This window comes from Ascaphus truei, chromosome 3 (assembly GCF_040206685.1).
Source record: "Ascaphus truei isolate aAscTru1 chromosome 3, aAscTru1.hap1, whole genome shotgun sequence".
Classification (NCBI taxonomy): domain Eukaryota; kingdom Metazoa; phylum Chordata; class Amphibia; order Anura; family Ascaphidae; genus Ascaphus; species Ascaphus truei.
Genome location: NC_134485.1, coordinates 231,953,830 through 232,025,918, shown reverse-complemented (window position 1 = coordinate 232,025,918; position 72,089 = coordinate 231,953,830). Strand labels below are relative to the sequence as shown.

Here is a 72,089-nt window from a genome sequence, read left to right as displayed (position 1 = left end):
CATTTCAGCTTGGGCTATTGGCCAATTTACAGGGTCAAAGAATGCATATTTATTGTTTTTAACTGAATGTTGGCAAAATTAACTTTTTCATATCTTTGCAAAATTTCCTCAGCTGCAAGTGACCTTATTTCTAGCTTTTGCTTATTTCTATTCCTCATGTTTATCTGCACACAAGCAAAGAACCATTTGTTTTGATACACTATCTGAAGATAGTGTTTTGGCTCTCATGGTAGGGATGAGGTTGCTTTTGAGAAGAGTTTATTTTTAGCAGTAGTACTGTACTGTACTGTACTTTTTAAATCTATGTTTAGATGTTGCAAGTTATCCATCACTGTCTGAAAAAAAAGTGTAGCTTAGGGTGAAAAAGTAAATCCAGTAATGAGAATTTTTTGTAAGATATAGATATGTTTAATAGCAAAGCTACTAATGTTTTTTGTGTCAATCTTTTTGCTAAAAAGTAGTAGTACTAGTCTTCATAAAATCTGTGTCATATGTATCAAGGTGACTTCATGCATATAACGCATAGTTCGTTGTTTGAAATGAAATGTTACAGAATGATTTGTTAATTTCTTATTTATCACTAATTTTAGCAAATTTGAATTAGTATAATATTATATATAATAGTCACGCTGTGAAAAAGATACATTTTGTTAACCAATAGAATTAAATATTCGTGCTGTGTCAAATACATTGTTGGTTGATACATAGCAATTTAATTATGCACCAACAATACTTAGACTTTGTAAGGTTTACACTAGCTTAACTTGGCATATGATTTTTTTCAACTTAAATTTTTTTATTGGAGTTACATGTTCATAAATTGTATCACAGCCCAATGTGTCATCCCCAACACAATTTTTATAACATACAACAACAACCTTCCATCCGAAACTGCAATGCAAGCTACCAAAGACAATACAAACAAGACATACCAGACAAGGGACCCGGGGGAGGGAAGAGGGGGAGGGAAGGCGAAAGGGATCGGAGCACCGTGCTTCCTTGCTCACTGCTAACGTTATACAATCCTGTTAATTAATGTTTGCTGTGTCTTCCTGGGGACGAAACCTTCCTCCCCGCCCGCTTAGCGGTCCTCCATAGTTGGGGCTGTCGTCTACCAGTTCGTTGCTATGTATTGTCAGATCTCTGGCCCTCAAAGGAGAATGCATATAAAACTATCATTAAAATATCGCGGAAGCATCCACCCCTGGGATGTCTATCTGGGCCAGCCAAAGTGCCCAGACTTTTAGAAAATTTGTGCCGGTGTCATTAACTAAACTCGTTAATTGTTCCATCCGGCAAACATGCCAAATACTGTTTCTGATCTTAGGGATAATTGGAACCTCTTATTGCTTCCATAATGCTGCAATCTCGCATCTTGTGGTTGTTGCAAAATGCGCGATCAATTTATGCGCCGCATTTGACAGACCCCGGATCCGTCTGCCCAAAAGGAACACCCACGGATCCAGGGGGATCTCTAAACCGAGAATCCGCTGTATCCAGTCTCTAATCTGTTCCCAAATCGGGGCCACCTTTGTGCAAGACCACAGCATGTGTCGCAAGTCTGCCACCTCCCCACATTATTTAGGACACAGCGGGGAGTAGCCCCTAACAAATTTAGCTAATCGAGTTGGGGTGTAATACCACCGCATAAGGACTTTATATGCGTTCTCCTTTTATGTGGTGCAGATTGAGCTTTTTGAGGCTGCTTGGATAATTCTGTCCCACTCGTCGTCTTCTAACATCTCCCCTAAGTCTGACTCCCAATGCCTAAAGTAACACAGTCTGGTCTCGTTGGACGTCACTGGACAGATCACTTCCCTGTACATTCTAGATGTAAGTTCCCTTGTGTCCGTACCTCTGGAACACAGCTGCTCAAAATTAGTTTGTGCCGGCCTGATTGGCGTTTTATTATAAAAATCTCTGATCTGAAGGTATCTAAAGAATTCCTTGTTTGGGATCGCTTTAGTGGATTTAATTTGCTCGAAAGTTTGTATGTATTTTCTACCCTCCAGATCTTTAAGACGGGTTATCCCCGATTGAATCCAATTTAAAAGGTTCTTGCTATTCAGCCCTGGAGCGAAGTCTGGGTTGCCGGCAATTGGCATCATCAGTGAGCCTTTGGTAGTCAAATTACAACAAAATTTAGTCGCCTCGCAAACTTAATGAATTAACCATGGTCTGTAGCGGTATTTCCATCTTGCGTACCCCTCTCTTGGGTAGCCAGATTAAATTTTGGAGTTCAATCGGTGCACAGCAGTTCCTCTCCAACTCTACCCATCACCGTAAGCTTGGGTCCGTGTGCCATTGGAGAATTTGCCCTAATTGGGCTGCTTTATAGTAAGCTAACAAGCAAGGTACTGCTAAACCTCCTCTTATAGTGGGTCGCTTCAAGATACCCTTTTCAATTCTTGGGTTTTTCTTATTCGAAATAAATTTCATGATTTGTGACTGTAGGGAGAGGATGTCAGAGTGTAATATAGGTATAGGTAGACTCTGGAAGAGATATAACATCTTTGGGAGGAGGTTCATCTTCACGCTATGTATCCTCCCAATCCATGAGATACTACATTTCATCCATGTCCTGAGATCCTCCCTCAATGCCTTAATCACCCTGGGAAAGTTTGCTTTATATAACGTTTTGTATTCCCTTGTAAGATATACCCCTAAATATTTGATAGCGGAGGATTGCCATTTAAAATTAAAATTGAGGTCAATCAGTTTTTCTACTTCTTTAGGTAAATTGATATTGAGGGCTTCGGATTTGGACTGATTGATTTTAAACCCCGAAATTTGGTTAAATTTGCCTAAGATGCCAAATACGTTGGGCAGAGACGTGAGAGGTTTGGATAATGTTAGGATAACATCATCTGCATATAGAGCGGCTTTGTGCACCTGCTCTCCAATTGGGATTCCAGAGATGTATGTGCTATTTCTAATGTGCGCCGCTAGGGGCTCTATACACAGGGTGAACAGCAGTGGCGACAGCGGGCACCCCTGCCTAGTTCCGCTTCTTATTGAAAATTGGTCAGAGGGGAAGTCCTGATGCCTCACTCTTGCTGTCGGGCCTTCATATAGCGCGAGAATGGCCCGCAGGAGGCGTCCCTCAAAGCCAAATGCTCCCAGCGTTTCCGTTAGGTAGGGCCAGTCTATCCTATCGACGGCTTTCTCAGCATCCAGACTTAACACCATGGATTGTATGTTTTTCTTTTGAGCCACTGATTCTCCTGGTGTTGTCTGCCGCTTGCCTACATCCGATAAACCCCACCTGATCCGCGTGGATTAACCTGGGAAGAAAAATACCCACCTTGTTTGCTATAAGTTTGGTGTATATTTTAATGTCCGAGTTAATCAGTGAAATGGGCCGGTAGCTCTTACAGTCTGCCGGGTCCTTTCCAGGTTTGTGGATCACAGAGATTGAGGGCTTGTAGCATTTGTGCTGGGAAGGAGGCCCCTGCCAGAATTTCGTTGAATAGTTTTAACATTTGGGGGGCTAGTATTTTGATATACTTCTAATATAAATTTGAGAAGCCATCCGGCCCTGGAGCGTTGGCAGGTTTTAATGCTTTGATGACCTCCGAGAGCTCCTCTAGCGTAAAGTCCGTTTGGAGCGCCTCTCTCTCGGCTCTTCCCAAGACCGGTAATTTCTCCTCTTTTAGGAAAGTCTTTAACGTATCTCCCGTTTTAGTGTTGTGGGCAACCTTATCTCCATTATATAGCTTTTCGTATTAGTTTTTAAACTCCTCTACGATTTTCCCAGTAATGGAGGTGAGGTCGCCCTTTTGGTTCCGAATAGCGTGAATGTGGTAATTTGGAAGCTTGTTTTTTTAGCTTATTGGCAAGTAGGGTATCAGGCTTGTTCGCTTTTTCAATTTTTTTTCGCTTAGACCAGGCCATTTCCTTCTCGGCCTGGGAGGAGAGGAGGAGATTGAGTTTCGTTTTGGTGTCTAATAACTGTTTCAGCGCGTGGTCCCGCTTGTTCATCTTGTGTAGGGATGAGAGCTCCGCTAGCTGCTTTTCTAAATCTTTAATCTTTTTCTCTCTTTCCCTTTTTCTTTTGGCGGAATAAATAAATAAATTAATTTTAATTAATTAATTTTTAATTTTAATTAATTAATTTTAATTTTAATTTTTGAATAAATTCATTAATACTCCTCTGAGGGTAGCCATATGGGCCTCCCATAGCGTGGAGTGTGAAGCCACACTCCCCTCGTTCTCCTTGAAATATTCTTTAAGTTTTTCCCCTACTTCCCGCTCTAAATCTGGGATTTTCAGCAGGATCTCATTTAATTTCCAGTTCGCTCTAGGCCTGTCTAGCGGTATTAATGTGCATCGCAGCTCGATAGATGCAGGGTCAGACCATGAAATATCATGGATCTCGGAACGAGAGACCCCGGGGACCATTCTATTGGACACAAGGAAGTAATCTATCCTACTGTAGCTGTTGTGTGGGTGGGAGAAGAAAGTGTACTCTCGCACTCCCTGGTGTTGCTCCCGCCATATATCGAGGAGTTGGCAGTCTTTTAGTCCCTTTTTTATTGTTAGTATGTCTTGTCTGTGTGCTTTGTTAGTAGTCGAGCATCTGTCTAGCCCCTCATTTAGTGCCCTATTCAGGTCTCCCGCTACTATAATGTTCCCTTTTGCCACTTTACAAAGTTTGCCAAAATAATTGTCAAAAAAATCTGTAGCATTCTCATTAGGGGCATAGTTTGCTGCGAGGGTTATTGGGTACCCGCGTATGGATCCCCGCACTATGCGATATCTACCTTCCTTGTCACTATATGTTCTGTCTGGTGTGAATGGTATTCGATTGTGTATTAAGATGGCCACCCCTCTTTTTTTAACCCTTGCGGAGGAGAGGAAGTATACCCTAAAATCCTTGTCAAAGTACTTGGGAGAGTTGTTCTGGGAGAAGTGTGTTTCTTGCAGAAATAGGATTTCTGCCCCCTTACGTTTATAATCTCTGAATGCAATCCTGCGTTTCGCTGGACTATTGAAACCCTTTACGTTATGGGATATTAACAGAAGTTCCTTACTCATTGATGCACATGTATCGGCTTTCCTGCCATAATCTGTTTCTTTCTTGAGGAGCGAGTCCTCTGCTGGAGCTACGATTCTTTCTTGCATCCCAGATCACTTCGCGCCCGCCTGAGGAAACAAAGGGAGGGGGACACACAAAGGGGAAAACCAGGGGGTACATAAACATTCCCTCCATCCCCTTATCAGTAACTTAACTATCCCAACCTCCTTCTTTATCTCACCTAACCTCTTCTCTTTCTGTCACTTCCCTTTCTCACTCAACTAATGGTATCCCCCAATTCACCCTCCATATCTCTCTGTGCCAACCCCTCTAACTCTGTCTTCCTATTCCCTACTCTACAACTTTCCCTTATCCCTTTCTCGTTCACATTCTGACTTCGTCTCCTCTTCTCCCTTTCCTGTACGCCCTCTTCTCTTCTCCCTTTCCTGTACGCCCTCTATCACTTCCCCTGTTCCAACCTCTGCTAGTCACCACTCACTTCTCTCTCTGCACTCTCGCGTTCTACTTCCCTGCGCGTCCTGTCGGAATGTAGCCTAACTCTTCTGTCATCCCAACTCACTTCCCTGTTCTTTCTCTGTCGCTTCCCTGCTCTATTCTTCCACTAAGAACTCCCCTCCTATCCCCTACCCTCTCTCATCCCCATAGCCTTACCCCTCCTCCCCAATTCTAGTCTCACTTCCTGCCGTCGCCCCCTCATATACTGCTCACCTACTGCGTCCCTCGACTTTCTGCTATCCTGTCCTAGCGCTGTCTCTCCTTTCTCTACCTTTTCCCCCGCTCTTTTCACACTTCCCCCTGCTGATCCCACTCTTACTGCCTCTTATCTACCCGTATCCGCTATTTGCGGCATCCTCCCTCCTCCTAACTCGCCTTTAGCTTTGTCACCGAATTTAATTCTCCCGCTACTACCTTAGGCTGGCTACCCTGTGTCCTTGTCTTTGCCTGCTGCTGTCCTGCCAGGCTTGCCGATCAGGCGCTCCTCTGCCACCGCTCGCGCCTTCCGATCGCGTCTTCTCCAAACGCAGACGTCATCCATCTGCGACGGCTGAGGTCCATCCACTTGCCCCCTCCAAGATGGCGCTGTCGCTGCCGACTCCGTTTGATGCGGTTCCGGGCCGCCGCCATCTTGGATCCCGCGTCTCACCCAGGCAGAGGTATGTGCGCGCTCTCCCGCTTCCCACCCTCCTCACTCTTCCGGCTCCTGCGTTTCACCTTGGGTTCCCACCATCTCAGGTACCAGCGCCATCTTGAGTAGGGGAGTGCTTTTGTGGGGGAAGAAAAACAAACTTCTTTTGCCGGTTGAGGCCTGTGATAGCGACCCTTAGTTCGAGGCCGGTAGGATACCAATTTTTGTCCTTTTGCGATAATGTCTTACTTTCCAGTTGGGCAAAGCAATGTGGGCTCTCTCTATCGTGGAACCACTGGGATGTGGTAAAACTTTTTTAGCAGCTTAACTGAACTACTGCTGAACAGATAACTTTAAGATGCATTCCTCTCAGTCCTCGTCTCTCTGTGCTCTGGGGGACTTTGCGTTTTGTGTCCAGATGGGTGTTACGCCGATGCTCGCCACAAACCGGGACCGGACCGCGGGGCTGAGGTGGGGTTTTATAATCACCGACCTTAGTCCACGCAGACTGATCCGGAGTGCGCAGTTCGTAGTCGTACATCGCAGGGTCAGGATTGGAGAAGGCAGCATCGTCGTTATGGAAGCAGGAGTTCGGCAACAGGTAGTCAGGATTTCCCCGCTTCAGCTTAGGAGCGTGAGCGCGGGGGTGGCTTCTGTGCGAGGAGCGGCCTCGGCCCATGACGCCGATCTCAGCAGGAGGAGACAGCAGGCTGGCCGAAGTTCACCGCAAGGCAGCGTCGGGTAGAACCAACGCTTCAGCACAGAAGTCCAAAGCAGGCCACTGCAAGGGGATAGCAGCAGGCCGCAGGAAAGGAAAGGTATCCACTGCTATGAGGGAATGCAGCAGTTACCAGTGCTGGCATCAACGCTTCAGCACAGGCGTCCAGGATAGGCCACTACAGGAGAATAGCGGCAGGCCACAGGACAGGAAGGGTAGCCACTGCTAGGAGGGAATGCAGCAGTACCAGTGCTGGCATCAACGCTACAGCACAGGCGTCCAGGATAGGCCACTACAGGAGAATAGCGGCAGGCCACAGGACAGGAAGGGTAGCCACTGCTAGGAGGGAATGCAGCAGTTACCAGTGCTGGCATCAACGCTTCAGCACAGACGTCCAGGGTAGGCCACTGCAAGGAGATAGCAGCAGGCCAGTGCTGGCAACAACGCTTCAGCACAGACGTCCAGGACCAGGCCTCTGGATACTCAGGAACTTGGAAGGTAAGAACGCTAGGAGAGAGGCCTGGGGTGGTTTGTGGCAGAGACAGTAACATAGAGGTAGGAATGGTTATGCTCGGCGCTGGTTCAGAGCCAACGCCTAGAATATAAAGGGCGGAGATCCAATTACAGGAGGAGGGTGTGTGAGAATTCCTCCAATGAAAGAGCACAGGGCAGAAGCTGCAATGAGAGACAGCACCTGTGCCATAGATTGCCAGAGGAAGCTTGCAACTGCACAGGTCTGCAAGGCTGCAGTCAAAGCCAGTAGTGGATTCCTTACAGTACCCCCCCCTTCAGGTGAGACCTCCGGACGAACAAGATCCATCACAGATTTGGGGGACATGGAATTGTTCCTAAACTTCCTTAGGCGAGAGGTGGCGTTGAAAGCCCATAGTTTGTTGGGATTCCTTACAGTACCCCCACCACTGGGTGAGAAGCCTGGGTGAACAGGACCATTCATAGGTTTGGGAGACATTGAGTTGTTCCTGAAGTGTCTCCGGCGAGAATTAGGTCCACAATCCAGGTGTACATTGGCGAGTGCCATGAAAGACAGCAGTGGTACTGCAGTTCTTGGTACATGAACAATGGGACCTGAGGGCTCCGGAATGGGAACATCAGAAGGGCAGTAGCCAGGTGTCCGGTGCATAGTAATAGTCCAAGAGTACGGGACACAGGACACAGATTGTCGGACAAAAATGGCAGAGGGACCTTCAGAGAAGGCAATGTCTTTGGTGAAATCAGCACGGAGGAAGTTGCGAGAGTCTTTAGCTTCCAAGGAATTCCGGGTGGTGGTTAGCAAGGGAATGGGGCGGGATGGTTCACTACACACTATTGCAGCGGTACTTTTGATACCAAGCAGGGTTGCTATCCCAAGCAATTTGCGAGAGTCTGTAGCAGTGTGTATGCAACTCTTGGTCATGGTACTGGCAGTTGAAGAAGGATCCGCTTCCTTTGGTTTGTGATCTTTAGAGAAAATGAAATCCGACTTTGTGGCCTTGGCGAAGGACATAATAAGCATGTCTATACCCATAGTGGACCCATAGAGAACAGGAACGGACGCTTCAGGTAAAGCGACGAGGTCCAGTAAGGGTGTCTTCGTCTTAGGGAGAGGCCAATTGCCATACAGAACGGGCACTTTGGGCACCGCACAGAGACCTGCGAGTAAGGAGTCTGTTTGAAAGGTGAGAAAACAGATTTTATCCAAAAAACAAGTCAGGCGGTTACGCGGTGCATCAACCTTAGGGAAAAAAGTCTTGGGGTTAAAGCTGGGTGCCTCCAACACAGAGAAAGAAGACAGAGAACTAGAGCTTGGCTTCGGAGTGGAGGTCCCAGGTACCCAGGTCTCACATGATACTGTGGGAGAAGCAATGCAAATTGTTACTGTTTTAAACATAGGGTTTGTAACATCGGTAGCTCCAGGCACCTTCTTGAGAGGTAACCCTAGTTTTGGGACAGGACAGTCAATAGCAAGTACCCCAAGTATTGTGGAAGACACAGAGAAAAATAAGTCAATTTTAAAGACAAGATCTTCTGAAAAAAGGGAAAGTTCCAAATGCGATACCCCTGAGTTCGTGGTAGTAGACATACAGTCAGTAGTGGATACCCCGAATACTGTGGGCGAATCAGCGTGAAACAGTATTATTACAGGAATGGGCATCCCAGACTTAAAGTCATTTTTAATCATCCCGGAGGCTGTGGCATGATCCGTGAGAGAAACTGGGGTAAACTCTCCAACAGACACAAGGGACATCTTGCTTGTTACAGAATTGGGTCCCAGAGAATCCCTAATGAGGGCATCAGACTCCATGGGAAACTTAGTGACAGGGGTTTTGGAACTGATTAAAGGAATTGCAGGTATCACAGATTTAATAGGAGAAATACCTTGCAAAACAGAAATTTTAGTAAAGGTGATAGGCATCACAGATAGGACAGACAGAAGTAAGCTAGGCAAGGTTGCTTCTATAACAGAAGATTTGGCAGCGGCAAAGCTTAACTCAGCGGCTGCTGGAGAACTTTTAACTACAGTGAGGAGGGACTGCAGATTTACAAAGTCAGGGATAAAGGGAGTCTCAAACTTGAAAGCCTGATCCTTCAAAAAGAAGGGCCCTAACTTTAATGGTACTGAGGGAGCAATAGCAGATACGCTGATCTCAGTAGGGGTCACTTGGAAAGGAGCATAATATGTACTGTTCGCTTTAAACCCTAGGATTTGAGAAAAGGAGAACTCAGACAGTGCAAGTGGAGCAACCATGACTGTGCTGGCCTCTGAAGTGGGTATTTGGGAAAGAGTGTCTGGGACATCAGAAACGACAACAGATTCCACGAAAAGGGGTCTATGCTCAGAAGCAGGGGTCTCAGCTCTCTGAGTGGCAGACGGGGTGAGTGAAATACCTAGGAGTAGGGATTCTGCAAACAGGTTTAGAGAAACAAACGGCTCCAGAATACTTTTTACTGGAGCCAGTATTATTGCCGAAAGTTCAGGGGGCATAACCCCGAGAATTTTAGCCGAGTCAGAGGACAAAAGGGGTTGATCCTCTGAGGCTAAGGAGGTGTCCCTGACTGACGAACTAAAGGGATCTACCAAGAAAGGTTCACAGGGCTGACCTGCAGGGGTTAACATAGGAAGAACCCCAAGGGTTAAATTACTCTGTACCTGAGAATCAGAGAAATAGAAGCTAGTCTCCGAGAGTGGGGTCATAGGGGGTTCTGCCTCTTGCCCTAGGGACCTATCATTAGACTGCGGAATACTAGGGTTAGCAGTAGGGACCTCACAGAGCAGACTAGCAGGGGTTAATACAGAAAAAACCTCGGGAACAGAGCTTAGAATTTTTGGTTTAGGAAAAGAGGGCAAACAGGATTCATTCTCTGGTGCTAGGGAAGACACACTGACCTGGGGACTGCAGGGATTTACAGTGGGGGACGCATAAGCCTGACTAGCAGGGGTTAAGACCGAGATAACCTCAGGGACAGAACTTAGGGAGGTTAACTCAGGATTAGGGAGCGTGGCAGCTTCTTCCTTAGCGGGCAGCGACAGAGAAATGGTTTGACCATTCTTAGGAGAGAGAGGTACCCCCACAGGTTTAGCAACAGGACTGGCAGCATAGAGAATCTGCCAAGCAGCAGCGTAGCTGGCAAGGAGGGGATCCTGTTCTATTATGTGAATGTCTAGTGTTGAGGAAAGTACATGGAGTGTATCTTGAGACTGAGCCAACATGAGGAGGGCGCCCTGTTGTACTAGGGGAATGTCCAGTGATGAGGCCAGGAGGTAGAGTGCCTCTTGGGCGTCGGCCAGTTCCATAGGGTACACGTTATCCCAGGTTATAGGGGAATCAGGAGAGCGAATACAAGCGGCCAGAGACTGTTTTAAGTTCAGGATGCAGTAAGCCTTAATAAAGAGATCACAACGGCATTGTCTTTGCAAAAGGGGTTAAACCTTCATAGGTAAACATTTCATCCATCAGGGGTATTACTTCACACAAATACTGGCCTTCAGAGTGGGACTGGTACGCAAGCCGGGACATAACTTCAGTTGGTAAATTGCCATCCCCCGCCATGGCGCGGTCCGGTTTTAATGGGCCGAGCATACTGTTACGCCGATGCTCGCCACAAACCGGGACCGGACCGCGGAGCTGAGGTGGGGTTATATAATCACCGACCTTAGTCCACGCAGACTGATCCGGAGTGCGCAGTTCGTAGTCGTACATCGCAGGGTCAGGATTGGAGAAGGCAGCATCGTCGTTATGGAAGCAGGAGTTCGGCAACAGGTAGTCAGGATTTCCCCGCTTCAGTTTAGGAGCGTGAGCGCGGGGGTGGCTTCTGCGCGAGGAGCGGCCTCGGCCCATGACGCCGATCTCAGCAGGAGGAGACAGCAGGCTGGCCGAAGTTCACCGCAAGGCAGCGTCGGGTAGAACCAACGCTTCAGCACAGAAGTCCAAAGCAGGCCACTGCAAGGGGATAGCAGCAGGCCGTAGGAAAGGAAAGGTATCAACTGCTATGAGGGAATGCAGCAGTTACCAGTGCTGGCATCAACGCTTCAGCACAGGCGTCCAGGATAGGCCACTACAGGAGAATAGCGGCAGGCCACAGGACAGGAAGGGTAGCCACTGCTAGGAGGGAATGCAGCAGTACCAGTGCTGGCATCAACGCTACAGCACAGGCGTCCAGGATAGGCCACTACAGGAGAATAGCGGCAGGCCACAGGACAGGAAGGGTAGCCACTGCTAGGAGGGAATGCAGCAGTTACCAGTGCTGGCATCAACGCTTCAGCACAGACGTCCAGGGTAGGCCACTGCAAGGAGATAGCAGCAGGCCAGTGCTGGCAACAACGCTTCAGCACAGACGTCCAGGACCAGGCCTCTGGATACTCAGGAACTTGGAAGGTAAGAACGCTAGGAGAGAGGCCTGGGGTGGTTTGTGGCAGAGACAGTAACATAGAGGTAGGAATGGTTATGCTCGGCGCTGGTTCAGAGCCAACGCCTAGAATATAAAGGGCGGAGATCCAATCACAGGAGGAGGGTGTGTGAGAATTCCTCCAATGAAAGAGCACAGGGCAGAAGCTGCAATGAGAGACAGCACCTGTGCCATAGATTGCCAGAGGAAGCTTGCAACTGCACAGGTCTGCAAGGCTGCAGTCAAAGCCAGTAGTGGATTCCTTACAATGGGTTCTGGGAGCGGGCCCGCGGGATCTGTATCTGTAGGGGCATCGCCTAGGCCCAACCTGTGCAGGAAGGAGGGCCCTTCCTCCAACTCCTTCATCGTGACCGCCTTGCCCCCTTTAGCCACCAGGAGGCCGAAGGGGAAGGTCCATCTGTACCTGACCCCCTTTTCCGTCAGGACTTTGGTGACCCGCATCAGGGATCTGCGGCGGGCCAGCGTTACTGGAGACAGGTCCTGGAAAATTGGCAGTCTCGCGCCCTCGAACTCCACCTCAGGTAAGGGTCTAGTTTTATGTAACACCGCCTCCTTTGTCCGGTAATAATGCATCCAGAGCACCATGTCCCTTGGTTGCTCGTTTTGGAGCGGTTTAGCTCTCAGGGCTCTGTGGCATCTGTCCATCGCCAGGCAGTCCTTTGGGGTGTCAGGGAGCAGAGTCTCCAGCCATTTTGTGATGTATTCATCACAGTCTAGGACAGATTCAGGGACCCCTCGAATAAGTTATTTTGTCTATCTCTGTCCTCAGAGTCTTCTTGGCGCTCTCTTAATTCATTTATTTGTTCTTGAAGGTCTGTGTATTTTCTGTCCTGTCTTTTAATCGCTCTGATCGATTGGTCGACTTTTGTTTCCAATATTCCTGTCCTCTCTCCCAGCCCGGACACTTCTTTTTTCAATTCTTTAATCTCAGCCTGGAGCAGCGTTTTTAGACGCTCCGTTTCAGACCCCGCGTTTGAAATGGGCGCCATTTCTGCCCCTACTCCGCTCAAACGGGCTCTCCCAAAGTACTCCGGCAATCTCTTCTTTCTTGTCACTTTGGGGCCTTTCCTGGACATCCTGGGTCAGTGTGTTTTTACTTGAGCTAATTGGCAGTAGTTTAGCCGTTTATTGTAGGTTTCTGCGATCGTTTATAATAGAGCGAGGCACGGAGCTCCTATCCTATGCAACCATGCTCCTTGCCGTCACACATGCGCCTCTTGGCATACGAGTTTTTTTTAATGCACAGATACAATTTTTTTAGTACAGTACATTTAGTGTCACCAAAATACTTTACTAAAACAATGACGCTTAAGACACAAAAGGAGAAAAACTAAAAAAGTTACATATAGTTAGTACAATACATAGGTGCACACAAGTGCAATTATAATTCTGCGCGTCAATTTGACTCCAAAAACTCCATTTGCAATACTTGCTACATAGGCCCAATTATGTTTTGGCCAAAATCTGTAACTAAATATCTCATCATTTGAATTAAGAAATAATAAAAACGGTTGTTGACATTGAATTGTTGGCTTTATGTAGCAGGTGGAATAGAATTAATAGAGAGAAAATGTTTAATCATACTGGTATTGCACGACTTCCTAACCTAATAGATATCTCCAGTTGTATAGATGTCCCCTCAAATCTTCCTCCAAATAAATTAGGGAGAGACGCCTGTGCTGAAAAATTAACATACCTGAGGTACCATGGGAGATAAGGTCTATATAAAGTATACTTAAATGAGTCATACATCTTAAAATGTATCCTTAAGACCAATCAGTTTAAATACCCTTGTGATGAAGGGGGTACCAGTGTCAGACCCAACAGGATTACAACCCGCAACGTCCGCTATTCAGGGCAGCAGCGCTAGCATTGAACTTACCCAGATGCTGGGAAGTGCCCCTGTGACATCTCTCAGGTGTCTTATGTGTATTTCTAAAGCATGTGATAATGCATAATTCTACATTCTTACCTAAAGTGGCAATCGTTTGGTGCTCTTGTTATAAATCTGTAAACATCCTGATTGTGTGCCTAACATAATGGCCGCCTTTCAGTTTAAATCAATCCTTCAACCAATGTATCCTTATATTACTAAGGTAACATTATCTATTGTTACAGTATACAGCTCAAACTGCTGAGAACAGAAGGCGTCCCCTGCTTAGACTGGATCACAGAGCACTCTTCTGTTACTCCTGTTGGACCTGTCACTCTGTATAATCTGACCCACTCACCATTTGGAGGCTGCTGCTGCTGCTGCTGCTGGTGGTCCTTTACTCCCGTTGCAGCCCTGGGGACCTGTTGGAGTCTGTCCTATTCACTCCCGTTGAGTGTCACAGATATGATCTTTGCTATTTTGTTTCTAATACATAAACTCCTCTTTCCGTTTCTTCTACTTTATTTCTATAGGGAAGTGCATACCTAATGAACAGTACACATAAGGCTCCCTACATGACACTGAAGAGTCCCCTGACATAACTTGTGAAATTACTGACTGTGTTGGTGTGTCTGTATTTAATTTACTGACAAGTGCTTTTAATACTCCCACAAGCTCCCCAAACGCACTACCATCCCTCTTCTCTGTACCCTGAAACCCATCCCTTACGCTACTCCAATGGCCCCTCTAAGCTCTAGCTAGATCATACTCACGCATACTCACGATATTCATCCCTGTCTTGCTACAGGTGGGCCTTGACTCCTCGGTCACTGCTCCATACTGTAAGAGATTGAAAGACAATATATGTGACGTACAGTAGGCCTTAGGCTACGCTTATAGTGCCGGTGACACCGACGTCATGCTGCGGTCGCTGGAAAAATCAAATTGAGATGACTTCCAGCGATCTCGACCAAGCCGTCGAGATTGTGCAATAGTTCCTCTTATTTCCCAGTTTTGGACAAAATGAGGGAATTACAATTTCTTGGTTATTGTGAAATTGAGATAGCACTTTACCATTTTTTGCCTAAACTAGTTGTATGACTGCCTTATCCTGGTAAACGATAAGGAACGATTCTTTGCAAAATGGAGCTTGTAACTCTCACACTTTACTTGCTGACATTATGGCTATGAGGAATGCAATCTTCCATGTGATTAGTCTCACTGATATTTGATGTGCAGGTTCAAAAGATGCACAGTCAGGGCATCCAGAACCAGAGAGAGGTCCCATGACAGAACACTACTCCTGATTTGTGGTCTTAATCTTTTGACTGCTTGGAAGAAATTAATAAGGAGTCTCTCATCTGCTAGATTTCTTTCTAGTAGTGCTGATCATGCAGACACTTGTAATGAACTCAGAGTCCTCTGTCAAATCCTTCTTGCAGAAACTGAACCAATGTCATGGAGATTTGTGAGAAGAAATTGTGTTTTTTTTCACACCAGTCCCTGAAACAAAGCCACAGTCTGTAGTAAACAGTTGTCGAATTTTCCCTTGAATCTAACAGGGTCTGTAAAGCCCTATCTGAACATACTTTGTCTCTTAGAACATGCCCCTCAATCTCCAAGCCGCCAAAGCTAGTTGTCTGGGTGTGTGTGTTCCACAGGGCATTGCTGTAGCAGCCCTTGTACAATCTGTAAATGCCACGGAGTGCCTACTGCTATGTTTATCAACTGAGCAAACCATGGCCTCCTTTGGCCAATATGGCACAATCAGTATCACCTCTGTTTGGTCCATTTCCCCCCCCCCCCCTCAATATCTTTGCAACAAGAGGTATTGGAGGAAAGAAATATGCAAGTTTGAACTGCCATTTGAAGCGGAGGTCATCTGTCAGCATTGCGTAGGGATAAAATCGCCTTGTGCAGTAAGAGTCCATCTTGTAATATGTCACCCTCAGGTCCACTTTGGGTTGACCCCAACGCTTCACTATTTCATGAAAATACTTAGCCGCCTAAGACCCATTCTCTGGGGTGCATTTTGTAGTGACTGAGATAATCTTTGTGTTCTCTGGCCCTGGTATATGTATGGCTGTCATATTTGTGACATAGCCTTCTGTCCATAGAAGGATTTTCTGATGTCAATTTCATCAGTCTTCCATGCTTTGTTCCTCCTTGTTTAGCTATATACTTCACCACAGTGCTGCTGTTGGATCTTATTTCTATATTTTCATGCATTATGAGTTCTTGGAACACTTCTAGTGCTTTCTGAACTGCCTTGAGCTCTAGCAGATTTGCTGATCTTTTGCTAACCAAGTACTGGAATTTGGGGCATTCTCCAACCATCTTACTTTGTCCTTTTTGTGTGGAAAGATCTAGAAAAATAACTAATTTTGTTGTAGAGGTATTATACGAAGTCCTGCCCATTGTCGTGGAAAAAACCTCAATCCACACATATTATAAAAGCAATCTGTTGAGAAACTTTATTGCAGCAGCCGCCGCTTACAAGAGTACATTAATATTAAACTTAAGACATGCTATCTGACCTAACACAAAGGCACTGGCTATAGGCACTAAGTAAGCTATCTTATACCAGAAAAAGGGGCGGGCAATTTAATATCACAATGTCAGCTCATATGACTTAATTGACATCTTACTTTATCTGGTTTTTCTTGCGTTTACTTGATTATACATAATTGCAATACATACATTTTAGCAATTAAGCAAGAAGGAAAATTCAGGTGCTAAGCCAACACTTTCTTCTCAAGGCCGACAGCTGGTACATCTGACTCTGTAAGGGGGAGTTAGTAGATAAGACGAGAGGCCCAGCTTAACAAAGAAATTACAGTTTCAGTGTTAAAGAAAGTTTGAAGGCAAGAAATTGTTACAAACACATTTTCACTTAACCCATAACACGATGAAAAACAAAGCATGACTCTTTTTGTAGCTATGAAAAACAAAATCCTGGTTATAACTATGCATAGAAATAATGCGAAAATATCATTCTTCCATACCATGTAAGTGAAGGAGAGTTGGTTCAAGCGGTTCACAGCTTGCCGTAGGGGTACAATCAAAGGTATCCAAACGCAATCAGAAAAAAGGTTGTTTATTAAGTGCATATCAAAATCAATCTGCCACAGAGTAACTGACGCGTTTCGTCCACCAATAGGACTTTGTCAAAGAGTGACTGGCCTAGCCAACAGTGAAACCTATATAGTGATCCTCAGACTCTGATTGGGAGTGCTAAATGAGTATGCAAAGTCAAGTACACCTGCTGAATAATGCACTGATTCCCTCTCTAAAGGTATACCAGTACTTTGCCCAATACAGGTAATCACACAACAGGGATCACTGAAGACTATATACAAACTAGTGCAAAACACATGTTAAAAACTAAACAAGACAAAGTGATTAAAAACAAAAATAAGCATGTTGACCTATCATGTAAATAATCAACAACTTATATACAAAACCAGTAACAAAGTGGCAAAAAGGCAACAAAACAAAAAACAGTATAGAACGAAACGCGTCAGAGGTACACTATCATGTGGTAGCTCTTTTTTGTTTTTGACCATTAAAATTATTTAGTTTTTACGCGCCTGGTTGACGTATTTTTTGTGGAGCAGCAGTGACCGCCGTTTCCTTTCACCATACCTGTTTACCTACCTACGAGCAGGAGCACGCCACCGCGGTCAGCAACAGCAGCAAATTTCCTCAAACAGCACCTGGCAGCCTTACAGCTTCATTGGACATGAGGGCCAGCTGATTTAACCCTTCCCTTACCGGACGCAGGTGAGGCAAGCAGTAGCTGGACATCTGATTTACTTTGGGGCTCTGTTTGGGCAGGGCTCCGCTGTACTTCTACCAGCCTTGCTTTTAAAAAACCCCCGTCTAGGTTTATGGGTTCAGCATGAGAGGTTATTGATTCTATTGGATGTTAAATATATCTAGTTGCTGCGGTGTATTACTCCACTGTCCAATATATATCCACATACTGCAACGTTGTAGCATCAATCATAGGGGCTCATACCCCCCCCTTTTTTCTATCTACTGATTTATGGAGAATCTGAGGAACTTTTGATGTTTCTTCGCTACTGGAATGTAAAAGTAGGCATCTGAGATCTATTGTTCTAATCCAATTGTAAGGTTTTACTTCCTGAATAATGGTGTTTATTGAAATCATTTTGAACCTTATTTGCAAATGGGTATTCAGTTTTCCAAGGTCTAGAACTGCTCTGAATCCTCCCGTCTTATTTTTTTTAAATTCTGGAATAAACTCCTTTTTTCCTCTGATATCGATCTGAAGTTCGCACCTGTCTTCTATTGATTGAGTCCAAGCAGCCCTGAATTGGGTTAATCTTACTCCAACTGGAGACCGTTGGACTCTATGACCTTCATGCAATCTTCCATCTGGTGCCATTTTCTATACCACCTGATACATTTTATATCAGTCTGTGCTATTGGGGCTTCTATTTTTTATTCACAAGGTTACCACACACTTGCATGCATCGGACACGTTGTTGCCACTGATGGATATGCTTTAAAGAACAGATTGTGCACTCACAAACTATCTATAGGCTATCAAGAAATGTATTCATTTTGAAAGACATATTGCACTATTTGTCTGTTCAATTTTTTATTCACATGTTTGCGCTCCCCACCACCTGAACTTCGATATTGCTGAGGATTGAAAGAGCAATCCTGTAAAAGGTCTGGACAGCACTTTATAAAGTATTTTATATTTTATAACTGTTTTTTTCCACTGTGCGGTATGTTACCACAGAACTATTGACGTCACAAAACACTTTCTTAAATAAGAATTACACTTATTTGGTATAGAGCACCAGTTTAATAACACTTCTCACCAGCATGGTTGTGCAGAAATGCCTTCAAGCGCTCTGATAAACCTGACTATGACAGAGAGGCAACGGAGCGATAGCCTTAGAAAAACGTTAGCAATCTGCTGCATTGAACACTGCAGAAAGGAAAACAAATTAGCCGACAGGATTGCAGAAATCTGCATTAAGGCTGCTGCAAGCAAGGGTCGCTTCCTAAAAAGCGTTGAGTCCTTAGTTTAGGGGAGACATCTAAAGAAATTTGATTATAGTGTACATTAATTGCACTATATAAATAGAATACATACAAACACCAGAGTTCCATCTAGTGTCTGATGTTGGGCATTACAACTTTGTCAAAACATCTGTGAAAACAGAACACCTGTTGTATGCAGTGTGACAAAACCTGAACAAAGCTGTTTTTTACGGCAATTAAAATTGTGCGTAATAAATCTAATGCATTATCCTCTTGTTAGATTGCACATGACTTTTATACAAATTTGCTCATTAAAATGATTAAATAAAACAAAATGAAGCCTTCAAGCCGGTCCATAAAAGAAATACACTATTTTAAAACTTTGCAGAGTTTATTTAGAAGTAGGATACAACAATCTTAAACAGGGTGCCAGAATTTAAAGTGCGACAAAAATCCTAAAAGCAAATACACTATTAAATAAATGTTCTATGAATTTCAATGTTGAAATGTGTTTTTTTTAAATGTATAATTAGATCTCATTTTGCTCCCTACCTTTGGAACACTTCACCTCTCTCGCCATCTTCAAGACCGGCCTGAAAAGTCACCATTACAAGCAAGTACTCCCACAACACTATCATGTCACCTCGTAACTCACTGTATATACACAACTTTTCTAATAATACAGTTCATGGATACACCAGTTTATGTATCAGCTAAACATAATAAGCGCTTACAATAGAACTAAAAGTTCTATTGTAAGCACTTATGTTTAACTGGGAAGCAAGGTTGTAAAATGGTTTTGGCACCCGTCAACCCATACCATAAGCCCTGTATTTTCTACTTGAGTAGGGAAAGCCTTCTGCTGGAAAAGTAGCAGGATCGTTACTGGACAAACAATATTTTGTTAACTGTTCAACATACATTAAATGATAAAGCATTTTATTGTGTAAGAATTGATCTAATTGAAGGCTTATGGCAAATATTTAGTAAAGAATACCATAATTCACACCATTTCAACTGGTACAACTGGTTCAGCAGTGGTCCGCAATCTTAAAATTGTCAGCCACCCTCCTACACTCCCCCTACCCACAAAAAAATAAATAAACTATAGTTTTGAACAAAGCTAGTGAAAGTTTGGGTGTTGGGTTCCAAGTACATGCAACTTAAAAGGCCAAGGACTACATTTAGTAAAATAAAATTAGTTGGGTTATTGATGCAAGGAAACTGCATTATTTGTACCTGCCATTTCTTGCCCCTCTCCCATCATTCTGTGCCCGTTTAAGTCTCCTGGGCTCCCAAGGTTGGAGAGATATTCCCAGTGTCCATCTCAAAATGTACCTCTTTTGGATTTCCCATGGCTATTCCCTCTAATTTCAACATTAACAACTGATTAAAAATTGTCTGTAGGAGTTAAATATATTAATGACAAGTTAGGGCATGTTTTCTGTTGACATTGCAACTAGATATCAGGTAAATAGCGGTCATTTTACAGCATGAAGACAAAAGAAAAAACATGGGGAATCCAAAACGTGCCCTTTAATTGGTACAATTAACATGAAATTCAAATATGGGGATTTATTTTAACTGGAGGACCAAACACATAAATGAGAAAATGGAGTGATAAGTCCACTCCACACGTATGCATCCTGTGGGGAAACTGTGCTTAACTAGACTGGTCTCATATCATCCAGAACTGCAAAGATCAAAAAAAAAAAAAAAAAGTAGCACGTTCTTTACAGTATAAGATTGTAAAGCTCCCAGGTAAAGTAAACCATTTGCTGGTCCCATAAAAAAGTTACACATACACAGGTGGTCTTCGCTATCCATAATTTTGTTTCCCGACTAATGGATTATTCGAGGGATCACAATGCGTTTCGCGCACGGGTTATCCGCCGCTCATTAACATGGTATTTGCATGCCAACGTTCTCGCTATCCGCCGGTAGTTTGCGGAACGGATTTGGTCGGATGACCGAGGACCGCCTGTAGCACCTAACTTATGTTTCCATAAGAAATTATTCAACAACCTGCAATAAAGCTACAAAAAGTCACTGATTTAAAAAAAAAATTTTTTTGGTGAAAATGAATCCAGAGTACAGTTTAAAAACAAAAAACATTTTTTTGGGGTGGTTTCTGAAGTGTACCAAATGAGTTAATATCAAGGAGCCCTCGCAAATCCACAGGATCCGGCTACAGGTGCATGGCACATGATTAGAAGAGCTGGAATAAAGAGCCGTCACTTGTACACAAATCTAGTGCCCACTTGTAATGTAATTATAAAGAGGCTTCTATTGCAAATTGACATTTCGGTCCTGGCAAAGGTCCTAATTGATGCTTTTATTGCAACTATGTTGACGTTCAGGTGTATATCACCATTTAACTGGCATTGGAAGGGTTAGGGGATGTGACAGGGGCAGCTCATCTGTCTACAATTACATTGAATCTCAGGCAGACATTGTAAAATCAATACACCTTAAAAAAAAAAAAAGCCAATGCTTTGGTTATGGAGACAAACATTTGCAGTGTAAAAAAGGTAAACATACAGAAAATGTCCAGTATGTTTTTATTCAACCATGTAATGGAAAAAACAATGTATTGCTTAATATTATGTGCACTAATTATATAGCAATGCAGACGCAAGACGAGAAATTAGGCACAGTTATTAGAATTTTTTTTTAAAAAAGGCCTACTTTATTAAATATTATTTCTTTACATAAAAAAAAGCCATAGTTAATAGTGGTTATTTTGTTATGTCACCATCACCCACAAAGGGCTGTGTTATTGCTGAAATCAGGAGAGAGACATTCTGCCTCAACATTATATCAGATGTAGATAGCTCTGAGATGTTGGTCATAGAGGAACATGTCACCAAAATCTACTAGATGTAGCAAATCTGGGACAATGTATAACGCCTTCACAATTAAATCTACTGTAAACAAAATATTCAATAAAGGTAAAAATGTGTCCAAAAGGCAAAGAATACACAGCAGCAATAGTGTGCTTAAAATCCTCCTATTTGCAATAAAAAGAATGAAAAAAAAAACCAATAAAATCCTTTCATGTACATTACTTAATATTGGTGACCCCATGAGGTATTGTGAGAGCAGAGGCGACAATTTCTTCATATTGGGGAGGTGGGTCCATATGGTTTTGTGGCGTTTCCCTTATTCCGCCGCGCCTCTCCCCTGTTGCTTCCTCGTAGGTGGGAGGAGGATCACAGTTTGATAAACCAGCCGACAGAGTATCCGAATGTACATCATAATCCATAAATCCAGCAGAGTGTCCTCCCCTGTTATAAACATCCTCCAGTGAGCATAGGACAGTGCCATGCTGCTGTGCAAAATGACCACTTCCATCTGGATCAATTCCTCCCTCTGCAGCATTTTCCCGTATTCCTCTGGGGGCGTAAGCAGTCTGTCTGCGTGCCTTCTTTTTGAACACGCATTTCCACACCAGTAAAATGACCAGAAGGATAACAAAAAAGACAATTATAAGAGGGAAGGCAAGGTAAAATGGATACCAGTTACTTCCTGTGTTGGTGTCTCCCTGAAGTCCTTTGGTGTATTCTTTCCAGAACTCCCTCTAAAAAAAAACAAAAAAAAAAATACCAGAAAAGAATGATTAAATTAGGCAAAGGATTCAATTATTTAACAAGATATCTGCCTTTATTTTTTTATACTAGGTAATTCATAAGTCAATTGCATTTTGTAATCATCTAACACACAAAGAAAATAGAAATTGAAGCTATAGAAAAACAAACAGATTTAAGCTTTGCAATATTCAGTGAAGGTGTAACTTGGAAACAGCAAAGTAAGAGGAAAAGCAATTTTAAGAAAAATGTTTGACCAAGCAGCCTGGTCAAAATATTCTGGCGGTATTATTTTGTTTCTTCTGTTTTGTCATTTCACAACAAACATTAATATCCTAGCACCTCGTAGTAATTCAGATGTAAACATGTCCTTGTACCAGTCATAAAAAGTTCCCCCAACATATAAAAATGTGAGTTATGCATCAACGGTCTTCTAGAACAGGGGTGCGGTAACTGCGGGGCTGGGGTGCAAGATTCTCCAGGGGGGGCGGAGGGGGCGTGGCACTTGGAGGCCCCGTGCTCATCCAAAAAGCATTTCAATTAAATGCTGGGGAGCGCACAAGAGGCACTGTAACTCACTTACCGGCGGCTTCTGCTGACACATCGCCATGACAACGTGGCCTCAAATGAAGCAGCGATCAGGTAAGGGCGGGGGGCAGGCTGGAAAAAAAAGTTTGCACACCCCTGTTCTAGAGCAAAGGTTCCCAACTCCAGTCCTCAAAGATCATCAACAGTGCAGGTTTAAGGCTGTCTTCTCATTGGGACAGCTGGCCCAATCATTTTGGCTGAACCACCAGTGCACAAGCAGGGAGTGTACTTAAAACCTGCACGGTTAGTGGTCCTTGATGACTAGTTGGGAACCTCTGATCTAGAGCAAGACATACCACAAGGTTTGTTGCTATATTGAAGACATTACATTTACTACACAGATTTCATTGGTATGGCTAGGAGGGAGATTCACAGTGTATGGAAATAGGGATTATGTTTTCCTACACTGTTAAATGAACCTATTTCACAAGCACCACTACTATTTTGCAGGTTATATATTTAGTGTGTCGCGTGTCAGGTTTTTCCGCCAACATCATGAAGCTCCTAGACTACTTAACATTGGGTCACATCTAATTGTACATATAAAAACATTTATAATTGTGCTTCGAACATGCAACAATACAGTTACAATTCTATTAAATGTGCAATGACAATTGTAATTCAGAAGGGAGCGACTCATCTCAAATATTATGATCACTTCCTATATAGCAGTTCAAGTGATGTGTAGGGGTATACACCCAAGAGTTTAACATCACTTTAACGCTTGGTCATTGGACTTAACTCACTAGGTGCTTACCATGGGATTTAACTCCCCATCACACCAAATTAGCCTGCCAATTTAGACTGCTGTTAGGCAGAAATATATATATATATCTATATATATATCCTTTTGTTATTACTGTGACATTACAACCCACCAGAGTGCATCTCCATAAGTAGGTGTCTGCCTCTCGGCTGCTTGTCTCACTTCCTATATAGCCCAATCTAATTAGTCCAGGAAATTTCCAAAAGAAAATGATCAATTTGGTATCACAGCACAGTCCATCAACACCTCAGCTTACATATTTAGTTGTCGCACAAATTAAAAAGTGGCGTTACATGCAGGCTTGTGATATCAGACCCCATTATGCAACTAGATTACTTTATAATGGTTATAAACCAAGATAATGAAGTTAGACACTTGAATATGAATGTCTGATGACCAATTATGTTAAATGAGCCACTTGATCAGCCAAAGAACCGAGTACAGCTGTACTGTATGGACACCTTATTTACCCGACGGAAACGTGACAGAACGGACAATTTGTATACAACAAACCAAATCAGCGCACAGCCACAAAGGAAAAACTGACCCAAAACTGAATTATGAAAATATTGTTGTATTAAAAAAAAAACCATAAGACACAGGGCCCCTGAAAACACTGCCATTTTGTGCATAAATTGTACTTTTTCCAGGAGTGACTCCTTGCCTCCTTAGCTACTGTAACAATGTTAATGTTTGATATTTTATTTTTCATCCTCCAAGCCTCCTGTACTGTGCTACAGAATGTCGGCACGTTATAAATAAGTGATAAATAAATGAGCACTTTGCCTACAACGCCAATATACTAGTTTGCTGTTGAATACCAACTGACAAAATTGTCCGCAGCCTTGGTGAATACATTTAAGGTACTTCGGCTGGGAATCAGAGGTGTGGTGGGTATCGGCCCGGATCTGGTGGTAACTGCAATTCAAGTCAATAGCAGTTAGTGCCAGATCTGGCACGATATTCCCACAACTCACTTTGATGAATCCCGCCCTTAAAGTTCTGCCTCAACACCATGGAATGTGAAGGATAATTGTATGTTCTGTGAATGAAACTGGCTTCAATTAGGCACGTGACTATCCCCGTAGCACTATTAAATAGACTTATTAGAAACCAAAACGGCATAGTATAATAGCAAAGCAAAAATATATAAGCACATAAGACCAGTGTGCCAAAGCTACATAGGGGGAAAAAAATAACTTTATGAAATACACAGGTAACAATTACATGGTCGCGAACAAAAGTGGAGCGGGCTTAATCTGAGCGGTGAAAGCACTTCTGCTAGAAAACAAGCAAAAAAATAAATAAAGGATGTACCTCCTAGGTAACAGGATTCCCTGGCGTGACAGCTCTCGTATGTCCAAAAAAAAAAAAAAAAGTTTCGCTATTTAATATTAAATTACATGTCTTGTTTACACTAAGGACACAACTATACGCATCAGAAGGATAATCTGTGCAGGCATGGTAAGGAAGCAAGGTAAGGAAACAAGATGCAGTCTAACTAATGGTTGTGGCTGTTCACATCCCACCTGGCTTTAACACATTAAGGGATATGCTCACAAAGCAGTGCTCATCATCCAGCACCTCAGGTCTCGTTCAAGTGAATATTCTGCAACTTTGGACCCCAGGAACCAATCAATCAATTACTGTACAGAAACGAATGCATTAAAAGTCCGGCTCAGTCAAAAATATGATGGGGTATCTTTTTATAAAACTGTGATAGTTTAAAGAGAGTGTAGTATAAAAGGGTCTGATTGAAGTTTTGTTTAGCCCTTCTCTGCCAGAACAACTCAGGGGTTCATGAAAGCTGCATTTCTGGTAAAAATAAAATGCCAGTTGTCTTTTATGCCTTTGTGGTCTAATTTCCTCTTGTCTACTAATCCCATGCTAGAAATACTTTTGATAAGGGAAACAATACTGTAAAACAGAACCTTTTAATGAAGTGCGGCAAGGATATGAACAAGATGCACACATACAAATGGAGCACATATGGCTGCAGAAATGAGCAGTCAACAAATACGGCATGGAGTATGAATGTGATTAAATTGCTGCACTATATTAAATAGTTCATGATCATTCCCTAGCTCTACTATGGAGGAAGAATGAGTAACATTACTCCCATGTAAAGAATGTCTTCTGCTCATTTGCACTGGGACTCAATACTCAGTGATGTCATTCAGTTACATATAGTAGATGAGGTTTAAAAAAAAAAAGTCCATCAAGTTCAACCTATGCTAAATATAGACAACTGATACTTTACCTTATATCTATACTTACAGTACATTGATCCAGAGGAAGGCGAACAGAAACCCCAGTGACATTATCCAATGATATCTCATAAGGAGAAAAAGAAATTAATTCCTGACTCCAAGAATTGGCAATCAGATTACGCCCTAGATCAACATCCTTCCCATGTATACTTATTTGGTATATCCCTGTATACCTTTCCTTTCTAAAAAGATGTCCAACTTTTTTTGAACAAATCTATTGTATCTGCCATCACAGTCTCCATGGGTAATGAATTCCACATTTTAAAACTTTCCTTAATGTAAAGAACACAGTTGAATGGAACCCGATCAGGAGCATGGAATACCTAGAATGTGAGTGGATCTACAATGTACGTAAAGCAACACAGTAATGGAGAGAACAATGTAACGAAAATTCTGGCTCCGGTTCACCCAGTCTGAAGCCATATTTGACCAGCTATTACTCAAACTATCATTATACAGGCTCTTAAATGGTGTCATCTTACAATATCACCGTTATGGATATAAACTATAAAAGTAGAACGAAAGAGCCAAAAGTTAAAACAAAGATTTTCTGTGCATGTGTAGAATTCAATCTCAAAACTGTATAGTGGTGATGGTGTGTACATCTGTCTGCTTGTTACAACAATTCTGCACGTCATTTAACAATCACTAGGTGGAGCTGAAATGAAGCAGGATATCCTATTAGGTCAAAAGAACATTATGCACCCCCCCCCCCCCCTTCGTCAAAACATTTTAAATGTTCGGAAATTGTAGAAAATATGTCAATAAAAATAAAATGTATAATACATATTGTTTTTAATAGTTAAACTTTCAAGCCTAAAGCCCCCCCCAAAATACTGAAAATATTCAGTACTTTTATTTTTTTATTACTACCTAGAACGCAATATGCATTGAACCAATGTCAGGATTTACTATATAGGAAATTGGGCATTAAAAAAATATGACAATAAAAAAAAGTTTTACATTGACTTTAAGACGTCTCAGATACTAAAAGAGCCATTAAAGGCAGAGATAATGTTAGAAGAATCACTGTGTTCTTTTTATTGCAATGTCAGCCTTTCTTAATTGAGATAAGTGCACCTACAGTATAACTGGGGGAAAAAACAAGATAACCAATAGTTGTCAGCGGGCTAGTCAAAAATTTCTTACCCATATGATAAGAACCACTGGTGACAATGAATCATTGTTAACCTGCTGCAAATACATTGGCCACATACTTGCTTAAAGAAACACTTGCAGTATTCCAAAAAGCAAACGTTCCTCAAACTGTACCTCCCTAACAGAGCAAGGGAAAGAAAGTATTTAATATAATGCAGCAGCCTAACCAGATTTACACTCCTGGCCAGACATGTTAACTGTTCATATCTAGTGTCAGTCACGTTGGATACAAAATCATGGAAAATTGACAAATGTACATATAAAATGTTCCTTTGATTCAATCTATTTTTACTTGATGTTTTGAAACATGAGAAGTGAAAATGCATGAAACATAAGAGCAGAAGTAAACCAATACAAGAACAGAAAGCCCAGCGTATGGGAAATGAGGATAAACACATGTCAGATGAAAGAAAGCAAAAAGGGGTGTTCGGCAAAGTACATACAGCAGCAAGTAATTAAAGCTGCAGTTCAAGCTGCCTATTTAAAAAAAAAAAAAAAAAATACACACACACGTCGACAAATCACCAAAAAATCTACTCGCCACCTAGTACCACACGTGTGCTGCTTGGGCCAATAGGAGCTCGCCACGATGTTAAATCCACTCGCCCGGGGCGTGCAAATGTATAGGTTCGTCGAACACTGTAATATATATATATATATATATATATATATATATATATATATATATATATATATATATATATATATATATATATATATATATATATATATATATATATATATATATATATATCCCCATTCAGTATGTGCATCAATACAATCTGCACACTAACAAGTGATTAGCTAAGCTTCAGCTTTTAAAATTTTTTTTTATTTTTTTAATGCTCCAAGTATTTTTTTGACAGAACTGAACACACACACGCGCACACGCGCACACGCGCACACACGCACACACACACACTATTGCTTGAACTGCTGTTTTAACCTGTGGAGGCGCAGGGGAGGGGAATTGGAGGTTTTAACTTGTTTCCTTTCCAGTTTTTTTTTTTTTTTTTTTACCTTGGGCAGGATCTACATCAGGCCTGCACAACATACGGCCCGCGGGCCGCCTGGCCTCTCTGTGCGGCCCGCGATGACTCCGGTGCCAGTCGGGCACCAGTTAATTAAATATTTTTTTTTAAAAAGTTAAAAAAATGGCGGCGATTCCCCTCCCGGCGCGCATGCGCAGGGCCTGCATCCCCCCCCCCCCTTCTTCGCTCGCAACGTGGGACGGAGGGGGAAGTAAAACAGCCAGCTCCTCTGCGGCAGAGGGATTGGATGACTGTGGTGGAGCGTGCTGTGCGCGCGCACGAGCGCTCTGAAGTGCTCCCAACTCGCAAGTCAAGTCACTACATGTACCTGGCTGCAGTCACTACCTCACCTGGTGCTGTCCTGTCCTCCATTGCGGTGCTACACTGCTCACTGAGTCTCACTGTGTGTGCGTGTGTGCGTGTGTGCGTGTGTGTCCTAGGAATTATACATTTTTGTGATTGGAGGCGCAAGGGGGGGGGTGATTGGAGGCGCAAGGGGGGGGTGATTGGAGGCGCAAGGGGGGGGTGATTGGAGGCGCAAGGGGGGGGTGACTGGAGGCGCAAGGGGGGGGTGACTGGAGGCGCAAGGGGAGGGTGACTGGAGGCGCAAGGGGAGGGGGACTGGAGGCGCAAGGGGAGGGTGACTGGAGGCGCAGGGGGGAGAGTGACGGGAGGCGCAGGGGGGAGAGTGACGGGAGGCGCAGGGGGGAGAGTGACGGGAGGCGCAGGGGGGAGAGTGACGGGAGGCGCAGGGGGGAGAGTGACGGGAGGCGCAGGGGGGAGAGTGACGGGAGGCGCAGGGGGGAGAGTGACGTGAGGCGCAGGGGGGAGAGTGACGTGAGGCGCAGGGGGGAGAGTGACGTGAGGCGCAGGGGGGAGAGTGACGTGAGGCGCAGGGGGGAGAGTGACGTGAGGCGCAGGGGGGAGAGTGACGTGAGGCGCAGGGGGGAGAGTGACGTGAGGCGCAGGGGGGAGAGTGACGTGAGGCGCAGGGGGGAGAGTGACGTGAGGCGCAGGGGGGAGAGTGACGTGAGGCGCAGGGGGGAGAGTGACGTGAGGCGCAGGGGGGAGAGTGACGTGAGGCGCAGGGGGGAGAGTGACGTGAGGCGCAGGGGGGAGAGTGACGTGAGGCGCAGGGGGGAGAGTGACGTGAGGCGCAGGGGGGAGAGTGACGTGAGGCGCAGGGGGGAGAGTGACGTGAGGCGCAGGGGGGAGAGTGACGTGAGGCGCAGGGGGGAGAGTGACGTGAGGCGCAGGGGGGAGAGTGACGTGAGGCGCAGGGGGGAGAGTGACGTGAGGCGCAGGGGGGAGAGTGACGTGAGGCGCAGGGGGGAGAGTGACGTGAGGCGCAGGGGGGAGAGTGACGTGAGGCGCAGGGGGGAGAGTGACGTGAGGCGCAGGGGGGAGAGTGACGTGAGGCGCAGGGGGGAGAGTGACGTGAGGCGCAGGGGGGAGAGTGACGTGAGGCGCAGGGGGGAGAGTGACGTGAGGCGCAGGGGGGAGAGTGACGTGAGGCGCAGGGGGGAGAGTGACGTGAGGCGCAGGGGGGAGAGTGACGTGAGGCGCAGGGGGGAGAGTGACGTGAGGCGCAGGGGGGAGAGTGACGTGAGGCGCAGGGGGGAGAGTGACGTGAGGCGCAGGGGGGAGAGTGACGTGAGGCGCAGGGGGGAGAGTGACGTGAGGCGCAGGGGGGAGAGTGACGTGAGGCGCAGGGGGGAGAGTGACGTGAGGCGCAGGGGGGAGAGTGACGTGAGGCGCAGGGGGGAGAGTGACGTGAGGCGCAGGGGGGAGAGTGACGTGAGGCGCAGGGGGGAGAGTGACGTGAGGCGCAGGGGGGAGAGTGACGTGAGGCGCAGGGGGGAGAGTGACGTGAGGCGCAGGGGGGAGAGTGACGTGAGGCGCAGGGGGGAGAGTGACGTGAGGCGCAGGGGGGAGAGTGACGTGAGGCGCAGGGGGGAGAGTGACGTGAGGCGCAGGGGGGAGAGTGACGTGAGGCGCAGGGGGGAGAGTGATGTGAGGCGCAGGGGGGGGAGAGTGATGTGAGGTGCAGGGGGGGAGAGTGATGTGAGGTGCAGGGGGGGAGAGTGATGTGAGGTGCAGGGGGGGAGAGTGATGTGAGGTGCAGGGGGGGAGAGTGATGTGAGGTGCAGGGGGGAGAGTGATGTGAGGTGCAGGGGGAGAAGGATGTGAGGTGCAGGGGGGGAGAGGGATGTGAGGTGCAGGGGGGGAGAGGGATGTGTGTGGTGTGCAGGGGGGTATTGTGTTTGATGTGGAGTGGGAATATTATGTGTGGGTGAGGGGGAGAGATGGGGGTATGAGAGATAGATGGGGAGTATCGCAAAGGTTGATAGTGAGGGGTTCTGGGGGAGATAGATGGTGATTGGTGATGATGATTTTATCCGTGCGGCCCAAATTTATTTTTCCTTGGAGCAGTTCGGCCCTTCTCGCTTTACGAGTTGTGCAGGCCTGATCTACATTTTGAGCCACAGAGGAAATAATGAAGCAGCTATAGAACTATTACAGTGACTATTACTATCAATATTTGCACAGCATTTAAAAGTACTACATAATGTTGTATGTGACCTGGATAAAAAGAGGGAGGTTATTATATCTTTTACAAGACAGTATGTATTTGGAATAAGTTGGCACCTTTTAGAGAAATATAAAAAGCCAACCACACACTAGTTATTTTCACCCACCATTATACACAAGTAGAACACTAACGGAACGTGTTAAATAATGCTGGTACAAAGGCTGGGAGACACCGTTTGTTTTTTTACCCTAAACTGCAAGCTGCTGAAAAGGCAAAAAAGTAAATTGTGAGTGAAAAAGTTGGTTGTCAAAATAGGTACAACTAAAGAGGAGGAATTCTAAATTGGCTACTTGTTTCAAAGCTGTGGTTCATATCTCCAATTTTAGCACGTCTGGTAATGTGATGGTTATTCATGGAGCTGCCGATTAATTGTAAAACTGGGGTATATTGAGGACAAAAATTAATAAACCCTTCAAATTCAGGTTGGTTAGTCAGAGAAGTTCATGCATGTTAGCAGGTTAACAGTTGAATTTCTTGTTAAATCAAATTTAGCACATTGAGAAACGCCACTACCTGCACCGACGGGAAAAAAAAAAAAACTGAATAGAATTTCTAGGTTAAAATTAAAGCAGCAATCCTGCCCTTTTTACCCATTTTTCTACTTTGTTTCTTTAATAAAATTTGAACCAGGGGTGCTCCAGAGCTCAACCTGGCTATATTTAGCCTCTTTTTTCCGGATACTTGCCAGGTGTTCTTCCAGCCTAAATCAAAGCGGGGCTCCAATAGGAAGCCAATAAAGTTGTAGCCATGAAAGAGAAAGACGCGCAGACAGGAAATTTTAGATGCAACAATCCAGGAACCCATACTTTACAAACCAGGGCACGGACACCCAATGTTGCTCGACTGAAATAGATATTCGCTGTGTTACACTTACGGTCTTCTCGTCATTTTCAAAAGCTTCTCTTGCCTCCTCGTAGCTGCACAGTTCCTCTTTGCATTCACGCTCAATGTTTCCTTGCTTGATCTCTTCAAAAAAACTGTTGGCTCTGGGGTATCGTTTTAACACAGAGTTGGCTTTGTCTTCAGTCAAGAACACTGGAAAGATAAACCAAAATCTGGGTGTTCATTTCTATACATGCATGGTACATTGCAAGACGTGTACTTACAAAAATTACAGTCTGGGTAAATAGAACAGGACCATACGACGAATCACTCCGGCAAAAGTAAATAACTCCATAAATCATCATCAAAATCGGAGGAGCGCAAACTTTTTGAGCTGTGCCCCCCACCCCGCCTGCTCCCCCAGGTACTCGCGCCCCCCTAACTGTTTGACCGGTGGGGCGACGTCACATGACCCCGTTGCCATGGCGACATTATGTCACGTCACATGGCCCCCCGGTGTCATTTGACGCGGCACAACCATCTACTGAATTACGGCAAGTAGGTTACAGAGGTCTCACGCGAATCCCCCGCATTTAATTTAAATGCCTTGGAGAAGAGCGAAGTGCCTCTGCAACCGCCCGCCCCCCCAAAAAAAATCCAGCCCCCAGTTTGCACACCGCTGATCTACATGGCTCACACAGAAGTACTCACTGCACATTACTGACCCATGAGGAACTGGAGAGCTGCCTTTAATATACAACATATTAAGGCCAAGTGGTTTATAATTTCAGAATATTAAAGAACGCACGTAAAAATGGCACGTATAGTTCAATTCTTAAGGCACGCTTTAGTTTTCGGTGCCATGCATTCGGTCCTGCATTGCCCAAAGATGAAGAGGCTTTGATAGGCTGGAAGAGACTATAAAAATTAAATTACACATTTTCAGCGTACTGCATTTTCAACAATTGACCAGAAAAATATTTTAAACTTCATAGCAATTATGTGGGCATGACGTGTACCCCGATAACGCAAGTGGAATAAAAGAGGGTCCTCGAGGAGCGAACATAACATCCAGTAATAATATTATTCCCAGTAGAGATTGGCAAAATTCGGGGAAAAAAATTGCACATCTGTGAAATTTGCAGTATGTATTCAACAAAAGTTTGCATAGCAATTTTAGACATTGGCACAAGTAATTATGAACTTCATAATATGCTGCCCTTTGTGCCAACTTAATATTCTGACTTAAGCCAACATGCAAACAAAAAATGAAAGAAAAAAAAAAAAAAAGAAAGAAAAATGACAGTGGGATTCCAATTTTAAATCCAATTACAGTTCATATTAGATCACTCAAGAGCTAAATGAAAATGTAATTAGAGACGTGAGAAAAATAAATTTAATTGCATGTTTTATTTTTAAATAAAGAGACTTCCCGAAATCCGACGTCAACTCCTCTGGACAATGCTACCCAACCCTGGTGCATCAGTCAGATTCTGCATTCCGTGGCAGTGAGGTTTATTGCCAGAGGCACACTGCGCTTACCAGAGGAAATTCCACAGCTAAAAATAACTAGCAGTGCAGTGCAATTTTTTCATGCAATGTTTTTGGCAGTAGCTGGGAAGCTGGAAATATGTAACATTTGTAGAAAGAGCCCAAGAAAATGAGTGACGTCTTAGTTAACCAAGAACAAAACATGTGGTAATGCAGCTTCTTTTTCACGTTCCTGTGACATACCGGTACTGTACTTTGCTTTTTTTTCCCCTCCAAACCCCAGTCTGTCTCCTTTGGCTAGTTTTTATGACCTCCTGTGCTTAATGCTGTGTGTCCCCTTTGCCTTCTGCCTCCTTGTCTTCCTGCCTCCCTCAACCCCTTATGTCAGTGCTACTGCTCATGCCCCCTACTCCACTGGCAACACAAATCTATCTGGCATTTGTGCCCACTCCATTCTACCCCTTGTGACTACTGCAATCCAATCGTCACCCCCAATGTTCCCCTTGCAAAATAATTCAGGTAGCCAGGGCTCCCGAATCCCTCTTATTTCATGGATGAAGTAAATAAATTGCAATTCCAGAGAAGCATCCAACAAACTTGTTAAAAAGCTGCAGCTCTCTTTTCAAGGCAGCACTGTCGCTGCTGCCAACTGGCAGTGGCTTTGCTGACCTATCTTTTAGTAATACAATAGCACAGCCATATCCTGAACCTGTACAAAAACAAAGCGTGCCGATCAGTCCGTTCCAGTGCTCTTTTCAAGCACTACACGCGTAACGTAGGAGTACATTTAATGTAAATTAAAAGCTAATCATGACTCGACTAAACATTATCAATTTGTATGGCTTTATTTAGAGCCTGAATCAGAAAATATGTACGGGGGTGGAAAAGACAGCGAGAGAATATTGTGCACATTAATAATGCATGAAAATCATTACTCACACAGAAACACAGAAACACAGGAACGTTTACAAAGTCATCTTTGTAAAGAGCTATCAAGATGTCACATAGTACCCCAGTCAATTTTCTTTTGTAAATATTTCGTTTTCTAGCTCTCATTTTTATCACGATGACATTCTTCATGTGAAATCTGTAGCATTTTGCCATTTTGGAGAATTATTGATGTATCAAAATCTGAAATCATTTTTGTAAGGATGCTTTTAAAATGGTTGCAGACATGGTTCTCTTATGTTTTCAAACTCAGCCTGCAGTGTCCTATTTGATTGAACACCCACCAAAAGGCGTATGTATTAACGTTCTGTATTTGGGCTTCTTTATTTATGTTTTTAGGGGACTGACGTTTTCACTGTGGTGTATAGATGTAACTTAGTAACGTTTTAAGAAGCCTACACTTTCTCAGATTTCTTTTGAGAGGCTGTTTCAGAAAGCATCACAATACTCATCTGCTAAATGTGGAAATCCTAAGGGCCTTTCTTAAGGACATGCTAACCTTGCACAGGTTTCTAACGATGCATGTTGACAAAGATTTCGCTTACATTGGATTCCATTCTCCCCCCAAAAATGAGCCGCTTGCATTTCTATTCCTAGCCAAAGCCCCCAGTAAATGCTGCAGTTCAATACAATAACATTCCAAATGTGGGCTTGGAAGCCTAACAACAAACAATGCCAAACACTAAACATGCAACAATCCATTCATGGTTTGCAAGGGGACTCCGACATACTAAATCAAAACGGAAAGGTGCAATGATCAGGACCGAGTTATAAAATAAATACATAAATAAATATATCTCAATGACAGAACTTTTAGTAATTCACCGTTCGCAGGGCTGGTCTTAGGTTTTGCGAGACCCAAGGTATAACGTGTCGTTCTATGCCGGTCACCATGGCAGCGGACAGAAGGCGGCCTACTACAGAAAAGGCGAGAACCTTCTCAGATCTCACACCTCTCTGCTGCTCCGGTGGCCCCAGGCTCCCTCCGCTCGTTGGCGCAGAGATTCTTCCGACCGGAGGGGGAGGGGGGAAGAGAAGCCCCGAGCTCCCGGTGAGGTGGAAGTTGGATGCCAGCACTGACGAGGGAGAGGGAGTGCGGGGCGAGAGGGGAGTGCGGGGCGAGAGGGGAGTGCGGGGCGAGAGGGGAGGGGGGACGAGAGGGGAGGGGGGACGAGAGGGGAGAATGACGAGGAGACGACAAAAGGGAACAGTAGGGAATGAAGAGCAGTCTGCACATCGGGCAGGACGGAGTGCAAAGAGAGGGGAGAAAAGACAGCAAGGAGGAGGAGGAAGAAACAGAAGCAAGGAGAGGAGGCGTGACATGAGTAGGAGAGGAGGGAGTGTAGTGTGCACATAGAGGAGCAGGCACAGTAAGGCCACGTTTATAGTGCCGGCGACGCGACCAATGATGTCACCCATCGCCGTCGGCGAAAGTTACACTTCGGTTTGGAGCGACATCGCTAGCGACAACGCCAGTGATGTCACGAAGGGGGTGGGCAGAGTGCAATAGGCGCTCTGTGATTGGAGTAGAGACAATTACATGTGGCGACTGTCTCTCCCAAAATCAAATTCTACTGACCTCAAAAAATTTTGCAGGTCTGTCGCCGTTACTATAAGCGCATGCGGCAGATCCAATGTATTTGTTTTGGCGCGGCGTCGCTAGGCACTATGAGCGCAGCCTAAGGCAGGGAGTGCAAAGAAGAACAGGGCATAATGGAGGAGAGAGCAAGGCCGCGTCCATACTCCGCACGGCGCGAACAAAAGGCCGAATCTCTGAGGTAAGCCATAGAGTGCCCGACCGCGCGCTATGAAGCGTGACCGATTTTCAAGAGGATAAAAGATTTTGTTTTGGTCGTGCGACGGCCAGGTCACATGAGCAGATCAGCCAATGCGGGCGAACCAGCTTCATGACATCACAGCCACGCCTCCCCCTCCCAAAGGCCACGGATCGCTCAAGCAACAGGCGTGTGTGACGCTATGCGCTGTGTCGCGCCTACTATATCCGTGGCCTAAGGTGGGGAAGAGGGGACAAGAGACACCAAGGCATTACAGGGAGGGGTGAAAAAAAGAGTCACGTTTAATAACTTTCAGAGAGGTGTATGTTACGCCAGGTACAGCTAGTTACAGTATCATTTGCTTATGGAGAAGCCCCCGTTTAATCTGAGCCACCTTTATTTAACCAACTCTTAACATTTTGTAATAATGAAATGAGATTTCGTCTTCATGTCTACCCATGGGATTTCATGGTTCCTCCTCTGCTAATCAGAGTAAAGTCTCCTTTACTTTTCAAACACTCAGACTGTAATTGTTACATCGGATGCTCTTTTGTAAAGTTAGCCGTACAATGCCCTCAGTACAATGCCCTCAGTATAATGCCCTGTGTATGTTGAAGTAGTTGCCAGACACTGCCACACTCCTCTAGTTTCGCAGAGGTGCAAACTACAACAATGCCCTTTACTGCTTGCATGCGTTTCTCCTCTCAACTCTCCAGACCCTTAGCCCATGAATCACATTTTCTCTGAAGGACAGATCCCCAGGGCTTATCAAATCCCATCTGCTGTGAGTGATACAGCACTTTCTATGCCAGCATTCAAACCGAACACACAGACGTCTGTCACTGCCAGACTGCATCATTGTGCAGGATAGATGTTAAAGAGGATATATCACACATGTTTAATCAAAGGTAATTTCAGGCAAAGATATTCAGCTCCCTGATTTGACATTCTATAAATAGTTACATCCCTTACAACGAAAAACGATATGCACTAAAAGGTGGTTATTTGACCTCACACTACCAACCTTGGGGGGAGGGGAAAAAAAACAAAAAGCAGGACTACTATCCTGCTGAAAAATAACTTCCATTAAAAACATTTACTTCCCCATTAGTCAAACCAGACTGCTGAACACAAAAAAAAAATCATTGTTTAAGAGGCCACTCTTCTTTCTACCTTCATAAATATTTTAGCTCTTTTCACTGAAACATTGCTACTTTAAATCAGATTTAACATTTTAAAAACAATGATCCAAAGATCTAATTCACGAGTCTTCTGGCTACATCCACCACCATCCTAACATCTCGCCAAATCTACAGTACCAGCACTTAAGTGTAAAATATGCCCAGACACCAAACCAGCCATTTATACAGTGAATAGTCAGCTCTTTGGTATATGTACATTTATTGTGGCCATGCGCAAGTTAGCATGTCATTGAAGTAACATTGGTACGCTTAGATGAACTGCAAGGGCAAGGAGTTAAAAGGCCATCATCTAAGCTGCCACGGTTACTGTTCACACTGGTCCTAGGTGGAACTACCCCCACCTAAGCAACTGTTTACATGCAGACATGCAGACAGTTCTGAAGTAGAGATACAGACCACTTCCAAGGGTACATTTATAATGCGGACAGTATAAGCAGCACACAGCAGTGGGAAATGTTTTTATGCACAGCACGAGTTGAATATACTTTATAATAAGCATATGGTGTCCTCGGTCACAGAGCAGCATCAATATAGGAGGGGCAATCATCAAGAAACTTAACAGTGATGCAACTGTTTTTTTTTTTTTTTTAGAAAATGGTGCCAGAATACTCCTTGGGGGAGGGGTGGGGGAGCATTTTTTTTTGTTTCAAATATTTTTATTGGGTTTAAAAAATAAAAATAAAAAAATGGGGAAGGGGGAAAAAAAAGGGAGGATAAATAACATTCAATCATTCAATCATACATATAGGTATCAGAATAATAATCATAGGGTTGATCATTTACATAATCCAAATACCATCTATTGCGGACAGCCCGATTAAATATATATAGGCATGCCTGAATAACTTGGGCAGACCCCAGGCATAACCACACTTTATCCATATATAGGGAGGGTACAAAATAAACAAAAAGATGCAGGAGTGTAACTGGGAAGGGAGGGTAAGGGGGAGAAGGGGGTGCGCCCCCATCCACCCCGGCTCTCGGGGAATATCATATATATCCTCTACTTGCTGCTCCGAGAGCATAGTATCCTAATTTACTTATTCTTGCCTCGCTCGGAGGGGGTCTGTTTAAAAACCTTTAAAATCAGACTAGATCAGATCATTCCAGCATGGAAATCCTCATCAACTCAATTCTCAAGCCAAGGGTCCCAAACTCTATAACTTTCCTCAGTGGATTGCTTCAGGAAAGCAGTCAGCTTCTCCATAATCATCAACTCCTGGAGCGCAACATTTGCCTGAAACGCGCGGGAGGACTAGTTTGTTGTCACCACGAATATATTTCAATAAAGCCTCCATTTTTCACCATTTTGGGTACCCTATTTTCTTTTATTGCCCTATTTTTGTGTGGACTACTTGGATTTTAGGCGAGCGCCCCAGACTCATCACTATCGCCATCGCCATCTCCATAATCATCACCTCGTTTATCTGGTTTTCAACCGACTGCCTAGAAGGGGGTGGGGGGCAATTTTCTTCTATGATGCCGCTAATTGAGCATCTAACTGCCGTTAGAATAAATGAAATGAGCTTTTCATGGGACAGCTAACATCTTCGGCGGGTTTTGCAAGCAAATAAACCAGCGGGCCAACCGGAATTACCAGCTCTGTCGTGTTGCTAATGATATTCTGGACAACCAACCAGATTTTTTGAATAGCAGGACAGATCCACCAAATATGTACCATATCCCCCTTTTGTCCGCAACCTCTCCAACACAGATCGGATGCTTCAGGGTAAATTTGTCTCAATCTACTTGGAGTCCGATACCATTGAAATAAAATCTTGTATATATGCTCTGTGGTCGTGGTGAAAATGGAAGTTTTTGCTGCGGAGTCCCAGATATCCTCCCAGTCGTCTATCAATTTCCATACTAAGATCTTCAGCCCATTTGAGCACTTACCTGAATGCCCTCTTACTGTCTTTGTACGTTCTCCCCACCAATTAGATTGGAAGCTCCTCGGAGCAGGGACCCCTCTTCCAAAATGTTACTTTTATGACTGAAGCACTTATTCCCATGATCTGTTATTTGAATTTGTTATTTATATGATTTTCATGTGTATTACTAATGTGAAGTGCTATGTACACTAATGGCGCTATATATAAAGACATACATACATATAATTATGCTCTGGAGTGTTCACAGAAGACTCCATTCCCAGGTATAACCTTGAAATCAGTCCCTTCTGATGGACACCCCTCCTACAGAGCAACTCCAAACTTGTGAGTTCCAGGAAGGCAAGACTTCGGGATTTTTTATAAAGAAAATGCCTAATTTGCAGATATTTTAACAAGTGGAGGTCCAGGGCCTCAAATTTATCCCGAAGTTCTTGGAAACCGAGAATCTTCCCCTTGTCCACACAATCAGCTATTGTCTTGATATTTCTACTCTGGAACTGGTCAAATTGTTTCGGATCACAACCAGGGGGAAATTCCAGGTTATTAAATAGAAGTGTCAACTGGGACAAGGAGGAGATAAGCTTATATTTCCCCCTGGCTTTGCTCCAAATATCTGACGTGCATCACATCGGCCCCAATTTGAACCTCCTAAAATTTAGCTCCCGGTTGTCCAAATATACATCAGCAAGGATGAGTGCCTCGTTTAGTGAGATTCAATGGCTAGCCAGCAGAATAGTTTTGGGTTGGCATTCCAAATAATCACCTGACGTAGCTCGGCTGCCTGATACTTCTGTACATCTGGGACCCCCATGACCCCTCTCGCCCTTGAAGCCAACATCACTGACTGAGCCATCCTTGGTCTCTTGCCCTTCCATATAAATTGAAATATCCTACCTTGCAAATTTTTTAATTCAATACTTGGTATATGGATTGGAAGGGTCTGAAAATAGTAAAGCAGTCTGGGGAGAATATTTATCTTGACCGATACTATTCTCCCAATCCAAGATATCTGAAACTTATGCCAGATCTCCAGGTCTTTTCTGATCTTGGTATATAGAGGAGGGTAATTAAAATGATACAGAGAGCCATGATATCTGGCAACAAGAGGGGGAGGTAAGAGGAATTAACTAGTAAGACTCATAACCCCATAGAGGGAAAAAAAAACATTTCTTCTGGAGAGGAAACAGGTCCCTTCCGTGAGGCCAACACACAATACGCAGGTCAATACAAATAGTTAAACAGAATCACAAGCACTAGACATAGCCCCGAAATGTTTTCCGCATGTAACAGTGTCATATTCAGCAGGTTTTTGTTAGACTAGAGACATTATGAAACCTAATGAGCATGCACTATCTATATTTAGCTGGAACTAATGTCCTATAGGGGAAACAGGGGGGGGCGGGGAGTAAAAAAGGAGGAGGGGGGAGAGGACACATGGCCTAGAGGTTTCAGTCATTTTCCAGACTAATTCACCTATTCACCTTCCCAATGCACAAAGCCAACTTGATCTAACTTAATTCGGCCTTCTAAATTGACAGTAGGTTCGGGGAAAGAAGCAAACAGCGTTTGAGTTTTGGCAAAGTAGCCAAACTGACATGGGAACTGTATATAAACAACTATTCCAACATAAACTCATCTAAGGATGAACGGTAAACTGCACAGTGAAGGAGCCAGATGGCCCCGCCAAGATCTTCAACATAGCCAGGGGGAGAGAATTAAAAAAAAATATATATATCTCTTAAATTCTGCTGTTTACAGTCTGGATATTTATAAAGACTAACGTAGCCGCTTTATTTTCAAAGTCTTGGCACTCTCCGCTTCTTAGATAATACGCAAAGCTATAACAGCCACACCCTCTGAGTTCGAATGGGACCCGAAGGCACCCCGAGGTCAGGTCAGAGACACATATTCGGCATCCGGGCGAAGATTCTCCTCCTGGGACCATCATTCAGTGCCAACACTTCAGGAGCGCAGGGCGAAAATCAACCTCCCCTCCCCCCCTGAGATGGAGCGGGCCAAGCACAGCGCACTTTGCCCGCTCCGGTCGAGGTCGGCCGACCTCTTGCAAACAGTCATCTCGTTCTTCAAAAGCAGAGTCGACAGCAGTTCGAGTTGATCGGACTCTCGTTCATCAGGCGGCTGTGCTGGCCTGCGCGGGAACTGCGCATGTGCGCCCCCCCCTGTCGCAGTTTAAGATTCTCCATGTACGGATTGGTAAGTGCCCCTCCCTCTGTATCTGTTTGCCCTTGCTCCTGTTCTCTGTTGGGGGGCACACGTGTCCCGTCACCATCTTGGGTGTCGTTCGGGCCCAAACCACGCTGGGTGGTTCCAAAATAGCAGGAAACGTCCTGTGTTATGGGATTTTTACGTTTACCAGCCATTTTAGGTGTCCTGGGGACAATGGAGCCAAAAAGATTTCAAATTTGGGTAAGGAAAAAGCCTGCTTGATTTAATTTCTAAGTGAGGGTCTCAGGAGCTCCCTCGCTAGCCAGTCATCTCTTGTGATGTTACCGGAAGTCTCTCCGGGAACCATTTTTTAATGATGGATTTATTGTCATTTAGATAGAATTTATTTTTTTTCCCCACTACACATACATATATATATATATACACATACATACATACATACATACATACATACATATATACACACATATATATATATATATATACAGGCATACCCCACATTAACGTACGCAATGGGACCGGAGCATGTATGTAAAGCGAAAATGTACTTAAAGTGAAGCACTACCTTTTCCCACTTACCGATGCATGTACTGTACTGCAATCGTTATATACGTGCACAACTGATGTAAATAACACATTTGTAACAGGCTCTATAGTCTCCCCGCTTGCGCACAGCTTCGGTACAGGTTGGGAGCCGGTATTGCTGTTCAGGACATGATGACAGGCGCATGCGTTAGCCTATTGGGCGATATGTACTTACTCGCGAGTGTACTTAAAGCGGGGTATGTCTGTATATATATATATATATATATATATATATATATATATATATATATAACTGTACATATCTGATTTTTTTACAGCCAGTCTTAAACCCGTTTGCTGCTGAAAGGCCTGCATCACTGATCTTCATCGCTGAAGGCCTGATCTTCCAGGGGCAGAGATGTGCACAACTCCCACAATAATCACAGGAGAGGAGCAAAAAGGGCCAAAGATGCAGGAAACTGGCAGAAACTAAGACTTCACTACAGGCATACCCCGCATTAATGTACGCAATGGGACCGGAGCATGTATGAAAGCGAAAATGTACTTAAAGTGAAGCACTACCTTTTCCCACTTATCGATGCATATACTGTACTGCAATCGTTATATACGTGCATAACTGATGTAAATAACGCATTTATAACAGGCTCTATAGTCTCCCTGCTTGCGCACAGCTTTGGTACAGGTAGGGAGCCGGTATTGCTGTTTAGGACGTGATGACAGGCGCATGCGTGAGCTGCCGTTTGCCTATTGGGTGATATGTACTTACTCGCGAGTGTACTTAAAGTGAGTGTACTTAAAGCGGGGTATGCCTGTATTACTTTGCTTTCTGTGATTGGGAAGTGAATAAAACTGTTGAAGAATTTGATGGCGGCCATGCTGCCGAAGACCGCGCGGCGGCGTAATCACAATGCCTTAGGGCAATGATCGCGCCCAATGACCGCACGTGCGACAGCAGGAGGGGGCGCGCGGTGAGCGAGGGATCAGTTCAATTTGAATCCTCGGTGCGACAGCCAGGTCACGTGAACGGTTCGTCCAATGAGGCCGAACCAGCTCTGTGACGTCACAGCCCCCCATCTAACTTGTCCAGAAAACACTCCAGCTAAATGCGGGTGACGTCGTGCGCGTGCATGCTTCTGCGCGGTTTTCGGCAGCTTGGACGCAGCCTTAACTAGGTTTACCTGCAGCTTTAACGTTCGTTAAAACTATTTGCTCGCATATGCAATGTGGAAGACTGCTTCTGAGCATCAAATAGGGGCAACAGAACAGGTCTGACTACTTCCAACCACAAGCAAAGATGTACATTAGCTGCTACTTCAGTGCAACAAATAAAGTCCTATTTGTTTTATTTAATTTAACATTTTTAAATCACAGCCAGAAACTTCAGTTTACACAGTCGTTTAACAGACTCATCACTTCTTCATGGTTGGTACTCAGGAATTTACTATTTGGGGCAGAAGCGGCCTTACAGACCTTTAAAAAAAAAAAACTTCATTATGGATGTGTGGATGAAAATGGCCCACACAGCCACTTTGGTGTATATAGAATAACTTCCCTGCATGCAGCGAGAACTGAACAGATTGCTGCGAGACGATAGGAATTGGACCTTTTGGCCACAGAAATTCATAACTTAATCCTGAAACAAGATACCATGTATAACATTATATTCACATGAAAGCTAGAAAATGTTCGCATGTCTAAAGAAGGGGCAACGAGAAGGTGGTAGGAGGAGACATTTGGTCAGCAAGTCTCATCCATTGTCCATAAATCCAGGAGGCAGTTGGGTATAAAAAGGAAAATAACCAACACTATCCCTTGCTCAGTTTATTTATATTCCATGGTGAAGAGCATGTGGTGTTCTCAGACAAGATTGTCCTCTAACCCTGTTGGTTGTAGTCGAGTCAGCATCACATAGCTCTGCTCCCCTTGCAGAACTGAAACGTAGAATTTCCAAAAAATGTATAGAAATACAGATGTAGCAGGCAGTTTTGGAAGTGCTGGCACGTGCCAGCGGCTACAATAGCAGTAGCCCTGCAGTTTTTTGCGCATGGCCAATCCATTTAGGATGGCAGTTGCAGGGTGGACAACACGGCAACGGGTACAATAACAGGTGCTATAGTACATCTGTAAAGTTAATGTGCTGTGCACCTTTGGCATCCATTAACAAGAAATTGTGCTAAATCTACTGCGATACATACAAGAGGCAGAATAAAGAGATAGGCAAAAAAACAGATATGAGAATACCTTGCTTGTAAGCTCTTCTAGACAGACCTCATTCACTTTGTTACCATTAGTAGTTCCTGGCAGAGGAAGCAGGAGCAAATCTGCAGCACCTCGAGAGATCTTGGGGTCCACCAGGAGCCCAGCCAGCGATCGCCCTTGTTAGCAGACGCCTGCTGAATGGAGTAGAGCATCCATCTGACAGCAGCAGGAGGCACTCGTAGTGACAGAGGGGATCCCCATCGCAAGCCAAGTAAAAGGGTACCAAAATATTTGCAAAGTACAGACCGGCTACGTTCAAAGAGCTCTAACAGTGTGCCGGCACCTTTACACAGGCCCTTACACACTGGGTCGGGCGATCACAGGGAGACACACACCTGGGTCTTGTGTGAAATGTTTATATCCAATTGCATTCTGTATAAAATGAATGATCCTCACGTTTGAGGGTCATATTATATTGGAGCCTAGCAATAATTACATTATAAATTTCCTTTTGTTACAAACATTACTGTAGTATGCCTCTTTTTCTGAGCTACTGCCACATGTGGGGTAAGGTATATAGGTGGAGGACGCACGCCCCACCTCAGCAGTAAGAGTTAGTCTGAGGAAAAATTAGAAGTGTTATAGATCATTTAGATTGGAAGCTCTTTGGGGTAGGATCTCCGTTTGCCTTATGTTGACATTTACCCGTTGTGCTTGGCCCCATTGTTTATAATGTGTTTATCTTGCAGTGTAATTGTGTAAAAAAAAAGCTGCATACATTGTTGTCACTATATAATATAAATAAAAGTATACATGACAAGCTGACATTTGTAGCAGTGATGCACACATTTAGAACTGCCTGGCATTTAAGAGGGTAGAGTAACAAAGGATGCATCTGTCATGAAAACCTTAACAATTATTCATCCCTCGAGACAAAAAAAACCCTGGCCTTCCCCTAGCTCCACAATATCACCAAAACACACATTATTGTACATTAGAGGCTCTACAAACACAGTTATGTGCATGCAAGTGGCCTAAAACAAAGCAGAAGCTGCTTACTCTTCTGTGACAATATGATCCTGAGGGAATGTTTTAGGTGCTCCACTAACACTCACCCAGAGGGCTCATCATATTTCTCTTGGCAGTGAGGCTGATGGGAACATGGTACCATGTTGTAAAGTCTTGAATAACCCTTGTAAATAATCAGGAGTTTTAGAATGCAGTTTACATGGCCAAATATAGTGTTAATTACTACTGTTGCCAGATGCCAAGTCTGCAGTACTTCTGCTTTTAGCTACTATATCATGTATAGAAAGAGCCACATGCATATTTTATCAAATTAAGCAACACAAGACAAATTCAAATGACCAAGCAAAAAAAATGTAATAAAAAAGTGTGATGGTAGAGAAGCAAAATCCTACATTTTAAAAGCCAATGGGTGCAACTACATAGAATATGCAGGGAAATAAAATATACTGCAATATTCTTAGAGTGGTCGCAGAATGCTTGTAAATGTAAACCTGGGCACGAAGAATGAAAAATACATTCTGCTCCTTCTGTGCATCCGTTTGCATTTCCTATACATGACAATTATTGTACTTGTTTACCATTGATGTTAATAACCCTTTCACTACCTGAGGAGCATGGAAGTGCACTGCTCGGCAATTGCAAAGCTCTGTAACCTGTTATTCAAGATGCAAAGTGGTCGAGTGTGGATAAGGCAGGTCCTATAAACGCACACAGTGCACATGGGGTTCTGATGACACAAACTTGTACACAATGAGAGAAGAAGAAATGAAAGTGTAATGCATATCCTGTCTCTCCGGAGCCATTTCACCAACTTTAATCCACATAACCTGCCCAACTTCTGAATTTTGGCTCTAAACATGTTCCTAACCCAGTTTTAGGCACTTTTATTGCACCAATTCAAACTAAAAAGTGGTCACTATAGAGCTTGGATTAGGCACTGTAAAGGGGATATCTGTCCTCTTGCTTAGCATGTGAAATGCCTAGAACTGCTCTGACCGCAGAGACTTGTCACCAAGTATACTAATGCCCTCCCAGAGGAAACAATACAATAGAGCTCAACCATCATTAACCTGGCCAGGGAGGGTGATTAACCGGACGAGATCATACAAAAATATCCTGCCATGGGCAAGTCATGTGACCTAAAACAACTTGTGAATGCACAATGACGACACATAGTACACAAGATATCGATTTTTCTTACGGACAACATAAAATAAAGCAGCACTTCCTGCGAGATTAATGTCACCAATTTAGTGTCATATTATAGATACAGGTAGTCCTCGTTATCCAACGTTTCACTTTACAACGAATGGCATATCCAACGCTTTACAATGCAACCCTGAGGGCCATTTTTCAACGCCTGAATGCGTTATCCAACACTCACAGACACTGATTAACATGGGACTCGCATTACAACGGTTTCACTATCCAACGCTACTTCCAGAACGGATTCCGATTGATAACCAAGGACTGCCTGTACTGGATTACAATGATATAGCAGCATGAAGCAAAAGCCCTGTGGCAAAAAATGGGGTTGATACATTTCTGGCTTTATAGTAAAAATGAGCAGTTACCCAATGACCACAAATAAATAAACTGTTGACAAACTACAAAGCATTACACGTCTTGGAATCATCAGACTGCTTACCACTGCCCATGTTTTCCGCTGATTCAGGCAGGGGACAGAATAAAGAGCCTGCAAAAAGAGAAACACATGTTAAAAAAAATGTATTTATATAATTACCATTAAAAAATGCTACAATGCTTTTTCTCGTTAAGAAAAATACCTCCCACTGACATGATTTTTCAGAAGGACACCACTGTTAATGCTGCTTTTAAAAACAGATCAGCTTACTAGAACAGATTCCAGCTGAAGATAAAACATTGTCACGGCAAAGCAGCCGCTTCCCTGAATTCAGTCAGATTTCCTTTTTTCCTAACATCAACACTGAGAGGAACAGATTGATTGTTCCCACACAAAATGATTGGCTGAATACAGTGTCCCTGCAAAGTGTACAAGGTCTGTACCACAATCAATTTTTAATGACCCCCTAAATGCTTTAAATGTTGTGTCATCTATTCCCCAATTCATTTTCAGCCTGGAATAAAATAAAAAAACTAAAATATAACTAGCAGCAATATTATGTAACTCTCAATGTATTATTTCCTGGTAAAACATTTTAAAAATTGATTTTTTTTTTTAAATGTAGCTCCAGTGCTCTTTTGAGCAAATTATGCTAGCATTTCTCTGACTATTGGTGGATGCAATTACACGTCTAAGACATGTCTGCAATCCTGTCTTTCCCTATTATCTCTTTGCATACAATGCTTCCACTGCAGCCAGGGATTCTGGGTAATGATATGCAAATGAGCACTCACAGTATCACGCTAAGAGATAATGGGGAAGACAGGGTTGCAGACCTGTCAGACATGCGAATGTACCCACAAGTGGTATTTTTATTTGCTGTACACTGTATGGTGCAGGGTTTTTGTCACTTTTTTTACTCACCATAACTTGCTTTGTGTCTTAGATTAATATTTTCTAGTGGTCTTGTATGGATGACATTGCATGCAAGGTGCAAACATCACTTTTTTATGCAGCTTTGAGAAGTGGCAAATAAAGGCAGCATTATAATGGGGAGAAACTTCGAAAGGACAGCACGGCAACAATATAACATCCTTCCTTAGGATATACTATGCAGATGACCCCTTGACCATACCGCTAATAGGAGGCAGAACTGGTATATTTCTAATCATACAATCTCAGACCAAACCTTTAAATGATCCAAACATGAGTTAATTCCTTGAAAATAATCAATATATATATTTGTATTTTTTCTTTTTGAGAAAGATTTTGACTATTTTAGAATGTTATTAAAGCTGTGATGTTTGGTTTTGAGCAGATTGGTTTTTGATTTTGTGAAAATTAATAAATGTTCAAAATTGGCACAAAAAAAAAAAAAAAACAAGAAGCATCTTAATATAACAGCCTACAACAGATTACAGACCACATCAGCACTGCAAAAGGAATTTACCCATCTTGAGGGAGACTGGAGTTAAGTTCCGCTCCGTTTCAGTGAGGATTTTAAAGACATATTGGGAACCAAGCAGAAAGCAGAAGACAAATATGTCAAATGTCCCCTAGGAAGAACAGGGTGCGCTCGAGTGGAAAAGTAGCAGAACGGATGACGTATTCAAGCAACAGCAGAAAAGAAACAAACCTATGTATCTATCATTAGTTAGCAATCTCTTAGGCAGTATTAGAAAATATTGCACACACCAGAAAGAGGACATCTAGGAATAAGATCAGCTCTGTAGCCAGTCACTGTGCAGCCAAGGCAAACAACCTGTACAGGCCTATTCTAAATACATGTTTATTTTACACTTTATTTAATCCTTGTGTGTTATAAGAAGGCGCCAAGGAGGCACCACAGAGAAAAGGTGATGAGACTAGGTAAATATACTCATTTGGCAGTGGGTGAAGCTTGTTTGTAACTCCGTAATATCATTTTGGGCCCCTTGAAAACGTTTCCGTGTCTCAGGTACTAAAAATCATATTGCAAGCTGTAAAGGGGCAGAGATGTATGCTTCCTGTAAATAGTACAGCCAGTGTGCCCTGTGCGCTTTGTTCAGTATTTGAGAACTTCCTTAATCCTTAACTTTGCATTTTCAAAAACAAACCGCATGTGAAAGGATTCTTGCTTTGAAGTTAGAACAATGAAGTTGAGAACTGAACACTTCAAAATCGGATAAAAAAAAAAAAATTACATTTAAAAAAAAAATTAAAAAATAAAATAAAAAAACACAGGAAACCTAAAATATTCAGCAGCATTCAAGTCTTTTTTTTCAAAGACCTTCTACATATCTTAGTAGACACAAAATAGAACCCCAAAACAGGGGCAAACATTTGTAATTAATAAAGTATGCAAATGTTTGTTTGAAGATTACGTTTTTACTTTAGGTCATTGTAGGAGGACATGTGCAGAGGTACACAATGGAGACTGTTTTAAGGTGAAATTAAAACAAGGCTTTATTGTGCCTGTCGCTTTAAAACACAGCAAAAATCAACATTAGAGAATAAGCCAAACAAAAAAACCTATCTCTGTTTTGGAGACTATCTACACATGTAGCTCAGCCCTCTCTGACTGGGTTGGTTAGCTAAGCTATTTACCAGCCCCAAATCATGGAGACATTTATCAATACACAGACATAGATAATAGTCTTATACGAAAAGTCTTATCTGTTAGCTGGGCTGCTGTAGGGGAAGCTTCTCTGCTCTCTTGGATCCGCACCCGTGTGTGCTAAGGCAATCTCCTGGCTCCAGGTTAGAATCTTGTCCCCTTTGTCTTGTGGTCAGCTTGTTGCTCAAGACATCTGTCCTTTCCTTGGTTCAGCCCAGTTGTGGACTAAAGAATCTCTGCTCTGTCTCCTCTTTCAGCTCAGGTGTGAGCTCTCTTCCTGTCTCAAAGGCAGGCTTTTTCTAACACCTCTAATCAGCCAGGTGCTGGTCAATTAACCAGCACACTGCTGGATTAGAGGCAAGTTTTCTGAACAGGGTAAGTCCCCTGTTACAGTCATATACTACGGATTTCTTTAAAGCAGAACTATTAGTCTAACAAAAGTGTCAGTGTGTACACAACCTTGCATCTCGAGTGCAGTCAGCGTGTACTTGGCACTATTTCTGCTAGGAAGAAGTGTGCGAAAAAATGTTTTTTTTAAATTATATACATATACATATGTTTCAATCCACACTGGTGAATGCCAATGGAGCCACACATCTTGCAGCCAGACCCATCAGTTGTGGACTTACTGGTGCTTGTAATTGATTGCTACTTCAAAAGTAGAGGGGAAAAGGGCAGTGCGGATCACTCACATCCATTAACATCCCTAAACTCTGAAACTGATGGGGTTAATTAGGTTGTTTTGACTGCATAGAACCAGCTTCGCCTAAAGGTAAATATAGTGAAGTAACTTTAATGTGCTAAGTAAGCAATAACAATGACTGTAGTCCTTGCTTGTGGTAATGTTTTTAATCTACAGTGTTTTATGACGTGTCAAATATGATTTGATCTATTAAGTTATACTTAACTTTTTTTTATTGACAGGAAGTCAGCATACAAACATGTGTACAATGTATTATAAACAGTATGTAAAGGCAACTAACATAATACATTACCTGAATTTCTCTGTTAAGCAAGTGTGCCCAGATATTCAGGTATAAAAGTGGCAGTATAAAAATGCAGTAAAGCTTACTTAATAGAACTTATGTATCGAAAAATATTATTTAACCCATACAAAGCGCCCTGTGCGTGAAACGCGTTAGAGGATCTGCCAGGACTTCTCATGTACAGTATATGTTTTTAATTTAACAAATCTTTAATTTTGGTTCCTGTTTCTACCAGTTTATTTTTTGGTAAGCTGTGCTCCGGTTTTTCCTTTTTGGATTCTTCATCCATACAACAGTGCAGACTAGGGGTAATAACGTTTACGATGTTACAGATTAGCATTATGTCAAATGTAATTGTACAATAGAATAGGCGTTAAAATGCACATTGTACATAATTTACCAAGCTCCTTCATTATTAACCTCAGTCTGGGATATATATAACAATATGTGGATAGAATAAACAGATCTGTAAAAGCAATGAAGAGGGGAGAAAATACAGATGGCTGAATAGTAGACATCCAACTACACCCTTAAGATAGGAAAAATAAGGCTAGGCTTTTCCTGCCACGTAGATCAAGCAGATGGCTACAAAACAACTAGACAGGTGAGCTTTCCTAAGCTTTCAGTTGAATGGGAAGAAAAGTGTGCTAAAGCTTAGCACCCTTTTGCCGATATGAGCCGAAGACTTTACAGTATGTGAAATTGACTGATGCTCTGAGGATGGGCTCACTCCAATCATCTCACATGGAAAGCGGAGAACAGCATCCTTTGAAATTCTTTTAGCAAGCCCACTAAAACAAAACCAACCCGCTCCAACAGATTCTATTAAAAGACACGGGCATCACAGGGACTATGCTCCACAGATACTGGTTAAAAGAAATGCTACATTGCAGTTGTATACTGTGATCTTTTAATAAGTGGAAAAAAAATATATGCATTGTGTGCCTTCAATGCAATATAAACAGTAATAGATTGTTCTCTTGCGTTTGCTTTCTGTTCTATCTATAAATGTGTGCGTGGAGGGGGGGGGGGGGAGAAGAGAGATTGTGACTGTGCAGCTGAGTAACATTTGGAGAAAAGGTCTATATAAATAAAATGATACAATCCCATCATAATTTGATTTTTAATTGGGGAACCCCATCAAGTTGACACCACAAAGCAAAACAGAAACCCTGACTGAGAAACACAGAGCTATCTCCCCATTTTGAATCGTTATCTTATTTGCATTCCTTATTACTCCCACGATTCTCAATATATCACTACTGCGGCACCAGGATTTCTGCTGGAACATTATTTCTCATTTCTGTGTACAGACAGAAATTAAAAAAAGTGAAAAAGGTATCAGAACTATAAGAAAAAGCAATAAATACTAATACATCAAGCAAGTTAATATGCACATTTAGTCAATATATGTTTCCATCCAATTTTGAGGCGAAAAACAAAGAAAATAAAAACTAAGTAATTGCAGGCGCAAAAGCAAAGGAGAGGCCCCTTTAACTAACAGATACATGTGCAAACTAGGGGTGAAAAAAACAATTTAATGCAGTATAAATCAAGTGTGAACCTTTGGATTAGGGAGTGCATCTCACAAGAAGTTTTTTTGTTTTGTTTAACATCCTTTAAATAATTAATAGTTAATCCATTAACCAAACTTGACATGACTCAATAGCAGTGAAGAAAAGAAAAGTGAATACGGTGCTCTTATCAGGAAGTGTGACATGAGACATTAAATGTGATATAAATATATTATAATCAAATATATCAATACTGTGCCCCAAAAAGTGATAGTACGAAATGCAGCTCAAAACCCTTTTAGAGGCTGGTCTGGAATCCTCTTCTGTAGTGTTAGGCGGTGGAGTTGGGGAGCACAGATATCACCAAAAAATGAAAAATAAAAAACATACAATAGTGCAGATAGTCTGGAATGGGAATGGTATATGCTAGAGATGTTCTATGAGATGTACAGAAACATTTCAAAATATAGAATAGAGCAGTTCCAAATTCAGTTTGGTATATTAGTGCTGGATAGGGTGCAAGTTGAATTGCTCAAGTCTGGTCACTGGTCCTCAGTGGAATGAAGCTGTCAGAGACAAACAAAACGCAGGGGACATACCATAGTGCGATCCATGTGTATTAGGCAGATGAATCAAATATGAGAAAAACACACTTGCATAATACGTAAGGGTACTGGCATGTAATACTAAAGGTGCAATCAGTTTCTCCGATCTCTGCTGTCTTGCTCAGTCCTCTCCGGCGTCTCCCCGTCTGTAACACTTCCGGCGATTGGAACGCAAGACGGAAATGGAACACATGCAGGGGCTAGCACAGACGGACGCTGATTCTCAGCAGGCGAACAGCAATGGCGGCAGTGGCAGTAACAACGCGTTTCGCACGGATTCTGCAGAAGTCAAAACGCGTTGTCATTACTGTCACTGCCGCCATTGCTGTTCGCCTGCTGCCTGCTGAGAATCAGCATCCGTCTGTGCTAGCCCGTGAATGTGTTCCATTGCCATCTTGCGTTCCAATCGCCGGAAGTGACGACACCGGAAGTGTTACAGACGGGGAGACGCCGGACCACAGAGGACTGAGCAAGACAGCAGAGATCGGAGAAACTGATTGCACCTTTAGTACTACATGCCAGTACCCTTACGTATTATGCAAGTGATTTTTTCTCATATTTGATTCATCTGCCTAAAGGCCTAAAGCCGAGCTCAGACTGGCTGCTACGGCCGCATCGCGGCGTTTGGGGGTGCGGCGAACACGTCTCGGAGCTGGTTCGCATTTATTGGCTGAACCAGCTCACATGACGCGACTGCAGTCCCAAATTTTAATTTGGGTTGTGCAGCAAAATGTCACAGCGTCAATGCTGTAGTTTGCCGCCACAAGCAGTTTCTAGTGTGACAACTGTCATCCACTAGCCTCAAAGAGTGCCGAACGTGCGCGCGCCGCGTAGCATCCTGTCTGATCTGGGCCTAATACACATAGAACGAACTATGGCAGGGCAGCACAACTCCAGTCATCGAGGGCCACAAACAGGCCAGGTTTTAGGATATCCCTACTACAGCACAGCTGGCTCAATTAGTAGCTCAGTCATACTGAGCCAGCTGTACTGAAGTAGGTATATCCTGAAAACCTGGCCTGTTTGCGGCCCTCGAGGACTGGAGTTGTGCAGGCCTGCACTATGGTATATCCCCTGTGCTTTGTTTGTATCTGACATCTTCATGCCACTGAGGACCAGTGACGAGACCTGAGCTGATCAACTTACACCACGTCCAGCACTAATATACTAAATTGAATTTGGAACTGCTCTATTCTATATTTTGAAATGTTTCTGTACATCTCATAGAACATCTCTAGCATATACCATTCCCATTTCTGACTGACTGCACTACTGTATGTTTTTTGTTTTTCATTTTTTGGTGATATCTGCGCTCCCCAACTCCACCGCCTATGACTCATTAGCAATCAGATAAATCCCTGCTCAGGACTTTACTCAGCTCATCATGTCCAGCTCTGGACTACATGTCTCCACCCAAGTCTGTCACCACAGGCAGCACATGAACAATATTTAACTGTTTAGCAGAGCATCACAACTACATCACACACAAACACACACTTATTGAAACGTGATCTTGGGGTGGATCTACATTTACAGATTAACTACAATCTCACATACAGTATAACTGGACGAGTACAATTTACTGAGATTTCAGTTGAAAACTCCACAAAGTAAAAACATAAATAAAATAAAGAGAGATCGTGGTGATCCAACTAACCAGCTGGCTTCTGTTTTTCCTCTTCACAAAGTTACCCAGCTATTAATATTGTGTGTGTATATATGTGCTCATATGGGGGCGGGTGTGAAACAGATCATCCCAGGAATGTAAAGGGAGATCTCCCAGAGCAAAGGCAAAGGGGGGGGGGGGGATAAAACCTTTACAGTCTGACCTGAGAAGACCATTTAACAACTCAAAGTCTTTGCAAAAAGCAGCACATATTGCATTAACCCGCACTGTAGCTATACTGCATATAGATATTTATTATAGAATAAATGTATAAAAGTGTATATATGTTTGTGTATGATTATATATATGACCAGGGTGGTCTGCTTTCACAAGCAGGGCAGTAAATAGAGGGCCGCGTCTCCCTGCATGAGGTACCTGTGTGAGGGGTCCGGCTGCCCAGGTAGCGGATCAGACTTCAGCTCGGTCCTGCTGCTGCTGCTGCGGTCACTCGGGCAGCCTCCGCTCCTCCATGAGAAGCACAGGCATAGCTGGGAGGAGGAGAGAAGAGGAGGGACTACAACTCCCAGCAACCCCGCGGCAGATTACACATTTTTTTTTTAAAGGAAAAACTTTATTGCACGTAGACAGCTACTATGCAGATAGTTATTCTATTTTCAAGCAGATCAAGTTTGGACACAGAAGTTGCACAACGTTTCAGGGAGTAATCTCCCCTTCCCCCATATACCAAACAAACTGCTCTGCATATAGGAGGTAGAGTTTGTTTTTGGCAGCATCTGAATTGTATTATTATGGAACAGCAGCAATGAGCAAACAAGCTGCAAAGTAATCCAAGAAGCAAAATGTACCCATAAATATAGCCGCGCTTCCCCCCTCTTACCTCTGTGCAGGGGGAGGCTGCGGGCTGTCGGAGCTCCGCAGCAAACCCGGCAAGCGGGGGCCCCCATCTTAAGTCTTCGAGCATGCGCAATAGAAGCCATGCGCATGCGCAGTAGGGTAGCAGATGGCATGGCCATGTTAGGTGGCTCTGCAAGAGCCGCAGGGGAACTACAGGTCCCAGCATGCTCCAGGGCAGGCACATCACATGGGCAGTTATAGCCAATAGGGCTCCTGGATCTACGCTGAGGGAAAAGATACAGTTTGGCACGAACGGAGGGACCATGCCAGTCGGAGAGGCTGCTGAAGGAGCAGGTAGTGTCCGGGGGCCTGTGGCTCCCGGACTCTAGGCCTAGAGTTGTCCTGCAGGCCCCTGAGCTCTGTTCAGTTTGTGGTGCTACAGGGAAGGCCCATAGATAGGGACGCTTCCCCAATTGCACCAGGAGTGTTAGCACACAGGTGACCAGACCACAGGCCCATAATCAGAGACTTTAAGGGACACCCTACAGCTGGAGCTCCATCAAGAGGCGTATGTTGTCAGGAAGAAGAGGGAAAGGATCAGCTGCACATCGCGTCGTGGGATCACATTGCGGTTCTGCGGATCCACCAATCCAAGTTGGCCTGGTCTGGCCTAAGACCAGGAAGGTACCCACGTGCCCCAACAGCCATACACAGGGGGTAGCGCTACTCCATACACACTTTGGGTGGTCTTGACTCTGTGGATACCGAGGGTGGTTAGGTGCCCAGGGCACCTCAGTACTTTGGGGGTTCCACCATGGTGGTGTATATTGTGTGAGTACAGTATTTTGGGGAGTTTTATTGTTATGGTGTTAGTTATGTGTCAGTAAGGATAAGTTAGTTATACAGTGTGTGTATTCTTATTCACTGATTGCATTGGTTCCTGCGAGGGGTTATCCTGCAGCGTTGGGATTCCTCCCAGGTGGAGGCGCTGTATCCTGTAAAAACGAGATCACCCCAAGCTCCCAATGGCGGAGGATTAGGCCTCCTGAACACCAAACAGGTACTTAGCACACACAGTTCCCTTAGTCTCAGTGAAAGGGGGCTACGTAAAGATCATAAATACACTAGATAATGTATATGTGGAGTTTTGTTTCTGCATTATACTGTCTGACGCTGTGCTGTAGGGACTGTAAAAAAACGTGACCTGCATACGGGACAAGGGTTAATACTGACGCTTGCAAACGCTCCCACTTTTCAACTCTACAAAGGTCCCTCAAATGGACAATATCTCCTCTACTGTGAGGATTCGACATCCTGATGGCCGGAACTCACCTCCCCATTCCATTCCATCAGGCACTCAGGAGGCGCGGTTCTGCGACGCGCGACCGGTCTGTCCCTCTGCGGGTTTTGCGCCCAATCTTCGCCCCTGCCCTGACGACGGACATGCGCGGTGCATGAGTGGTGCACGTTCTAGACATCCTTCACTGACGTTGGTGACGTGCACAGAACAGGTCTTCTCTGGACCCGCCTCCAGACTCCGCTCATGTGACGGGCATGCACGGTGCGTGAGTGGCGCGTAACAGTCACCACCCTCTGACGTCGGTGACGCGCGTGGGACGTAGCTCCACCCCCAGGTCTAATCAGGCTGTACAATAGTGCGCACCTGCGTGACCCCGCAGCCTATCCACGCCTTCCTTTTGGTTCCGCCCTGACTTCCCATTGGAGGGAAGTTCCTTATATGCCTGCCTTGCTCATTCACTCATTGCTGAGCATAACCTTGTGTGACGCCGTGCCTTGCCTCATTCCTGCATGGTACCCTGCTGCATCCTGCCTTGTTCCTGTTGCTGCATCCTGCCTTGTTCCTGCTGCTGCCTGACCCCTGCTTTGTTATTAGACTCCGCATCTCTCTACTCCTGACCTCAGCTATCCTCGCAACGATTACTCTCCACTCTCCAATCCTGACCGTGGCAAAGTACCCCAATGATCCACTACTCTCCAATCCAGACCCGGCAAGTATAAACGACTACACTACCTTCTATACTCCTGACCCGGCTTGCAAGACCAATCTACACTCTAGACGCGCCCTCGCGGTTGTGGGTTGACGTTTATACAACTCCCTACCTCAGCCTCGCAGTCGCGTCTGGTTTGTGGTGAGCTACGCGTTACATCTACAGGATGAGGGTTAATACACAACTCGCAAGCTTCACCACTCTTCACCTTCGCAAAGGTCCCTCAAATGACTTAACATCTTCCCTAAATCCGTCCCAGTATGTCACCGTTACAATCAGCACACAAGTGAGCATGTGACTTATTTAGCCCCCTTTCCCTATAACTAAGGGAACTATGCGTGCTGAATATACCTGTGGCTCACTGGATGCCTAAGCCTCTGCCTCTGGGAGTCTGGGGTGAGCTCTTTCTCCTCTTGGTACAGCACCTCCACCTATGAAGGATCCCAGCGTGGCGGGATAACCCCTCACAGGAACCAATAACAATAATAAGGAATACACTCACAGGTATATAACAATGTTTACTGACACATATGTAATAACATAACAATAGAACTGCAACCCACAGTATACACCCAACACCTGGTGGCCCCCAAACTGAGGGTGCGGTAACCCTGGTGTCCTCAGTCCCACCCAAGTGTATTACAGTAGGTAGTGCTACCCCTGAGGACCGTTCGTGCACTTATACCTTCCTGGGCTCTCCAGTATCCAGGTGCAGCAGATATGAAAGGATCAGTCAGGTCCCAAACGTGGGGCCTCCAACAATCCCCTGACACCTTCGAGTCCTGGTCCGCCTCGTGGCTGAGCTCCAGCAGGAGTGACTCACATAATTGTCTATAGGGTCCTGGCCTGGTCCCAGGCTGCAGGGCAACACGTGGCCATCCGGTCACTGGTGAATCACTATGTCATTACAGTAGTACTAAGGGGAGCGTCCATATCTGGGGCCTTCCCTACAATACTGTCTGATAGGACTCTGGGCCTAATTGGGGCCTGCAGAGGAAGTCTGGCCTAGTCCAGGGGCTACTGGTAACTTGGACCTACCTGCATCCTCGCTATCTGCTTCCAGACTGATGCGCGCTATGTTTTGCGCCAAAACCCCTCCTAGGGGATTGTGGCACTTGTAGTCCCTTGCGGATCCGTCTGCAATGGCTGCCGCACGCCAGGACTCTCTGCACATGCCTTCGATCGCGTATGCGCAAAATTCAAGATAGCGGCGCCCGCACTCAACTCGTCGTGGAGCTCCGACGGCACCCCGGTAGTCCAGCAACTCCCCCTTCCATACCAGAGGTGAGAAGGGAGCCCAGCTACATCCTCCCACTGGTAAAGAATCCAACATCCCGCTTGGGCATGACATACACTACTTTTTAAATAATAAAAAATGCAGAACATTACAATTTACCCAGGTGCAACAACTCTAAACAATGTTGAACAGTTTATTGAGCATGACCATAACTGATGCAAACCTGCTCCGAGACAGCTGCTGAGACTCATAGTGAGGTGCCCCTAATGAATCATATGCCACTCGAGTTGGAGGGCGTCTCAATCTCTGACTCCTGCGAGTCTCTTCTCCAGCATCTTCTTCATTGTAGAGGCTACCATCGGCTTGAGTCCCTGGCCCTCTCATAAGGTGTGAACCTATGTGGACATTGTCTCTTTGGTGAAGGAAGCTCAGGCTCCTTGGCTCGAGTGGACGGCTTGTTGAAGCCACTGGGGTGGGTACATGGGGTGCAAGCCCATTACCCGTTACTTCAGGTGGTGCCCACCAATCTCCCGTTGGTATTGGCGGAGGTTCCTGCCAAAGGATCCTGAGTGTTGTCCGTCGCTGCATCCGGGATGTCATTGGACTCTTACTGCACCGACACACTTTATTCGAGCAAATACCCAGTATGTACCTGGCAGATACCTGGAATGCGCCGCTCCTCACCTCTGACAAGCCCCGTTGCGTTTGCCTTCCCAGCCTGGGTTCATGCCTGGCTGACGGGCGGCTGATCTGTTAAATGATAATGATTAGGATTTAATAGGCTGCAATGCTTCGCGTGTCTACCAGATGGCATAAATTCATGAATTGTAATGCATTATATATATATATACTGTGCAGTTTTGCAGCCAGCGGGAATAAAATGCTTCAATCCCTGCTTGGAAAATACCTCAATGCACTCGGGCAGAAAACAGTCACAAACCTCAATACACCCGGGTATACCCGAATTCGTGGGACTAGCCGAGCTCGAATAAAGTGTGTCGCCAGTGTATGTCGCTTGTCGGCTCTACTGAAACTGGTTCAGTTTAGTCTTCCCCCAAGAATGGGTAGCAGGTGATTCCTATGCCAGACACTTATATAGGCATCGCGGATGCGATATACAGGAAGGCCCGGCATCTTTGACTCTACCTCGAAGGGAGCTTCTCACCAGCGTTCCGCTAACTTATGCTTCCCTGGTATCCCTAGATTTCGCAGGACAACGGCATCTCCGGGTCAAACTTCCCAATGGCGGACCTTATGGTCATGCCTCCGCTTGTTATTTTCGTTCAGCCTAGCGGTGGCTTTCTCTGCCAGCTGATATGCTCTATAGAGGTTATCCTGGAGCCGCTTCACATACTTGTAATGCATAATGTTTGGTATTCGTCACGGAGACAAATGTTCACAGGCAGTTGTGCCTCTCTGCCGAATATTATGAAACATGGGGTGTACCCGGTTTATTCGTGTCTGGTGCAATTGTAGGTATGCACTAGTGGTTCAACATGCTTGCTCCAGCTGGCCTTCTCTGAACCCTTTTAGAGTGTAGGTTGGTAGGTATTCTCCGTAAATGACATCGCTTCATCTTCTACAAGGTAGGAAGCGATGCGTTGTAGAGGCCAGCGGCAGGATGTTCAATATGTCCTCTAGTGTTTCCACGCTTCGTAATTGTTGTCTTGCCAATTGGGTTTTTGGCTAATTTTCCAGTTCTGTTGCTACAGGAACTAACACTCCCCATTTTTCATCCGGGCTTGTGACCGGCATTAACTGGGTTCCTTTTAGAGTGCCTAGCATATCTAGTAGAGTTTGGTTGAACCTTTCCGGCATGGCGTCTCCTTCAGGGTTGTATGGAGTTGTACAAGTCTTCTCGATGTTGAGCAAGTTTAGAAGTTCCTTTATCAACTTGCTCTTGAAGTCTCTCCCTTGATCGGAGGGCATCCGATTAGGCAACCCATAGTGGATGAAGTATTTCTCCTACAGCACTTTGGCTACTGTGAGCGCTTTCTGATTCTTGGTGGGGAACGCTTGGGCATATCCGGTGTAGTGATCGGTCACAACCAGGACGTTCCCGATACCCTTTGAGTCTGCCTCATTGCAGAGAATGTCCATGCAGACCTGTTACATGGGACCGGAGCTCTTTAGGTGGCCCATTGGGGCTGCGCGTGTAGGCAGTGTTTTCCGCTGTATGGATCGCAGGCACTTCCGACATGGCGCTCTACTGATTCTCGCATTTTCAGCCAGAAGAATTTGTCTCTCACTAGGCCGAAAGTTTTGTCCACGCCCAAGTGTCAGTGATCATCAAGCAGGGATCGTAGAACAGTGTACTGCAAGCTTCTGGGCAGGACGAGTTGCATCCTATCGGGATGGTTATGATAGGGGACAACTCGGTAGAGAAAGCCACGATCCATGTGGAACTTGTCCCATTCTCTCATGATGACAGTGACCATGTCGGTAGGGGCACGCTTTACTAAGGAGGGGTTATTTTGCAGGATAGCCCATCGTATGGCTCTAGCCACCGGGTCTCGCATCTGGTGCATCACCAACTCTTTCCATCTCATGATGGTATCCTGAGTGATGGGCATGCCTTCGGGGTGGCATTAGGCGGCAGGGAGTGCCTTGGGCTCACATCCCAGGGAATGAGCTACTCTGAGCTTGGAGAAGGTGACCTTATCCTCCACTATTGCTGCGGTTGAGCACATTGCCTGAATCCCAGGTCCAGGGATTTCTTCCCATGGGCTATCGTCTGGCATTGCACTCAGTCCAGATATTCTGGACAGAGCATTGGCTCCGATGTTCAAGGGTCCATCTTGCATTTTAGGGTGAATTGGTAATTGGATAGGACGGCCAACCACCTGTAGCATCCAATTTAGCGCAGGTCAGAATGTAGTTCAACTGAGTTTTGTAAGTCCGTACCTCGAAAGAGACCCTGTACAGGTAGTCGTGTAGTTTATCGACTACCACCCACTTGAGTGCTAGAAACTCCAGTTTGTGAACCGGATAGTTTTGTTCCCTCGGCGTCTTACGTCTGCGACTTACATACCCTGCTGTTCTTTGCCCAGTGGCGTATTTTTGATGTAACACGGCCCCTAGCTCATTGAAGCTGGCATCCACATGCAGGATGTGCGGATGCTCCAGATCGGCAAAGGCCAAGATAGCGGCTTTCGTGAGGCTTTTCTTGGGCCCGGTGAACACCTTCTCGCAGGCCGACATCCACTTGTCCCCGAAGGGTGTTCGTGGAGTTGCGGCCTTCTGCCGAGGTTCCTCGTGGTAGATCTTCAACAAGTTATTGAAGACCTTGGCCTTGCTGGAGTAACCCTCCACGAATCTGCGGTAGTATCTGCAAAAACCCAGGAAGGATCGCAGCTCCATCACGTTGTCTAGTATGGACCAGTTCACTACTACTTCAACCTTAGCGGGGTCGGTAGCCACTCCTTCCACGGACACTGTGGCCCACAGGTGACCAAGGTGCGGCAGAAATGACATTTGTCCAGGGACAGCTTCAGACCTTTTTTCCCCAGTCTATCCAGTACTTTCAGAATGCGTTCTTCATGCTCTTCAAGTGTTTTGCCAAACACGATGATACCGTCCAGGTAGATTAGGCATTCCCGGGGATTCATGTCACCGATGGTCTTTTCCATTAACCGCTGGAATGTCACAGGTGAACCACAAATGCCTTGAGGCATCTGGGTGAACTGGTAGAACCCGAGGGGGCAGACAAACGCTGTCTTCCCCTGGTCTTCGGGGCTCAAGGGTACCTGGTAGTATCCAAACCTCAGGTCCAGCATGCTGAACCACTTACTGCCTGATAAGGCGCTGAGGATTTCTTCGATTCGCGGTAGGGTATACTGGTCTGGTACAGTACGATGGTTCAGGGTGCAGTAGTCTACGCATAGGCGGATGAACCCATTCTTCTTGCATACTACCACAATAGGGGAGGCGTATGGGGCTACGGGACTCCGTTATGATGCCCTCCATCTCCTTCAGGACGTCCCTCACATCCTCCACATCTCGGAGCGATGTGTCTGGAACACTCCCGGAATAGTGTGGTGTCATTCAGCCGGATTGTGTGTTGGGTGCTCTTGCTGCAGCCCACATCCATTCACTGGTGGAGAAATTTCCCCCGAAATCGAACTGCAACCCGGTAGGAGCTTCTTGAACGGTAGCTGCGTTCACATGAGCTAGGGGTTTTATTAGAGTAACCAGGTATATCCGACCCAGTACTTGCCCGACGTCAAACTGTATAGGGTGGTGTTTTGTCCCCAATATGTTGGGGGAGTTTAGATGTTCCCGGGGCTCAGGACATATCAACGCCTCTACTTCCATGGGATGGGATTTGTTGGTATTGAGCTGCAAATTTCCAATCGCACACGAACCACACCATCAATGTCTTTGTCTTCGCAGCTAAGGCCCCACAATTTCATCTTTTCCGCCGACTGCATAGGCAGATTCTTGAGGTACAGGTCACAGAATGGGTGGTAGATAATGGTCAACTGAGACCCAATGTCCAGGAATGCGGAGGTGTAAATTCCTTCCACTAGGACTCATATTATAGCCAAAGGTCCTACTCGAGTGCAGCATCCGTTGAGGCCTCCTCTTCAGGACTAGGCGCGGGGGCACTAGCCAAGGATGTGGACAGTACCTCTGCCGAATGCATGGTGAAAGCCATGGCTCCAGGGGTTGAAGTGTCTAACTTCGGGCTTCGGGTCGCACTGAAACCAGAGTTTGGAGCCCATCTCCTAGGTGTCGAGGGGGTTTGTCTTGTAGGACCTTGGGTGATGTTATCCTCAGAATTCTCCCTAGGCTTCTGGGCCGACGCCCCTTTGGTCTCTTCCTTTCAGAGGTCTTTATGTTTCTTTGGAGTGTGTAGCCGGTCATGCACCTCATGCACTTTCACTTGATTCAATAGCCCCGTAAATGTAGGAGGACTCCCTTGCATGAGAGCACACCGGAACAGGTTGGCTATATGATGGGTGGGGCTTCATCCTCTCAGGAACTACTTACGCCTAAATTCATCCACTTCAGAGACGAGGATGAGTTTTCAGGTGAGTAGTGGCCACAGTACTAATTGTATGCGGTGGAGAAATGCAGACAGCTCCTCCCCTTCTTTCTGGCGGAGGGCATAGTATTTAGACCAGAGTTCACTTTCATCACTTTCCTCGAGACCATAGGCCTCAGTTAGGAAATGAACTAGCATCCGGGCCGTTATGTCCGTGTTCTGCTCTCGGTACAAACTCACCATCGTAGAGGCAGGGGATCTTAGGCATTCCATTGTCCACTGCCTCTTAACCACTTCGGTGCAAGACCATTTCTCCAATACTTCCAGGGTATGTTCTTTCCATGCCTCAATCCCTTCTTCTCTGACAGGAGTGGGTGATATCCCGTAGAAAGCTTTGAGCTTGCAGTAGTTTTGGGACTGCTAGGCTTGCGCTAGGCTTGCGCTAGGCCTTCCACCAGTTGCTGTAGTGTACCGTCCAAGTCTCCAGTCAACTGGCGACTAGGTTAGTCAGGTCGGCGGCTATGGACTGACTCGGGGCTAGCTCTGTACCTTCTGGGGGTATCTGAATAGTGGGTAGTCCAGCCCTGTAAGGTACCTCGGGTTGTCCATTGATATACTCTGACCTACCCATACCCATGGTAACCTTCAGTCCGAGAACGACACCCGGCTGGGACGTCCCCCACTGCGACCACGTGGCGGTGAGATTTGTGAAAGTCCAAGGCCAGCATCCGGACCTCTTGCTTGGAGGGCACAAACATGGTATCTCTAATTTTTGTACTACTCTCTCCGGCACCCCAGGTCTAAATCTCAGCAGCGCCTCCAAATGAAGTCCCCTTTCCCTATAACTAAGGGAATTACACATGTTGAATATACCTATGGCACACAGGAGGCCTTAGCCTCCGCCACTGGGAGCCTGGGGTGAGCTCTTTCTCCTCTTTTACAGCACCTCCACCTATGAAGGATCCCAGCATGGCGGGATAACCCCTCACAGGAACCAATCACAAAAATAAGGAATACACGCACAGGTATATAACCATGTTTACTGACACACTCACACATGTAATAACATAACAATAGAACTGCCACCCACAGTATATACCCAACATCTGGTGACCCCCAAAGTACTGAGGGTGCGGTGGGACCAATAACCCTAGTGTCCTTCCCAGTGTCAGTCCCACCCACGTGTATAAGGTAACACTACTCCTGTGGACTGTTGCCGCACTTATAACTCCCTGGGCTCTCTAGTATCCAAGTGCAGCAGATATGAAAGGATCAGTCTGGTCTCACATCGTGGGGCCTCCAACAATCCCCTCACGCCTTTGAGTCCTGGTCCGCCTCGTGGTGAGCTCCAGCAGGAGTTTCTCACATAAATGTCTATAGGGCCCTGGGCAATGTGTGGCCATCCGGTAACCGGTGAATCACTATGTCACTACAGTAGTACTAAGGGGAGCGTCCCTATCTGGGGCTGTGGCAGGACGGCCTGTAGCCGAGGTCAGGCAATAGTCCACACGTGTAGTTCCAGGTTAAAGCAAATCTTGAGTGGCTTTATTTCTTCACAGCATAACTAAACATGTGGACTCACTGTCCCTTTTAAGGCATAAACAAACATAGCAAAATAAATCCTGCTCCACATTGGGAGAACTTACTAACACTGCAAGCCTATCATGCTGGCTGGCTAATCCATTTACCAAACTGTTACCATATATCAGGCAATCAGAAAAACAATATGAACAGTTCTTACGATTTTAGAGAGATAGTTGTGAAATCCATCTGCATAGCAGCTTGTCCAGGATAGCACTAAGACAGCCACCTGATTACCAGCAAAGACTTCCTTATATCTCATCATTCTGGTTGTCAGGTGTCTGCTTACTTCCTGATTGCCCAGCTTTTTCTCCTGGGTTAACCTTCTGAGTGCTGGATGCAGGACTCAGATATATGTTTGCCAGGCATAATAATCAGTACCTGACTTAACTCTGTCACAGGGGCATTCCCAACAATACTGTGTCTGTTGGAATTCTGGGCTTAACTGGGGCCTACAGGGGAAATCTGGCCTAGTCCAGGGGCTACTGGCACCCTGGACGCTACCTGCTTCCAGACTGACGCGCACAATCCGTTTTGCACCAAAACCCCTTCCTCCTAGGGGATTCTGGGACTTTTAGTCCCTTTTAGAGCCGTCTGTAATGGCCGCCGCAGTCCTGGGCACTCTGCACATGCTCACGCTTTAGATCGCACATGTGTGAAATTCAAGATGGTGGCGCCCACACACGCGACCCGGCTTGGAGCTCCGGCAGCACCCCTGTAATCCGGCAACTCCCCCTCCTGTACCGGAGGTAAGAAGGGAGCCTGGCTACATCCTCCTCCTGGTGGAGAATCCAACGTTCCCGCTTGGGAATAACATACACTGACACACACAAAGATACCATCACATGTGATGAACCATCTGATCTAATTGATCATTTTGTGAAATTAGAAAAACTGCTTACACAAGATTTAAGAGTTTGGTGGGACATCACTACCCTTGAAAATTACCTGTGTGTTAAAAGAATTCCAAGAGGTTTGAGAGTGAAAAAAGCACCCATATTTGGTTTCTGTGATGCTGAATCCAATTGGAAGAACATTTTGGATGATTGCTCAATTCAATTAATTGAATTAATCATCCAGGCCAAAATTATGGACAAAGTTTTTCTGGCATCGGATATTAAATCTTTACAGACGAAATTGAATAAATTTGAGTCTATGGAACAGTTCGCCCATATTGATGAGGTGCTACTTAGGAACATTGAAATTATGTAAAAAAATATTATGAAGAAAAAACGTGACAAATTTGAACGGGATCGCCTGGACTATGAAAGAATCAGATATATATCTGACAGAAGATAACACTGACCAGGAACCCAAACAGACAAAGGTCACTGTACCATTACACACCTCAAAATAAGAATAAAGGGGGTTCTCAACAAAATCAGCAGACCCCTTAAAAACCAATCCTCAAGACTCGAAACACAGATACCTCCAGTTTCGATACAGATTTTTCTGATGCAACAGACAGACCATCGGTATCCTTCACTAAGGCCAATTTGCATTGGAGAGATGGAGCTTCTGAACATGGTTATTTAGACATACGCCCGATGACCGCATACCGGGAAGATCATGCCAGATCTGCATTCCAGACATCATCCATTCCCCATTCAAAAAACGGAGAAGGGCAAGACAGGGAAAAAAAGAACAGGATGTCAAAATGGGTCCAACAAGAGACAGAAATACTCTTGAATCTATCATATAACAATGTGATCAACATTTCGGACACTGTCCTTACACCTGAACAGATTATCTTACTCAATAAGGGACTTAATTTTGCGCCACTAAAAAACTTTGATCTGTTCAATACTGTAAATGATCTACAGAAGTTTACTCTGAAGGTGGCGTTAAAAAAGCTTTTTTTTAATAAAGTTGTTTATCCAAATAAGACAGAACTAACTGATACTATGCTTTTGATGCATCCTGTCACTTGCTCTTCAACGTATAAAGAAGTCACTTTTGTGGCATGAGTCGATTGGGCGGGTTTTCAAAGTTGCTCTGTCCCAAAAAGCAGAGCAAGCAGCTTCGTTTTGAAGCTAAGAAAGCATGCCCTGCAGAGACTAAGTGAGACGCGATGACCAAGTTCTCATTTTAGAACGTAGAGGTCGCGGTCAGGAGTTCCTGCCGAAAACAGTTCCTGGACTATCAGGACTACTGTAGGTCACGGTCAGGAGTTTCTGCTGAATCTCAGTCCAGGACGTCCGGAACAAGATTCCGATCAGGGTAAGCCCTTGCAAGCGGGCGCCCTGCACCTAGGAAAGGCTAGCTCTCAATTCCCAGACTCCTGTAAGTGTGTATATGTCTGTATTTTGTGTATTGTTGTATGTCCAAGGTTTTATCCTAATAAACCCCATTTTTGGTTCACTGCCTTGTTTTGCCTATTGAATGATTCCTAAAATATAAATGTGTTAAAAGACCTGGGTCTACCGTGACACCATTAAACAGATCTTACAAGAATCTAACCACCAGGAGAGGCGAACTGAATACCTGCCTTTCAGAGGTAGCCGAAAAGGCAATGACATGGACGAAGCTATATATATTTTTTTTTTAAAGCAGACAAGCTAGACACCATGCCATCACATAATCTAAAAAATAGACACTCAATTAGATTAAAAACAGGGTCTTTGTTCTCAAACCCTTCACTCATAATCAAAGAATTTGAAAAATTCTATACCAAACAATATAATGGTAACAAGACAAAAACAAGCAGAGCCTGCATGGCAAAACTTTCCCAGCAGATCTCCCAGTCCTGAAAGTTACAGACACAGAGCCTAAGCTTCCCTATCACAATGGAAGAAATCCTGGAAGTAATACAATTCCTCAAATGAGTCAAGGCCCCAGGCCCAAATGGCTTTGCCAATATATATTACAAAGGTTTGCCAAACTGCTGGCCCCACAACTCTTAAAGCTCTTTAACTCATTTCTAGAGGGGGAACCCCATCCCTTCCCCAATGCAGCAGGCCACATGTTACTAATCCCAAAAGAGGGTGAAGATGAAACCCAGTGTGCCAGCTGTCACCCAATTTCATTAATGTTGACATAAAAATTAAAAACAATACTAGCCACAAGATTAAACAAATATTTCTTCCTGCCCTGGTTCATGCATACCAAGTAGAGCAATAGACGTAATATCAGTAGCTAAACACGCTGGGTAAGGATTTGACATGGTGGACTAGGAATACATGATGAACACTATAAGAGACATGTGCAGAGGTACGCAATGGAGACCGTTTAAAGTGAAACTAAAATTAGGCTTTATTGCGCCTGTCCCTTTAACAAAGCAAAAACATTCAAAAGAAGCCAAAGAAAAACCTGCTCCGTTTTGGAGAATATGTAGTCCAGCCCTCTCTAACTGGGTGGTTAGCTAAGCTAATTACCAGCCCAAATGCATATATAGATATATACAGATATATTACAGTCCCATAAGAAAGTCTTATCTGTTTCTTGTGGCTGTAGGGGAAGGCCACTCTGCTTTCCTTGTGTGCTATAGCAATATCAGGATCCAGGTTTACAAATCTTGTCCCCTTTGTCTTGCTGTCAGCCTGCAGTCTCTTTGCAGCTCAAGACACCTGTCCTTCCTGGGTCAGCCCCAATTGTGAGACTAAGGAATCCTTGGTTTGTCTTTCCTGGGTCAGCTCCAATTGTGAGCTCAGGAATTCTCCTTCCTGACTCAGAACAGGCTATTTCTGAGAGAGCTCTAATCAGCTAGGTGGAGTTGGCTAATTGCTGGTATGCAATTAACCAGCACACTGCTGGATTAGAGGCAAGATCTGAACAGGGATATGTCCTTGTTAGAGACCCTCAAAAGATTCAGCCTCAGAGGTACATTTGTACAAACAGATCCCTGTCTGTATTCTCACTTGTCAGCAAAAGTAATACGCTCGGGCACAGCATCAGCACCTATTCCAATCAAGAGTGGGATCAGACAGGGGTGCCCTTTGTCCACCCTCCTATGTACCCTGTCTCTATCTTGAGCCTCCACCCTCTCATGTCTGAATAAACCCAAATATAAAGGGGGTATAAATAGGAACTAATATATTTAAAATGTTCCTTTACACGAATGATATCTTACTGTCTCTGACTAGACCACTTACTTCACTTCCCAATCTGTTCAGTAAGCTCTTCATATTCAGTCATCTTTCTGGTTTCAAAATTAATAATAACAAATGAAAGGCCATGAATATAAATCTTTCCCATGCAGATGCCAAATTGATCTCCTAAACTTTGATTTTAACTGGTGCATGCAAGCAATAAAATACATTCGGATACACCTAACCAATAGGCATGAAGACCTATATAAATGTAACTGTCCCCTCTAATAAAATAACTTAAAGACGATCTCTTACAATGGACCAAACACAATATATCTTGGATAAGACAGGTACATTCTGTAAAAATGAATCACCTGCAAAGAATATTATATCTGTTCCAGACTCTCTCTAACGCTGTGCTGCCCGCAGACCAGACCAGTCCCCAGCACTGAGGTGGGAAGGTAGTATACCACGCACCTACAGCAGTGAGGGTGTGCCCGGAGTGTGGTAGGGTGCGTTGCCGGGTTCGTGAGTGTAGAATGGTTAAGTACTTGCCAAGTCCGGAGCGCCAGAGGTCCGAATAGTAAGTCCGTAAGCCAGGGGTCTTGGAAGGGAAAGAGCAGCAAGGTCAAAGTCCATAGCCAAATCCAGGAGTAGAGAGGTACACGTAGTCAAGGGAAGCCGAGGTCCAAATCCAGAGAGGGTATTCAGACAAGTCGGATCAGCAACTAGAACAGGGAAATAGCAGAGGGTCGGGCACAGAACTCCAAACAGCACAAGGCTACGAGAAGCTATGCAGAGCGAGGAAGGAGAGGAAGGACTGGGGTAATAAATGATGGCTGACCAATGGAGGGCAGGGGAGGAACGGAGGTGTGTCTGGGTTGCCTCAGGGATAGGCTCGGGAGCAGAGAGGAAGAGGAAGCCAGGTGTGTGGCTGGGCCGGGAGGCGGAGCGCTCTGTGAAGAGCGGGGGGAGCCAGAAGTGCAGGACGAGGAGATAGAAGGCTGGGTGCGCGCGCGCCCTGTAAGGCTTGCGCGAGCGCAACTCGGAAGTGTGGCAGCACGCCTAGCCAGCAGAAGAGAGGACCGTGGCGCACAGCTGCCGAGAGCGGAGGCCTGACGGGGCAACGCGGGAAAGGCTGCTGCGGGGGTCTGTACAGACCGGAAGTACGCCCGCCGCGGGGAGTGCGTCCAGCGGCTCCTTACACTCTCCCGGTACCAGTTCCATGGGGATTTTTAATGATCTGCAATCCCACATAACTAAATTAATCTGGTCAAATAAATAAACCAAGGGTCAGCAGAACATCCTAAATAAACCCCAAAAATCAGAAAGTCTCAGCCTCCCTTGTATTAATTCGTATTACCAAGCAGCACAGCGGGGGCAGCTAGTAACCTGGCATGCAAGCCCCCTATTGCGGAGGTGGGTGGAATTGGAGTTGGTGCTCCTAAATCCACACAAAATAGACTCATTGCTCTGGCAACCCAATGCAGTGAGAGAAAATGTGAGGTCCCTCCAACCTGCCATATCAGACTCCCTTAAAAGCTGAATCCAATACGTTCAGAGAATGGATAATTAAGAGAACAACAAGGTTATGTAACGTTGCTGACTGCAAAACGGGATACGGGCCAACAAGGCAGAGGTAGGACTAGTACACCGACCTTGGCCTGGGATCAGAGGCCTGGGATTCAGGAGTAGTTAGGTCCGGTTTTGGGGTCGAGGCAGGTGTCAAGCAGGGGTAGTTGGGTCCAATTCCGGTGTCGAGGTAGGTGGCAAGCAGGGGTAGTTAGGTCTAGGCAGAAGTTCAAACTCAGGCAGGCAATCACAGGAACAAAGGCAGAGCTCAAGCAGGAACAAGTAACAGAGTACTTTGCACAAGCAAAGACAGAGAGCAACTGCCTGCTATTTAAAGGCCATGACCAGGGAGAGGCTGACTTCCTGTTGGCAGCAATCTTAGGTGAGGCAAAATATGACATGGTCTGTCGGCAATCTTGGTATCCAGACAGATCCCTTATCGGGTAGGAAATCTGATGTATATCAATGGACCCAAACTGTTTGAAACTCTGTCCACTGACCATAATCTGGGAACTGAAAATATTTTTTCTCTACCTGCTGCTAAAAGGCTTCACACAAAAATGCAGTCCTAAACCTGGACTAACGGTGTACAAGGAGATTTGCCTCAATTCCCCTAACCAATCAAAGTTGACTTCCATTTTCTACTCTTCAATATTTCTCATCTTCCCAAAGGAGGCCAGCAGGTTTACACACGAGTGGGAATCAGATTTAGTTAGGGTATAAGATCCGGAGGAATGTAAGGACATCTTCGAGGCCACCTCAAAGATGCCCATTTGTACGATTATAAAAGATAATGCCTATGAGGTCCTGTACTGATGGCATTTAACTCTTTTGTGGCTCTCAAAGATGTTCCCAAAGACCTCTTCCATCTGCCACAGAGGGTGCGGACAATGGTCAACTATCTACATATGTGGTGGTCCTGCCCTAATGAGGCTTCTCTATGGGCCAAAATACATAGACTGATGCAGAATGTCCTAGGCTTTACACGGAGGTTGGACCCATGACCATGTTTTATTAAACTACTATGCCAAGACCTAGACAAATGCACAAACAAATACATTTCTGATATAGTAACAGCGACACAGTGGGCCATAGTCCTACATTGGAAAAAAAACAACTCTTCAATGGTATAAATAAAAGCAAAATTTTGTATGTTCTCCAAATGGAGACAATGACATGTTTCCTAAGAGATTCTTGCTCCAGATTCCAAAAGGTGCGACAGTCATGGCTAATACACCACAGTATGTGAGGCTCAGTGGCCCAAGTACTAAATAGCTCCACAGTGTTACTTTGAGACTGTATGCTTCACACTTACCTGTATCTACTTAAAAAGTACCTACCTGTATTGTAATATTGCAATTTTGTAACCAGGATTTTGTAACTCCCAGTTACAGGATGCACTAATTCTAATCTAAAAATGGACCAGAATTGAGAACCCCTCAACTCCACCCCCTATTTTCCTTCTATAACCCCTTCCAAATGTTCTGCCCTTCGTAATATTTATTGTTCTATATGTATAGAATTGTTTGTAAAACAAGAAAAATATGCGTATTAAAAAAAGAAAAAACATTTTCTTCATTACAAAAGTTCCAAAATGGGCAAAAACACAAAAGCTTTTCTTTTGCACTCCCAGCCCCACGTTGGGCGCCAGATATAACCCTCCTTGTCCAGCTCTAAAGGAGTTTGCATCAAGTTTGATATATACATGGCTGTGCTCAGTCTCTCATACATGTTCTGAGTGTTGGGTCCGTGCCGGCTGCGTGTGGATATGCACAGTCCTTCGACAAATGCGGTCGCCGAGGCGACTGCATTTAAACTGCTGGCGAGGTGCTGCTGCCACGGGATATGGTGGCGGCGGCGAGGTATTGCGGTGGCGGCATGATCAGATCCTCGGCTTGGCGCATGCGCAAAAGAATACCCTGCCGGAGATCCCGGCGCCCATGCACAGAAGTCTCGGCGCTCAAGCGCAGGGCAGCAGGGTGTCCGGTTTCAGGGGTAGGGGATGAGTGGGATCCAGCAGGCTGCCCCCCCCTCAATCAACCGCCAATCACGGGACCCCTTTGCTCCCCTCCGGTCCTGTCTCCCCGCCTGCATGGGCACCCGAGGGGAACATAGGCCGGAGGGGGACGCGCCGTGGTGAGCGTACACCAACCTTGTTCCCC

The 72,089-nt window shown here is 44.8% G+C and overlaps 1 protein-coding gene across 2 annotated transcripts; it reads right to left on the bottom strand.

Annotated features, from left to right (window-relative positions):
* Positions 1 to 19,054: 19,054 nt before the first annotated feature.
* PRRG1 (proline rich and Gla domain 1) lies at positions 19,055 to 54,242 on the bottom strand. 2 transcript variants are annotated; one of them, XM_075590300.1, is made up of 4 exons: positions 54,094 to 54,242; positions 46,415 to 46,462; positions 31,550 to 31,710; positions 19,055 to 22,262 (listed from the first exon to the last, which is right to left on the bottom strand). In XM_075590300.1, the coding sequence occupies exons 2-4, from the start codon at positions 46,422 to 46,424 to the stop codon at positions 21,747 to 21,749; spliced, it is 687 nt and encodes a 228-aa protein (XP_075446415.1). In that variant the 5' UTR covers positions 46,425 to 46,462; positions 54,094 to 54,242; the 3' UTR covers positions 19,055 to 21,746. The 2 variants fall into 2 exon arrangements, with proteins under 2 accessions (XP_075446415.1, XP_075446416.1); XM_075590301.1 differs by lacking the exon at positions 54,094 to 54,242 and adding an exon at positions 53,710 to 53,733.
* Positions 54,243 to 72,089: the final 17,847 nt, after the last annotated feature.

Excerpts from the sequence above, each read along its gene's own strand:
- PRRG1 (XM_075590300.1), bottom strand. Across the intron at positions 22,263-31,549 it reads TTGAAAATGACGAGAAGACC|AGGGAGTTCTGGAAAGAATA; the intron begins GTAAGTGTAACA and ends GTTTTTTTTTAG.